Raw genomic sequence first — 51,885 nt, forward strand, 5'->3', positions numbered from 1 at the left:
ATGCAGTAGCTTCATAGTGGAGAACTGAGCACCACTCCAACCAAGTGGTTAATATGAATAAAGGGACAAACAGCCATCGTGCGCCTCCTGACCCAGCCCAGTGGGAAGGACACAGCACGGCTTCCGAGGCATTCCCGCCAAAAAGGCATCACCAGGGCCTAACCACGGGGGCCATCACACACACCCGAACTGAAGGGCGTGGCGTTTTATAAAAGAACACATTTATATTCTTCAAAAAATAACAATGTTGCCCTGACCCGTTTGGCTCAATGGATAGAGCATCAGCCTGCGGACTGAATGGTCCCAGGTTCAATTCCAGTCAAGGGCATGTACCTTGGTTGCAGGCACATCCCCAGTGGGGGTGTGTGTAGGAGGCAGCTGAATCGATGTTTCTCTCTCATCGATGTTTCTAACTCTCTATCCCACTCCCTTCCTCTCTGTAAAAAAATCAATAAAATATATATTTTTTAAAATAACAATGTCCTGAAAGGCAAAGAAAGGCCAGGAACTATTCCAGATTAAAGGACACTGAAGAGACGCAACGCCTAAAGCAATGTGATCCTGGGCTGCATCCTGCACCGGGAGAAATTCTATGAAGGACATCATTGGAACAGTTGGAAAATTGGGATACAGACTGCGTTAGATGGGAAGCAGTGAGCGGCTGGCCCGTGGGGGACAGGCCTTCTGCTGCTCGGAGAGCCAGGCCGTTGGCAACGCCCACCAGGTTACAAACACATCCCCTCTGCCCACGGGTCCCACTTCCAGGAGTCTGTCCTGCACGTACGCATATTTGCAAAATGGCATCTGCATAAGGACAGGCATTGCAGCCTTGCAGTGATAGCACAAGGCAGGGAACAACCTAAACAGCCATCGATGGGCACCCTTAGATAAGGGATGGCGCAGCTACCCCTGGAGTTTCTGCAGCTGCGAAAAAGAAGGAGGCAGCTCTCCAAATCCTGGTGAGGAAGGATGTCCACGTTGTGTGGCAGAAGGGAAGTACCGAACACTGTGCTGAGCTATCATTTGGTAAAACGGGAGAGAGGCTGCATGTGATAGGCTAATAAATGCACAAACCATTTCTGAGTGGAAACCCGGGCAGGAAACCAAACACAGTGGCTGCTTCCAGGAAGGGGCATTCGGTGGCTGGGGGACAGGTGGGAGGGAGAATCACTGTCCCCAATACACACGGCTGTACTGTTTGTGTTTGCACAACCTATGCCTATTACCTATTCCAAAAAGAAGAAAGGAGAATGAGAAAGAGGAGGAGGAGGAAGTAAGAAAGGGAGGAAGAGGACAAGGAGAGGGAACGAGAGAAAGGAGAAGGAAGAGAAGGAGGAAGAGAGGAGGGAGGGAGAAAATGGAAAAGGAAGGGAGGGAGAGAAAGAAAGATGGAGCGTGGAAGGAAGGAAGGGAGGGAGGGAGGGAGGGAGGGAGGGAGGGAGGGAGGGAGGGAGGAAGGAAGGAAGGAAGGAAGAATTCTTTAAAAAAAATTTAAATTATTATTAGCTTATACCTGCTGTCCTGGCGCACTGTTCGAAAGGCATAAAAAGAATCATAGACAGCAGATAAAAGGCTGTTTAATCTGTCTTCCCCTGACCAGAGGCGGAGACCGAGCCCCTTCACCCCCAGAGGACTTTGGAAGTTTTGAGAGGAGCACCCAGGCCTCCTGACGCCCCACTGCACGCCCCCCCCTCCTCGCCCCCAGAAGCCACCACCACCTCACTGTCCTATTCCCTCCCACACCATTTCTGTGCAGCCGCGTGTGTCTTGGTTGGCACGTTTTCATCATTGTCTTGGCTGCCCATTTCACCACCAAACTGTAAAACACTATTCCAGACTCCGAAGCCAGAGAGACCTGCGTGCAACCCCCGCTGCACCAAATCACCAAGAGGAGCCGATGCCTGCACAGGCTTGGCAAGGGACTCACACCATGGAAGCTGCGTTATCATGGAAAACGAGCCCCATCTGCCAAACCCTCAACTCCCATAAAAGACTCAGCCAAGGAGAAAGAAACCCCATCAAGCAGGTCCCAGGACTCCAGCCGCCTGCTCTGGGATGAGGGGTGCGAAACAGCAGCCCGCGACCTGCTCAGCGATCCTCATTCTCTCCTCTGACCTTGTGAAACTCCCTGGTGTCCTTGGTGAAGGCAAATTGTTGGTCCACACACACTGTCTGTGTGCATTTAGCAAATGGTAAGCATCCAAATCACATATGTAGAATACAAACAATACATTCTCTTTGAAAATAATTGAAATGTACAGAAATCTATCAATTGAAAAGTAAAAATAATGAAACATAAACAACAGAACGTTGCACAAAAACAGCCAAGCACAAAATTGTATCCATCTTAGGATCCATTTATATAAAGTTTGAAAATTGGCAAGAGAATCTTGGGCGATAAAGGTGATAGAGAATCGTGATAACTGCCCTCGGGAGCATGATAAGCAGGGCTTCGGGGGAGCCAGTATTCTCTTTTTCTTCATCCAAGTCCCAGTTACAGGGGTATATACAGTTAGTTAAAAAGTATCAATTTTTATACCTATCTGTGTGCATGTTCAATGTGTATTGTTGTTCTGTGACTGGCTATCCTATCTAATAAAAGAGTAATATGCAAATTGACCATACCTCTGCTACACCCACCAGCCACACCCACTAGCCACACCCACCAGCCAATCAGGAGCAAATATGCAAATAAACCAAACCAAGATGGCTGCGGCCACAGAGAGCAGGAGGGAGGCTTGGGTTTCCCCGGCAATGGAGGAAGCCAAGCTTTCTGCCTGCCCTTGTTGGCCTAGGCCTCCACTCAATGCTACAAAGTTTCAATTATAAAAGGTAAATAAATTCCAATAGAAATGGCTGCAGCCACGGAGCAAGCAGGAGGCTTGGCTTCGCTCCAGGCTACAAAGTTTCAATTGTAGAAGATAAATAAATCCCAGATACCAGGGCCTCCGCTTGGGTCACGAGGGGGTGTGGCCAGCCTGCAAACCACCACAGGCCCTTCGCCCAGGCTACCCCATGCCCCAAGGGAACCCCACCCTGATCCGGGACACCTTTCGGGGCAAACCAGCTGGCCCCCACCCGTGCACCAGGCCTCTATCCTATCTAATAAAAGAGTAATATGCAGATTGACCATCACTCCAACACACAAGATGGCTGCCCCCATGTGGTCAAAGATCCTGCCCCCATGTGGACACAAGATGGCCACCACAAGATGGCCAGCAGGGAAGGGGAGTTGGGAGGGACCAGGCCTGCAAGGGAGGGCAGTTGTGGGCAATCTAGCCCGCAGGGGAGGGCAGTTAGGGGTGACCAGGCTGGCAAAGGAGGGAAGTTGGGGGTGACCGGGCCTGCAGGGAAGGGCAGTTAGGCGGGACCCAGGCCTGCAAGGGAGAGCAGTTGGGGGTGGGGGGGACCAGGCCTGAAGGGGAGTGCAGTTAGGGGCAAACAGGCTGGCAGGGGAGCAGTTAGGCATTAATCAGGCTGGCAGCAGAGTGGTTAGGGGGTGATCAGGCTGGCAGGCAGAAGCAGTTCGGGGCAATCAGGAAGGCAGGCAGGCAAGCAGTTGGGAGCCAGCAGTCCTGGATTGTGAGAGGGATGTCCGACTGCCCGTTTAGGCCTGATCCCACCGGTGGGATCAGGCCTAAACGGGCAGTCGGACATCCCTCGAGGGGTCCCAGATTGGACAGGGTGCAGGCTGGGTTGAGGGACACCCCCCCCCTGTGCACAAATTTCCTGCACCAGTCCTCTAGTCTACACTAATACAAGAAAAAGATGCAAATTGACCATACCTTCATGATGCCCACCAGCCAATCAGGAGTGAGTATGCAAATTAACCCAACAAAGATGGCGGGTTAATTTGCATTCACAGGCGCTGAGCTGCCAGGTTGGGATGCAGGCTTTCTGCACCTCTCCAGTCACTCCGGGCCTCTGGGCAGCATGGGAAGGTGGAAAGGCGGCTTCGGGCCTGAGCAAAGGCAGTGCCAGCAGCCAGGGGAAGGAAGGCCCATTCTTGCACAAATCTTCATGCATCGGGCCTCTAGTTTTCTTTTACAATGTGTTTTAGAGACCAAACACATCAGTGACATGGATCTGTTCTTGTTCTTTTCAAGAAATACACATAGTATCCCCCAGTGAGGCTATCCCATCACTTAATCAGTGCAGAGCTGTTGGGCTTTTAGGTTATTTCCTAAAAGGAGGAATCTCTGAATCAGTGAATGTGCATTTAAACCTCTAATGGATGTTGCCAGATCGCCTACCAAACAATGTTACACCGATTGACACGCTGTCCATTCATTCATTCCCTCACTCACACACTTGACAAATATTTATGGAGCACCTGCTCTGTGCTGAGCATACTGTTTTAGGTGCTGGGGATTCGGCAGTGAGCAGGAGATAGTCCTTATTGTGATGGAACTCAGTTTGGTCATGAAAACAGCCCCACGCAAATAAGCACATGAATATATCCTGTTGGGCAATGACAGTGCTAGAGGAGAATAAGGTGAATAAGGTGTCTGAGTGCACCTAGTTCTCTATACCCTCCCCAACATTGGTATTACCCATTCATTTGATTTTTTTTTTTTTTTACTGATATGACAGCTATTTCTTCTGAATGTGAATTGTGTCTTTATTCCCCATTGCCCATTTTCTCATGATGTGGTGTTTTTTTTCCCTCTCATTGACTTGTATGAGCTCTCAATTTATTATGGATTTTAATCCTCTGATGTATATATGTTGCAATTATTTTCCACAGCCTATTAACTTGTCTATTGTCTGCTCATGGTGTTCCACAGTGTCCTCTGATGGGGAACCACAGGAAATTTATTTCAGACTTTTATTCTAGGAGAAGTTGGGCTTCTTCTCAGAAACTGGTTTGGGGTTCTCCCCACTATGAATCCATGTAACTGATTCTCTTTTCTTGTTTTGGCTGCAAGGAAGCTCAGAACAAACTTTTCTATTCACCTCTAGCAATGGTCCAGAGCCTCCCAGCAGGCATCCAGTAACTTGATCTTCATCCTTGAGTTCACATTCTTTTCCTCTTGTACAATTTCATTGTCCATTTCTTTTTCTATTCTCTGGTTTTATAACATCTGTAAGTTGCCTACAACCATTTTGCAACAATGTGGGCATACATACATGATTTTATTTCCTGCTCATAACAGCCCATTTCACAGAGGATGAAACCGAGGCGCCCAGAGGGGCAGTAACTTGAGCCAGGGCTGAGTCAACAGAGAAGAGCAGACTCGCACTCAGCCTGTTCATGTCTGCTGTGCTCCGTCCCTGCTCTATTTCCAAAGAGGAAGCCTGTCTGGTTTGCTGACTGGACTAATCCTAATTCTTCCAGTTGACTGTGACAGAAATCCCGTTAAATAAGCAAAGGGAGTTTTTGTTTTGTTTGTTTGTTTGTTTGTTGTTTATACTCACATAAAGGGCATATCCAATGGGCTACAGGTATGGCTGGATCCAGGTACAGAGGCAATATTGGCAGGCCTCCCTCCATATTCCGCTTTGTTTCTCTGTCTCTCTGCTTGGTAGCATCATTTTTTCCTGCTTTAGACAACTTCCCTCCCCATGGCCTAAATATGGCGCCAGTGCCCAAGACTGCATCCTGATAGCCTGGAGAGGGAACCTCTCCTCTACAACCCCAACAGGAAGAAAGAGGGACCCCACCTGGAAAGCCTTCCTCTTGTAGCCAGAGTGACAGGCATCTTGATTGACAGCTCCATCCAGGCTCCTGGAATCAGGGTGGAGTTCCCCAGAGACATAGGAAAGGGGGAAAGATAGTGTGGTGGGCAAACAAACTCTGTGCTGACCAATGGTAACTGCCCCAGGAAAACTAGTGGGGGAGGACCAAGAACAAATCCTCCAATGAATTGCTTTGGTCTTTCCCTAAAGGAAACACATCTTCTCCCCTCCTGCTCTTGAGCTCTTGGGGCTTCGGGGGCTGCTCTACCATCATCACCCCCGACCACAGCATCTTTCAGGTCAGTCCTGACTGCACACGCTGGCTCTTGCTCTTCCTCCTGAATGCCCCCTCCTTATCACCTAGCCAATTCCTAGGGCTTCCTCCTTGAGGACCCTAACCCAGGGGATGTCTCCCTCCTCTGAACTTCCCACCCCATCCAAAGACATTGTTTTTTACAGCAATGACTGTGTACTTAGCTCAATGGGGAGAGAAAAAGGTGTGCCAGGGTAAGAAGGTGCCTCAGATTTGACCTAAAATGCCATTTCAGGAGGTGGTTGAATGGCTCACACACACTCTTACCATGGTCCCCAAGGTTGCTTAGGAGACTAAGTTAGAGGAGAAATGGGAGGAGAAGGCAGTGAGTATGTGCTGTAGCTAGTATGTACATGATCTAGCTGAGGTCCCCCCACATATCTGCCAGGTAAATGTGAATTTACAGACAAGGAAACTGGAGCTCAGAGGTCAAGTGCCTCACCCAAGATCACGCAGCCAGTAAATGACTGCGGAACTCAGATCTGAATTGTCCAACTGTCCTGTCCCATTCTCTCTACCAGTTCCCTAATAAACACCCCCCCCCTTGTTATTAAACGATGACTCACACCACAAAAAAATGTCTCCTAATTAAATGTGAAAATAAGAAAAGCATTTGGAATGAACTCTGAGGAGGCTAGCCTTAGGAGAATTACTTCCATACCAAGAATTTGTCCCCAGCTATGTAGCAGCTGGGTATTTTTTTCATTTCTTGATGTTCCCAATGAGTGGAATGTAAGAAGGGAAGATGACCAGTTGTCACCCTTCACTTCCTTCCGAAGCTGCCTCAGACCCTTCATACAATACAGATATAGAACTCAATCTATCAATCAAGTAAGAAAACTATTCATGAATTAATACATGTCCACTCTTACCCGATATGTTTATTTGGGGCAGTTATTGACCCAAAGTGGACACAGTGAAGTCCTGGGCGCCATCCCCCAAAACACAGTGACAATCAGTGGAGAAGGTTGGTTTGTTTTATAGCCGACAGCCTGAGAACACATCTGTTGTCAAGCTCCAAATCAAGTCACCAAAACTGTAAAATAAAATATGGGCTGTTTCCCTTTCCTCCCAGGCAGAGTTGGCGTAAAGTAAGCGGGGTTTGAATATGCCAGCTCGATACCCTCTAAGCTGTGTGACCTGAAGGCTAACCTTCTCAGAGCTTCTGTTTATCAGTGGAATGGTGGGTTGTGTCAGGTGGTTTCGAAGGTCACCTCCAGAGTTGGCCATGAGTCTACAAGTGTCTCTCATTCTGAGTCCAACACCCAACAGGAACGCAAACAATTTTTTGAAAGATTTGAGTAGAGTGACAAAATAGAATATGGGCGAAACTGATGCTACCTCATGACCTCTCTGAGCGTCAACTTCATCTTTTGTAAAATGGAGCTAATGATGCCAGCTTTAGAAAGTGGTGAAGACGGAATGCGCTAAGTAAAGCGTGGGAACACTGCTTGGTAATGGTTGCCCCTTCCATTCTTTACCCAACAGATGACAGACTTGTCTCTCATGGAAGCCACTGCACAGAGCCCAGCCTCCTACGCCCCATCCCTGGTACCAGCTTCCATTGCGGTTGCGAACGCCACTGGCTGGGTGGCTGAAGAAGGAGAGATCAGGAAGTTCTGATGCTCAGAGCTTGGCGGCTCCTTCCCTGGCCAATGAGAAATCACTCTACTTTTGGGAGACTGTTGACCAACTCACTTGAAATAAAATTTCATTTAGCCCTAAATGGACTCTCCATCTTCTATTGCTCCTTCTCTCATTCTGCTTCGTGCACACCAGCCTCCTTGCTGTTCCCCGGGGCTTTTGCACAGCTGTTCCCTCTGCCTGGAAGGCTCTTCTCCCACATTGTCCGACACAGGACGTGCTTCATTCCTTTAGGGTTCTGCTCAAATGTCACCTTGCCAAAGAGGACTTCCCTGTCATCTTGCCTTAGCTACTTCTGGCATTGCTCCTCTGCTTTATTTTTCTTTGTAGCCTTTACGCCTCATGTAAATATGCATTTATTTGTTTGTTGTCTGCCTCCCACAACCAGAATGTGAGCTGTATGAGGCAGGACTTTGTCCAGCTTAAAGTCACAGCTCAGTCTCCTGGAATAGTAATTGGTAGATGGTAGGCTCTCTACTGAATAAATGGGTAGGTGAGTGGTTGGGTGGACAGATGGGTGAGAGGATAGGAGCATAGATGGATCAGAATGGATGAACCGGAGTGTGGGAGGTTGGGTGATTATAGGTTGGTGGATGGAATGATGGGTCATTGGGTCAACAGGTTGATGGGTGGATGGTGGATGGAAGGATGATGGATGGGAAGATGATGGGTGGGTTGATGGGACAATAGATGGATGGAAGGATGGGTCCATGGACTGATGAACCAATGGGTTGATAGATCAATGGATAGAGTAGAAAGAGCACTGGATTTGGAATCAGACAGACGTAGGCTTTTTACCAGATGGACCGGAAGTCGAGCCCTAGTTCTGTCCCTGACTTGGGCAAGTTGCTTCCTTTTCTCTGAGCTCTGGTTTCCTCAGTTGAGAAATGTAGATAATAATCATTTCTGTCCCTTAAGGGTGTTGTAAGGATTATACAAAGCTCTATATAAAGGGATTATCATGGTACTCTCACTGAGATGCCATGTTGTGAGGAGACTCAAGCAGCCCAGTGGAGGCACATGTGGAAAGGAACTGAGATCCCCAGCCAACAGCCAGCTCGAGCCTGCTGGCCATGTGAGTGGAGACATATCTTCCAGTCCCAGCCAGTCTTCGGATGTGTACAGTCCCTGAGAGCTGACAACTACATTGCAATGTTCAGAAAGACCCCACGCCAGAGACCCAGCTTCCTGTTCCTCGGCAACTGTGTGAAATAATAAATAATTATTGGTGTTTTTAGCCTGAGGTCAGTGAACTTTTTCTGTAGAAGTTCAGAGAGTGATCATTGCTATCATTGCAAGTCATGTGGTCTCTGTCACAACTGCTCTGCCATTGTTGTGCAAACCAGCCAAAGACAACACATAAGTAAAGGTGGCTGTGTTTCAGTAAAACTTTTTTTACAAAAACAAATGACAGGCCTGACTTGTTCTCTGGCCCAAAGTTTGCCAACCCTGTTTTAAGCCACTAAAATAAATGATTCATGCATGTCTCACAGTGTATAAAAATGGTCCCTTTCTTCATGAAGTTGAATGCTAACTCCTGGAATGCCAACTCCATCTCCTGTGCATCTTCCCCATTGAATTGCTCAGACCTCAGGGCAGGGTCTGTGTTGATGCACCTCCATGTTTTAGCTCTCCCAGCTCTCGGAGCCATGCACAGAGAAAATGCTAACCTGACTAGGTGCCGGAGAACAAACCAAATAAAACTCAAGATACTATTTATGCCCCAAGTGGGGAGCGGATTCTTAGGGCTGTGGGAAAATGCCAGGGATTAATATGATCTGGAAGGCTTCCTGGAGGAAATGAACTTGAGCTGAATCTTGAACGGTAAGTGCACTCAGGTGAGCATTAAGCAAAGGGACAATCAGTCCAGACCAGAGGGAGCAACATGAGCAAAATGTGGAAGGGCAGATACATGGTGATGGAGTCTGCATGCTGAGAGCCTAATGTCAGTTAAGGGGCTTGGATGTCATCTTGGACACCTGGGCTTCTCAAACAGAGGCAAAGGGCTTCACAGATGAGCTCGGGAGAGCGGCTGTGACCGAGAGACAGTGAAGACACTGGGGTAAGCAGGGCTGAATATCAAAGTCCATTGGCCTTCCAATGTCTCTCTTTGATGCTAACTGAAGTGTGCTTTAGCCTCCAGCAGTAAGCCACTGATGCCACTCAAATTTGTGTTGTATTTTAAACAGAAGAAGAAAGTGTCTTGGTTCAGGTTCGCCACAAAGTAGACACTGAGATGAGGAACCAAGCAGATGGTTAATTTAGGAGGTGATTCCAGGAAACACTGTAAAGAGGGGGAGGTGAGGCGTGGAAGGAAAGGCTGTCAAAATGATGTGTAATCAAGCTCTGGCCGGTGTTGTTCAGCAGTTAGAGCGTGGGCCTGCACACTGAAGGGTCGCAAGTTCGATTTCCAATCAAGGACATGTACCTGGGTTATGGGTTTGATCCCAGGACCCGGTTGGGGTGGGGGTGGGGGTGCAGGAAGCAACCAATCAAGATGTGTGTCTCTCATCTATCTCTCTCTCTCTTCTCCCTCCACTCTCCCTCCCTTCTGCTCTCTCTAATGATTAATGGAAAAAATATCCTCAGGTGAGGATTTAAAATAAAGGTGTGTAGTCAAGCAAACTGCTAATTGGGAGAGGAGCTCAGTCCCAACTAGATCTCAGCGGGCGACTTCCAGGAGACAGTGGAGACCACACCACAGAGGCCTCCCAGCTGAGGGCAAGGAGCTGGGACTCACCCACCAACTCCCATCAGTCACTGCAAAGGCATGCTTACTTTGTAGTTCTCTAGCACCTCTGGCCTCAGGCAGAGTTGCAGGTGTTTGGGGGAAAGACGAGTGCGAGGGGACATAGTCGAGACAATGACCACGTGTGCTATAGGTGGGGATGACATATATAAAAGAGTGTGTTAGGAAGAGTAATTGAGCAGCTGTGGGGCAGGATGGGCATGGACAGGAAGATGAGAAGTCAGAGTCTAAGACCCAGGCAGGGAAGTGGCTGCTGCAGATCCTGAGGCCAGACCGGCTGGGGCCAGGGCATAAAGAAGGGGTACTGAGGGCCAGTCTGGCTCCACAGACCCAGGGAGTCGGTGGCTGGGTCCTTCCCAAGGTCGGAAGCCAGGAGGAGAAGAGGCTGAGTTCAGTCCTAGTCACCTTGGGTTTGAGATGCCCGATGGACGTCAAGCCGAGCTGTGCAGCCAGGTAGATAGACGATGAGTCGCGGCAGAGCTGGGAAATGGTCCGGAGAGCTGCGGAGATGGAGAGAGGAGAGCTGAGCTGAAACTGGCTCAGGACTGCAGCCAGGACTGAGGAGGAGCGAGAGGCGTTAGCGAAGGAGGAAAGAGTGCAGTGGAAGGGGCAGCATTTCTGAGCTGATGCGTGTGAAGAGCTTAGCACACTTGGTGGCAGTATTATTGCTTGGTTATCAGCCTTTCAAATGCATTTATATGGGCTTATTTTTTAAAAATATATTTTATTGATTTTTTACAGAGAGGAAGGAAGAGGGACAGAGAGCCAGAAACATCGATGAGAGAGAAACATTGATCAGCCGCCTCCTGCACACCCCCCACTGGGGATGTTCCCGCAACTGAGGCACATACCCTTAACCAGAATCAAACCTAGGACCCTTCAGTCCGTAGGCATCGGCTCTATCACTGAGCCAAACCAGTTAGGGCTATATGGGCTTATTTAAATGTTGGATATGTCATGACTGCAAATAAAATTTTGATTAATGAGTTCATGGATGCTCTTAAGCCCATTTTATAGATGAGGCCATTGAGGCTCAGAGAGGTGAAGCAACCTTGCTCCTGGTCTGCCTGACTGCAAAGCCCATGTTCTTTGTTTCCAGTGGGCGGGGAAGGGTCACACGGGGCATCAGGAAGGGTGTCCAGCAGGACAGAGGGCCACGGGGAGGTGGCAGAGGAAAAGTAGATCTCATGACAAGGCCCCGTGTGCCCCATCCACACCACCCCGGTGACTGCTCTGCTCCCCTTCTCACAACCCTCCTCGCTTCCTCCACTCTAGCCACTTGACCTTGCCACGGCCCCAAGTTCATTACTACCTCCGGGCCTCTGCATTTGCTGTGCCCTCTGCCTGACATGCCCGCCCCTGATCTCCACTCCACTTGCTCCCTCAGGTCTCTGCTCAGCGTCACCTTTCATAGAAGCCTTTCCTGACCACCCTCGTCATTCTCTATCCCCTCACCCAACTCTCGTTCTCTTCATAGCACTCATCATCACCAGAGTCATATTCTATGGGCACGTGTCTCTCTGTTGTTCCTTCTCTCCCCTGCTGGACCCTAAGCCCCAGCAGGACCAGACCTGAGCCTGCTGTGTTGTTGGTTGAGTCCTCTGTGTGTAAACCAGAGCCTAATAAATATGTGTTGAGTGAATGAATGAATGAATGTTTAACTCCCATGAGCCCTTCAGGACTCAGCTCAGACATCAGCTCCTGTAGGCCTCTCTCCAGCACCTCCCCTCAGCTCCTACAAACCTTCCTAAAAGCCTGGATTTTAGAATTTATCCGATTATGTTGTGATCTCCTGCTTTCTTTCTGTCTCCTCCATGTCTTTAACTCTCACCACTCCCTGCCACACAGCTGGTGATTGGTAATGAATGAATCAATGGGCCAATCAGTTAATCAACTGCTAGTAGCCGGAATTGGGGTGGGGACATGGGGGCAAGAAAATTTGGGGGCCTAGGGTGAAGTACTTTTCCTCTCCTGCAACCTGCACATAGTAGAGATGCATGAAATATTTTTTTGAACAAATAAGAACAGCTAACACTTATTAGGGCCTACTATGTGCCTGGCACAGTTCTAAGTGCTTTGCATGTATTAACTCATTCAATCTTCACAATAACATGATTACCATTCCCATTTTACAGATGAGGAAATTGAGGCTCAGAGGGTTCAGCAACTTGCCTGAGGTCACATAGTAAGAGGAAAAACCAGGGTAGTAAGTGGTAGAACCAGGGCTTGAACCCAGGCAGTCTGACTCTGGCCTCCATGTACCAGCAAACTCTGCTGTCTCTCAGATGACAAACATGGATACAAGTAATAACAATGGCAGCAACCACTATTACTTGCACCTGCTCAAGGTCAGGCCTTGTGCTGGGTGCTTTGCAGCCCCTTTGTCTTTTGATCCCCAGAGTCCTCCTTAGGCAGGTGTTATTGTCTCCATTTGACAGATGAGAAAAGTGAGGCTCAGAGTTAAAGGCACACAGCAAGTAAGAGGCTCCAGGTCTCAGCTCTTTCCAGAGCAGAAACCTTTAGAGATCTTAACCTTGGCTTTTCTCCTCCACCTTCAGGCACTCAATGCTTCTCCATCTCCCCAATTCCTCTGCCACCCAGAGCCCAGGCTGGTCCCACACCCCTACCCCTAGCCCACCTGGTATCCTCTCACTATGGAAACTCTTTTGGTCCTTCCCTTCTCTCCCCCAGCCAATTACCGAGAGATCAACGTGATGGTGAACATATTTTGGAAATATTTTTACTGCTGTTTTTTAAATGTTTTCCCTTTGTTTGAAAGAATGTTACCAGTTCAATCACATAGGGAAGAAAAAGCCTACCCCAGTCGACCAGGACCGCGAATATAAAACCAGAAAAGACTCTATTAAATAGTCAGGCTCAAGTTTCAGTGTGATGAAGGAGCAGGGCTCCATCTATGAGGAGTTAGGGTTCAGTTTGTTACCACCATCAGGATTCATTCTGGATCGTCACATGACTAAAAAGGAGTCTACCATTTCCTGAGAGAGACCCGTTCACCTTCTAGGCCTCAGTTTCTCTTCTGGGAGCTGGGGATAATCATAGTCCTTGTCCCAAATCCTTCCAGGGTTCAATGTCAGGCCAAAGAAATACGGATGTCAGCAAGCTTTGCAAACTGTAGAGTGTGAGACAGACGTTTATATAAACCCTCCACGAAAACCCCAAAGAAGGCTCCTTGTGGAGAAATCCAAATGCCACTAAGCTCCTACTCCATCTTCTACCCTACTATCTCTTCCGCGGTAAAGCTAATAATAGCCGACAGTTACACAGCATGGCCTTCTGCCAGGCACCGTTCTAAGAGCGTCATGTAAATTTAATTTAATCCCCAAACAACCACATGAAGTAAGTACTAATATTATCCCTGTTTTCAGAGGGGGAAACTGAGGCACAGGTTGGTTAAGTAATTTGCTTCAAGACACACTCGGTATGTAGACATCTCTGATTCAAATCCAGGCAGTTTGGCTCCCAAGTCTACGCCGAGTGTAGGAACTGGGGTGGGGGATTCTTCCTGGAGCAGACAAATGGGGTGAGAGGAGCAAACCAGCCATGGGCCCAGCAGCCTGCCTTGCCCAGGAGGCCGAGTCTCTCCGTGGACCCCACTCCCACCCGGGGGTGGGCATAGAAGGCTGCGGGAGGAGCTGGCGGGTGGCATGAAGGCATCTCTTTAAACTTGTTTGTTTATGGAAAGAAATCTCAGGCCAGCTGCTGAAAACCTGTATTTTATGGGTAATTTTTCAATTTATTTCACACTGGTATTAAAAACAATAACCCAACCCACCATGGAGGCTGGGATTCCACTGTGGTTGGCAAGGGAGGGTGGCTGGCTTGAAGCAGCTTCTTTGTTTGCCTGAGCACCCGAGGGACAAGGCTGCTGGCTTCCCCTGGGAAAAACCAGACCAAGCAAAGAGTAGAGAGGGTGGCAGAGGGTGTGCTTGAAGAGGAGAATCAGATGAAGCCCAGTGGAGAACGGTGGGGGCTCAGTTCCTCCCTTTTCTAGATGATGAAAATCACTCGTGAGAACTTACTCTGGATTAAGCATTGCTTTTTTTACCTGCACAACCTCGCGAGCCACATGCGGCTCTTTGGCCCCTGGAGTGTGGCTCTTCCACAAAATATCACGTGCGGGCGCTCACGAACAGTGCGATTGAAACTTCGTGGCCCATGCGCAGAAGTCGGTTTTCGGCTCTCAAAAGAAATTTCAATCGTTGTACTGTTGATATTTGGCTCTGTTGACTAATGAGTTTGCCAACCACTGTCATAGGGGGTTATGAGAACTAAGAAAATATTGTCTTTGTTTGAGGTTGCCAAGAAGCAGACCCTGAGACAAAGATTTAACTTCAAGAAGGTTACTTGAGGATTGATCCTGGGAAACATGGGGCTGAGAATATGGAGTGAAACGGGATGTGAAGGCAGCCACCGAGGGTGGGTCTTTTGGGACAGTTACCACTGGGGACACTGAAGCTCAGCCCTGCTGGGGAGTCCTGGGAGACAGAGTAGACCCTGCCTCAGACTCTCCCACTGGTTGAAGGAGGGCGTTGGGATATTTGTCCATCATTGAATATCTTCACTCTACTATTGAGTCCATCAGTAAGTTGTTTTCTTAATTATTGTATTATTCAGTTTTATAATTCTATGTGGGATTTTATAACTTGTATTTCTTTGCTGAGATGTTCTGTTTTCATTTGTTTTAAGAGAATTTATAATTTCTTGTCAGAACATTTTTATGATGGCTGCTTTAAAAGCCTTGCCAGATAATTTCAACATGTGAATCACCTTGATATTGTCTCTTCTCATCAAAATTATGGTTTTCTGGTTCTTGGTATGACAGGTGATTTTCTATATATTCTCTACATTTGGGCCATTATATTGGGAAACTCCAGATCCTATTTAAATCCTTTGTTTTAGCAGGTAGCGTCACTGTTTAGGTGTGGCAGGTAGGGTCTCACCTACTTTGGGTGGCTATAGTTGCAATGACAGTTTAAGAGTCTCATGCTCTACCGACTGAGCTAGCCGGGCGCGGTTGCAATGACAGTTTAATTTCCAGAGTCTTTGCAATGCTATTTTGGTCTCCTTTGTTCTAGTTCTACTAGGGGTCTTTTTATCATTATACCTAAACCAGACAAAGGCAGTACAAAAAACAGAGAGACCAATATATTTCATGAATTTAGATGCAAAACACTTAACAAAATATTAGCAAGTAAAATTCACAATATACAAAAAGAATTATACACCATGGCAAAACGGCGCTTATTCCATGGAGGGAACTCTAGCTCAATATTTGAAAATCAATCAATGGAATGCATTATATCAATGGGCTAACGAAGAAAAATTGCATGATTATATCAATAGATGTAGGTGTGGGGGGGAGATATGACAAAACTCAACACTCGTTCATGATTTAAAAAAAAAAAAACCAACTCAGAAAAATCACAATAGAGAGGAACTGCTTCCACTTGATCAAGGGCAAAACACCTTCAGTTAACATTCTACTTAATGACAAAAGAATGGATGCTTTCCCACTAAGATTGAGAGCAAGGTAAGGATATCTGCTTTCATCATTCTCGTCCAGCATAGTGCTGGAAGTTCTAACCAATAAAAGGAAACAAAACACACATAGATCAGAAGAAATAAATAAAACTGTCCCTATCTTCGGACATATGATTGGCTATGTTGAAAAACCCTAGAAATCTATAAAAATACTCCTTGAACAAATAAGTGGATTCAGCAAGGTGGCAGGATATAAGATTAATACATAAAATTAGTTATATTCCTACATACTAGGAATAAACATATGGGCAGCAAAATTAAAAATACAATACCATTTACAATTGCTTAAGAAAATAATACTAGGTGTGAATCTAATAAGACATATATAGGACTTACATGCTGAAAATAACAAAACACTGATATTAAAAAAAATCAAAGAAGATCTAAAAGTAGAGAGACATACCATGTTCATGGATTGGAAGCACTCAATATACAGGGTACCCTCAAAAAATGTATACACACTTTAACAGCTGATAGCTCAATTTTGAAAATGAAATGTATTTTAATACGCACTGCCTTTATAATTATTCTAAGTGTGCATATATAGTTTTTAGGACATCCTATAGCTAATGCATAATTTCCCCCCAAAATTGATATACACATTTAATGTAATTCTGATTAAATTCCCAGAATGATTTGTTTAGATATAGACAAAATTATTATAAAATTTATATTAAAAGGCAAAGAAACTAGAATAGCTAAAATAATTTTGAAAAAAATAAAATGGGTAGGATCAGCCTACCCAATTTCAAGACTGATTATAAAGCTACAGTAATTAAGACCATGTGGTATTAGCAGATAGAACAACATATAGTCTATGGAGCAGAATAGATAACCCAGAAATAGATGCACAAAAATATGACCAATTAATATTTGACAAAAGAGCAAAAGCTGTTCCATAGAGATAGGACAGCTTTTTCAACAAATCACAGGGCATTCGTAAGCAATAAACAAACCTTGACCTAAACCTGAGCCTTTATATAAAACTAGAGGCCTGGTGCATGAAATTCGTGCATGGGGGTGGGGGGGGTCCCCTCAGCCCAACCTGCACCATCTCCAATCTGGGACTCCTCAGGGGATGTCTGACTGCCAGTTTAGGCCCGATCCCATAGGGCAGTTGGACATCCCTCTCACAATCTGGGACCACTGGCTCCTAACTGCTCACCTGCCTGCCTGCCTGATTGCCCCTAACTGCCCCCCCCCCCCCCGCTGCTGGCCTGGCCACCCCCAACTGCCCCCCTGTTGGCCTGGTTGCCCCCAACTGCCCCGCCCAGCCGGCCTGGTCGCCCTAACTGCCCCCCCACACCCCGTCAGCCTGGTCGCCCCTTACTGTCCCCACTGCCACCCTGGTCGCCCCCCATTCCCCCTCCCCGCCCCCGCGGGCCTGGTCGCCCCACACAGCCTGCTGCTCAGTCATTTGGTCGCCCCTCACTAAGCCCCCTGCCGGCCTGGTCACCCCACACAGCCTATTTGGTCGTCCGTTTGGTTGCGATGTTCACTTAGGCTTTTATATATATAGATTAATACAAAAATGGATTACGGACTTGAATATAAAGCTATATTACTTCCAGAAGAAAAATAAAAGAAAATCTTAGAGACTTAGGTCTAGGCAAATGTTCTCAAACTTAACACCCAAAACATTGTCCATAAAGGGAAAAATGTGTAAAGTGGACATCATCAAAATTAAAAACATTTGCTCTGTGAAAGATGCTGATAAGAGGCTGAAAGGACAAAGTATGGACTAGGAGACAATATTAGAAAATAACATATGCAATAAAAGACTTCTGTATAGAATAAACAACTCTTAAAATGCAACAGTAAGACAAAAATATCCAATTGAGAATGTGCAAAAGACATGCACAGACACTTTGCCAATCATGATATATAGAAATTTGTACACAAATGTCCATAGTAGTTTTATTCTTAATGGTTCAAAGCTAGAAGGTATCCAAATGTCTTTCAATGGATGAACAACTAAACAAATTATTGTACATCCATACCATGAAATATTACTCAGCAGTGGAAAGCAACTGTTAATACATACATCAACTTGGACGAATCTCAAGGAAATTGTGCTGAGTAAAGAAAGATAATTTCAAAAGTATGCATACTGCATGATTCCATTATATAATGTTTGTGTAACAACATCATTATGGAGATAGAGAACAGATTAGTGCTTGCAGGGGTTAGGGTGTAGGAGAAGGTGTGGGTGAAATCATAAAGGGGTAGTATGAGGGAGTCTTGTGATGATCCAGTTAGGTATTTTAATGTAGCGTTGGTTACACCAAGTTATACATGAGATAAAAATTGCATCCCAGCCTGGCTGGTGTGGCTCAGTGGTTGAGTGTTGACCTAATGCACCAGATGGTCTCTGGTTCAATTCCTGGTCAGGGCACAAGGCCCTGTTGAGGTTTGATCCTCAGTAGGGGGCGTACAGGAGGCAGCCGATCAATGATTCATTCTCATCATTGATGTTTCTATCTCTCCCTTCCTCTCTGAAATCAATAAAAATATATATATTCAAAAAACATTGCATCCCAGAACACTCTTCAACCCCTGGCAAACCAGGACAGTTGGTCACTCTAGCAGGGACCATCTTGCAACACTTGAAACTCTGAGGAGTTTGGGCTTCACCTAGAAAAAATGTAAGTCCTCAGCTGAGATTTTGTGTTCTCTCAGAGCCCTTAGAAAGAGCTGCTTAGAAAGAAGAGCTTGTAGGTGTCAGAGCCAACACAGGTAGGAGCTACCGCCTCACTGCAGCTACTGCAAGAGTGGCCCCATGTGGCAGACTGGCCAGTTCACCAAACTCTTTGGTTTTCCTCTGGAGCACATGGCTAGACGATATTTCTCAGCAGTGCTTTTAGACAGGCGAGCCATGTGTCTGCGTTCTGACCAATGGGATGTGGGGGGACATGCTTTGCTCCTTCTATATGTAGGCGGTCCTCCATGCCCTGCCCCATCCACAGTGAGCTTTTTCTTTATATTTTTTAATTTCAGAGAGGAAGGGAGAGGGAAAGAGAGAGAGAAACATCAATGATAAGAGAGAATCATTAATCAGCTGCCTCCTGCATGCCCCCTACTGGAGATCGAGCCCACAACCTGAGCATGTTTCCTTGACCAGAATTGAACCCGGGACCTTTCAGTCCGTAGGCTGACGCTCTATCCACTGAACCAAACCAGCCAGAGCCACAGTGAGCTTTACTCCATGTACTGAAGAACTCAGAGTATCCGCTGCAAGGGACCTAAGTCCCCGCTATCCCACTGAGAAGGATTTGCTGGTCAGGAACACAAACTGTGACCATAATGTGTTTCAGCCATTATACCCATTTTCATCTATTTATGACAGTTTCCAATGGTTCCTTAACTGATGCCTCTGGTGTGTTCACACCCCCTGGGGATGTCATTAGCACCACTGGCCTCAATGTCCTTCCTTGGTGCCTATATTCGGGAAGGAGGATAGGAACAAACTGGGATTCTCAGACGGCCCCCTAAAAGCTAGAGAACCCAAGATCCTCTGAGTATCTCAGGGTGACACGGGGCCCTGAGTTTTGGGTATTAGAATCCTAGAAATATCAAATTCTGAAAAGTCTGGAAGAGCTCGGAGAGAACGCAGAATCTCAGCTGAGCTATTGGACACGTGGAGAAACGGAGCTCATGAGGGCAGGAGGTACTTGAGGTGCCACAAAGAATTGAGGAATGAGTGAATGCTCATTTATTCACTCATTTATTCATTCCACACATATTTAAGCACTTTGTGTGTTGGCCCAGAATAAAATAGAAGATTTCTGCAGTCGATCCCCAGTTGGGGGTGTGCAGGAGGCAGCCGAACAATGATTCTCTCATCATTGATGTTTCTATCTAGGGGGACACTAACGGCTGTTCTATTTTGTCTGGAGTGGTCAGAGAGCCCTCTGAGAAGGTAGCCTTGAGCTAAGACAGGCCCTGAGGGTATCTGAAGAAGACTTTCCCAGACAGAGGGGACAGCAAAAGCCCTTCGAAGGACACATGACAGACAGAGTTTGAGAAACAGGAGGAGGGCTGAACAGCTTGAGCAAAGGGAAAGGGAGGTGAAGGGTAAGAGGCTGTAGCCTGCAGTCACGCTGGGGCGTGTGACTCCCGTGCACATTGCTCCTGCCTACCTCTGCTTACCTGGGGGCTGTTCTGTTCCGGACTTTGGAGACTCCAGGACTGGGAGTGGTTGGGTAGAAACTGACTTTCCAACTTTCTAGCGCTTGATCTTCTAGAGTCATTTCATTTCTCCAGGTACCCGAATTTCATATATAAGCTGGGAGACTTCTGCATCTGAAGAACTCATTCACTCATGTGTTCATTCTACAAACATGCCAAGCCCCTATGTCTGGCATGTGCTGAGGTCCAGGAACCCAGATATGACCTCATCTCTGATCTGAGAGAGTTGAGAATTTAGAGGACGGGGTCACACCTGGTGTGATCAAAGCTGTGATAAAGCGGCACTGAGCCTGAACTGAGAATCAGGGAAGGCTTCCTGGATTAGGGCATATCCAGGGCTGGGTCCTGAATGAGTCAGTGGAGCAGGGGGATGGGATGCAGACCAGCATTCCATGGGGAGGCCACACATGAAAGGCTCAGAGGTATGAGAGGCCTGGAGATGTCTGTGAAATACTACAAGAGTTGAGTTCTCTAGGATTACAGGGGTGAGGGGTGGGGGTAGTGGGGGAAAACTGAGATCAGAGAAGTCAGAACATGAGGGCCTTGAAGGGCATGGTGGAGGGGACCCTGCTGGGACACCTGGTTGCACGTCCCAGCTCTGTTCTAGAATCCCTGAGCTACTTAGGATGGGCACCCCCGGTCCAGAGGCCTCAGTGGCCTCACCTGTGAAATGGAGCCATTTGGGTGGGATGACTTTGACAGTCCGCCAAGATCCTTAGAATGTTGTCTGCCAGTGTTCATGGAATCCCCAGAATGGTCAGGTCACAGCTGCCTCACTCTCTGTGTGTTTCCCTCCCCCTGACATGTCTTCAAATGCCCTCGCTGCCCTGGGGGACCCCCTAAGGATGGGAAAAGGGGGCTACAGAGGACACATCAGCCTTTACCTTCCTTTTCTTTTAGCTCAAACCACATACATAAGAAAAAGGAAGGACAATTGTTCATCAAGAACATGTCAAAGGTAAGTTCCTCTGTGTCCCAAGTAGTTGCTAAGAAGACAGGCACTGAGCCCAGACAGCCGACTCACCTGCTGTGTGGCTTTAGGCAACTCACTAGGCCTCTCTGAACTTCCCTTTCCTTCCCTGTAAAATGGAGCTAATCAGAATAGAGCCTTGCCGAAACCGGTTTGGCTCAGTGGATAGAGCGTCGGCCTGCAGACTCAAGGGTCCCAGGTTTGATTCCGGTCAAGGGCATGTACCTTGGTTGCGGGCACATCCCCGGTGAGGGGGGGGGGGGTGCAGGAGGCAGCTGATCGATGTTTCTCTCTCATCGATGTCTCTAACTCTCTATCCCTCTCTCTTCCTCTCTGTAAAAAATCAATAAAATATATTTTTTTAAAAAAGAATAGAGCCTCGCTGGTTTGTTTTGAAGATTATATTATGTGTAAAGTCCTTAGCACAACAACCTCAAAAATGATAGTTAGCATTATTGTTGTTGTTATTGCTTTTAGTGTGTAAGGCAACAGGGGGCAAAAGTGTGCTGTTTGTTTGGGTGGGAGGAGGGATTTGGCCCTGAAAGGGTTAAAATTCAGCCCAGCTGCTCCCAGTCCCACAGATAAGGTTGGAGAAACAGTCCAGGTCCCCTGCCCCTTCACGACAGAATTTATGAGGTGCTGGTTACTTGGAGTCAAAGATTAGGGGCTTCCGCCAGGCGGTGCAGGAAAAATTCAGGGTCAGTGGCCAGAAAGGACTTAGGACTCTTGTAAGAACCAGAGCAGCGAGAAACAGAGGCAGGCAGCAGGGCGTAGGGCATACACCCCACCCTGTAGGTGGAGAGCAGAGAGGTGGGCGCCAAGAAAGAGAGAAGAGGCAGGGCCAGAGGGCCAGCCAGGTGGGGACCCAGGGACAGGGACCCAGGGCGAAGGAGAAGATGGGCAAGCGAGAAAGTAAGAAGGTGCAGTGGGTGTGCGGGGAAGAGACAGCAGAGGAGGACCACAGAGACAGAGCGAGAAGAACAGAGGAAGGCGCGGGGAGAAAGAAACAGAACATCAGAGGCAGGAGGCGGGTAGCAGGAGGTGCTGGGAACCGAGGGATGGGGTCCCTGGGCGTGTGTGTGCGTGTGTGTGTGTGTGTGTGTGTGTGTGTGTGTGTGCGCGCGCCTGCGTCTGGCTGACAGTACATACCTGAGTAGGACACTGTAGGGGGCGGGAACGATGCCAGACCCCGGGGAGGGCGAGACAGTCCAGCCACTTGGTCCCTGGCCGGGCGACCCCCTCGGCCCCACCTCCGACCTCGCGCACCGCCCAGAGTGGGCGAACGCGCCGCCCCGCCGGCCGGCTCCTCCCCGCCCGCCCGGGCAGTGTCCCCGCTCCGCAGACGCCCTCACTCGACCCTGTGGCGGGTCCTTCGGCGGACGGCGGGTCCGGAGAGCCCGGAGCAACCCCCGCGCCCGCTGCGCCGCCCCGCCGTCGGGTTGCCGCCGGCAATTAGGCCTCCCCGGAGTCCCCGCGGGCGCCGCCTGGGTGCCAGGAGACCCGCACCCCCGCCCGGACCAGGCTGCCCAGATGCGGGTGCCACTCTGCCTGTTGCTGCTCGTCGCCCACGCCGCGGACATGCTCCCCCTGAACAGAAGGAGAAAGCAAGGTACGAGGGGCAGCCGGGCGGGGTGTCCAGGCGGGCACAGCAGGGCCGACGGGGATGGCCCTTGGGGCATCTGCCCGGTGCCCTGGGCTATTGGCTCCTCCAGGTAGGTGCCAGTCCCACTTTACAGATGGGGAGACTGAGGCCCATGGCACCCGCTTCGCCAGCTGGACCCAGGAGGCTCTGGGAGGAGAGGAAGGGACGGGCAGGGCTCAGTGCCCCCACTCCCTAGAGCAGCATCAGTGCCAGGAGGGAGGAGGGTGGCTCGGTGCACAGACAGGAAGCCTCAGGTGCAAGGCCGCAGGGCACTGGGACTAGGGGACGGAGCCGGTGGCCTAGAAGGCACCCTAAACACCCGTGATAGGCCAGGAGGTGACAAAGCGCTGGGGCTGCCCAATCCCGTCACCTCCCTGGCTCACCGTGTCACTCCCGAGAAGTCAGTGATCTTCGGCGGCCCCCCTTGGGGTGAGGGCATGAGCTGCAGGAGCTCAGGGAGACCTCAGACCTGTGTTTGGGTCTGTTTCTTCTGGGAATGACCTGGAAGAAGTCCAGCCCCTCCGAGAGCCTCCGTTTTTTTCATCTTGACCTCCTGGGGCCACGAGGAAGATGGCCCAAGGTTCAGACCATAACCGGGGGCACAAAGCCAGGGGCCGCTGGCACCCTCACCGCAGGGTCCTATGCCATTCCCCTTGCTGGGAGAGTCAGAGCATCCTCCGGAGGGGGGTTTGAGGCTGTCCCCACAGAACTGGAGCTGGCAGAGCCCATGGGCGGAGGAGAGCGAGCAAGTTTCCGCCTAAGCCGGGCAGCCCTTCAACCTCTGGGTGCCAATCTGAGAATCGACAGTCGAATGCCCGCCACTGTGCCTGGGGTTTTCACATACGAAGGGAATCCCCGCTACCTCCTCACGACATAGCTGGATGCCAAGTTGCAGACAGGTTAAGTGACTTGGCAAGTTGTCCAGCAGGTGAACGGAAGGCTGGTGGCTTCTTCCTTTCCAGGTGTGGTGTCAGGGCTGAGCAAGGCTACAAGGGCATGGGAACCAGAGTCTGCCCTCAGGGGACTTCTAGTCCGTTTGAGTGAACAGCCCTACAGGTGGGCACGATCCCTCCTGGAGTGGAGCAGGAAGCAGAAAGGGGCCATGAAGAACTGGGAGGGAGGATTGGTGGGGGGTAGGGAAAATGTGGCCCAAGGGCTCCAAGCCCTGGTGCGTGGGGATAGAAGGACCCAGGGAACAGAGGGGGGGGGGTGGGCTTTCAGTAAGCGGGGGGTGGGAGGGAGAGGGACACTCCTCGGTGAATGGCCCTGATGTGGTGGTTAAGTGCATAGGCTCTGGAACCAGCCTGCCTGGGCTCAAACCCTCTCTTCCCCAGTTACTAGCTGAGTGACCTTGGGGAAGTCACTTTGCCTTAGTTTACCCTTCTGGGGATCCTTTAGAGGATCTCTAGACTCTTTATCCGTTCTAGAAAAGATCAAAAAGACGTTGTTCTCACTGACTCCTCTATAAAATAGGAATAATCATCTGACGTGTGAATAAGACTGAATGGGTTAATGGGTACGTCAAGTGAGTAGCCGAGTGCACACGCTACTAGTGGGCACTTGTAAGTATTAGTCATTCTTATTTCCTGTCCATGGTGTTCTTGGCTACTCACAACTGCCGAGCAGGGGTGCTCATTATCTGCATGAGGAACCGGAGTCTCAGGGCGGGAAACTGGTTGTCCAAGGTTGCACAGCAGGTGAGTCGCAAAGCAGGCTGGAATCCCCATGCCTCTACAGGATACAGGTGTCTCCTGAGCTGAGCTGGTCTTCCCTTCTCAGAGCTTCCGTTTCCCCGTCTGAAGAGGAGCTGTTTAAAAAGATGTTTGTTTCTACGTTCTAAAAAGACACACACACACACACACACACACACACACACACACACACACACAGAAGAAAGAAGAAAAATTCCATTCCCAGTTGCTCAGTGAGGAGGTCAGGCATGGCTGCCACAGTTTGGTGAGGGGGGGTCTCGGCACCCCTCCCCATGGTAGTTGATCGGTTGCATTTGGGCACATACATGTCCACCCAGCCCAGCATCTTCAGAGAAAGGCTGTGGCTCCGTTCATCAGCCGGGTGCAATAGAGACAGCTTTGGGTTTCAGTCCCGCTCCCGACACCTTTGTACGGGGTGACTTTGAGTAAGTGGATTATTCCCTCTTCCCACCCACAGCCTTGGCTTCCCCATTGGTACTGGAGTGGGTGGGTGTTGGAGGGGGTGTAGGAACACTCTTCCTTTAGCATATTCTGCAGCGTACTCATAGGATCCCTGGCCAAATAGGTTTGGGAAATGCTGGGTTTAGTAGACGTATTGACTGCAGGACTTACCAGAGCATTCATGGTGAAGAGGTGAGGATGGAGAGTAGGACCTTTCCCAAACTAATTACACCTCAGAGTCCATTTTTTCATAAGACAGATGTTTGGAAAATTCCATACGAGATTTCTGAGGGTCTTACTAGCTTTGACATTCTGGTCTAACTTTGGCAGGAGAATGTGTCCTGAAGGCACCTGGGTATTGGCAGTGCTTCATGCATCCATCCATCCATCCATTCATTCATCCATCCATCCATTCATTCATTCATTTGGGTGTTCATTCAGCAAATGTTACAGGGCAGCGTCTGTGCCAGGCTCTGTGTTGGGAACCTCGAGGATGCCAAGGTGAACAGACCTGGGGCCTGCCCTTGAGGAGCTGCCAGTGTGGAGGCATGCCCCTCTTCTGACCCGCCCCAGCCTCCCCTCCATGCCCAGTCCTTGGCTCCAGCCTTCGGCCTACTCTGCTAGATCAGGAGGAATGACTCTGACCAGCAGCCGCCCAGTCTGACCCATCACCCCCGGGGCCTGGCTCCCACAGACCTGGGCTTCCTCGGGCTCCAGCGTCACTGTTTCTTTATGAAACTTAGTTTTTCTGTTTCTAAGACGAGAAAGAATGAAAGAAAAGGCTTGAGAAAGGTTTTTGGATCTCGTGTCTATTACAAAACAACATTTTGATTAATTAAATATAAATGAATCACAACCAGATGGGGATATTTCTCTTAAAACACGCTGGGGTGTCCTGGCAATGGGACACTTGGACAAAGTGAGGGGGCTCTGATCTGCACCACCCCCACCCCCACCCTGACACAGAGATTCATTAGGCAATGAGGAGAAGACAGGCTGTGACTGACTTTCCCGGCCGTCCAAGGACGCTGGGGAGGGGGCTCGGCGGAGGCAAGGGTCCCCCACATTCTTATGGTGCTTTTCCATCCTTCTAGACCTGAGGCAGTAAGGGGCCGAGGGAGGAGCTCTGGAATTCTGACAGCCCTGGGTTCAAATCCTAAGGCTTCTCCTGCCCTAATGTGACATCATGGACAGGCCATGTGCCTTCTCTGACCCAGGGCTTCACATCTGTGAAACGGGAACAATTGTACCTATTCCTACCTCGCGGGACGTTGGGAAGACCCACCACAGTCCCAGAGGGAAGGTGCCCAAAGACATACAGCAGGATGAACTCAACCACTTCCCCTCCCACTTTACAGCAGGGTGGAATATTCCCGGGACTGGGGGAGGTGAGACTCACTGGGTTGAACTCACCTTTGTCTGGGCCCCTCTGAGCCCCTTTTCCTTCGTTTGTTAAAGGACCGTGCCAGCACCCACTCCAAAGGCGTGTTAGGTGGACTGAACGTAACAATCCTCTGTAAACAGCACAGCCCCGTGGGCAGCCGGCAGGCAGCACTGCCCGGTGCACAGACAGGGAAGCTGAGACCCCGCAAGCAGGTGCCCAAAGGCGTGATGGGGGAGGACCCGGGTTTCTCGTCTGCAGTTCAGGGCCACGACTAGGCACAGAACAAGGTGCAGCCCCCTAAACGCTAGCGTCCAGGTGAAACCGGGTGAAGATGCACGTCAGGGGCAGAGCTGGCGGGGACACAGGACCCCTGAAGGGCAGAGCGAGGGGTGATGCCTGCAGGGGGAGCCCTCGGGGAATGGCCCTGTGGGCCAGTAGAACGCTATCTTGGGCGAGTCCTTCTGCCCCTCCGGATCATGGTTTTCCTCATAAGACAGGGGCTGGTTGAGAAAAGGGAAACAGGATACTTGGCACAGAGTAGGTGCTCAATAAACCAAGCCCTGCTCACCCGCCCTCCTCCTCTGAAGCCAGTTTTGAAGCCAAACTTGGGGCTCAAGTGAGATGCTGTTTTCACCTCACATGGCTCTCATTCCCCAGGGGAACCCACTTCCCTCCCCCAACCTCCACCCAGACTCAAAAGGAGGCCCTGAGACCACTTAGTGAGGCTGACCCCGTGCGGGAGCTGTGCATATGGGCCGTGGATCCTCACCATGGCCCTGCCATCTCTCAGACAGGGAGCTGAGGCTCAGAGAGGGACAGTGACCTGTCCGGGAACTTCCAGCAGCTGAGCCGGGATGCACAGCTTTGGAGTCTCCAAGGTGTGCCTGGAAATAGAAGTGAATCCTGTTCGTGACTCGCCCAGGACTGCCCGGCAGAGGCACCTGAGAGGAGCCTGGTCAGAGGGGTAGATTTAGGATTTTGTCAGGCAGGCGTGGCAGCAGGGGAGGGGCTGGGGACCCCGGCAAGAGGAGAGAAGGTTGTGTCTAGGTGGAAAGGGTCCAAGGAGCTGTGGCCAGAGGATGTGAAGGTCAGATTGCAGACAGGGCCAGCGTCAGTCATGGATGGCCTCGGATGCCACTCGCCTGTCACCATAGTCACAAAGAAATATTTATTGAGCCCTTCCTCTGGGCCAGGCCCTGGACTAGGTGTTGACAAGGACAGCAGAGATGCGCTCTACGGTCTCTGCTGTCAGAGGGCCCAGCATCTCCTTGAGATGCTAGGAACGGGTCCCTCGGAAGGAATGACATAGGAGGATCCCGCGGCTCCTCACCCAGCCTTGGGAGGCAGGTCCGTGGTGGTCCCACTCTCAGCTGAGGAATCTGAGACTCCACAGTGGACTTGGCTTGCCTTAGATGTCACATGGGAAAGGCGACCCTATCCATTTCGTTCCCCTCCCTCTTCTTGCCTCTCAGTCCACTGTTTATTCATCCATCTTTTTGTCCTCCCATCTAGTGAAAAAAAAAACACTGAGGCTCACATTAATTAAAAGTTTTTCAAACTGAGGTTGGCAACCCAACAGCAGGTCAGGCAAAACATTTAGCAAAGCACAGCCAGCATTTTTAATGAAATGGAGTGGAACGGAATAGAATAAAATAAAATATGCGGGGTCGGCAAATATGTTTGTAAAAGGCCAGAGACTGAATATTGTCAGCTTTGCAGCCATGTGTGATCTGCCACATTCTCTTCTTTGTTGTGGTGGTGGGGTTTTTACGATGCTTTAAAAATATGAAGCCATTCTTAGCTTACAGGCCATACAGAAAACAAGCTGAGCGCCAGATTTGGCCCATGGGCTATAGTTTGCCAACCTCCTTTTGAGAAAATATCGGAGTGCATTGCAAGTGTTAAGATGAATCATTATTTTGCAAATGTGTTAGAGTTCTCATATACATGTGAATGTGTGTGCAAGTGGTGAGTGTGCATGCACATGTGTGTGCGAGTGTGGGTGTGTGTGCACATGGGTGTTGGCATGTGTGAATGAGTGTGTGTATGTATTCTGTGTACTGTGTGAACTTATATAAAAATGCAATTTCACCGTTGTCAAAAAGCATAGACCAGCCCGGCTGGCGTGGCTCAGTGGTTGAGCGTCGACCCATGAACCAGGAGGTCACTGGTTCGATTCCTGGTCAGGGAACATGCCTGGGCTTGAACCCCAGTACGGGGCATGCAGGAGGCAGCTGAACAATGATTCTCTCTCATCATTGAGGTTTCTATCCCTCTCTCCCTCTCCCTTCCTCTCTGAAATCAATAAAAACACATTTATTAAACACACACACACACACACACACACACACACACACAAGAAAACATGGATCAGCGCAGTCCTCATGACATCTCTAGGAGGCAGGATCTAGGAAGATCCCGATATGCAGATGGAAGACTAAGGCCCAGTGGATCACACAGGCATGGGAACCCAGAGAGTCCGGCCCAGAGCTCCAAACGTGACACCGAATTGCCTTAATAAGCATTGACTGCCCACAATGCCTTTTGCAGACCCTTAGTACATATGCTTGTTTCTAACGGCCCTGAGTCTGGCAGCCATGTCCTTCCCAAGCTGGGTAGATTTTAGCCTTGGAAGGTAGGAGGATCCATCAGGGCCTAAAGGTCGCTCTGCATCAGACATCCCTGAGCCGCCAGTGAGCACCAGCCACTGCGTGCTCCTCACGCTAACCCTGCCGCTGGCCTGGCTGCCCCTCTCCCCTTACAGGGAAGGAAGGCTGGTTCAGAGAAGGGAACTGGCTTGTCCAAGGCCATCTAGCACCTGTGCGTGTGACCTGGGCTTTCCTGGTTCCAGATCCACAGGAGCTAATCCTGCCTTTTCCAGAAAACCCATTTAATGCTGCTGTTAACCACCCTCTAATTTAGACAGCACTTCACAGTTAGCAGAACTGTTCAACCTTCATTTCCTCTCTGGAGTCCCGGAGAAGGGTTATGAATAATGGAATGTTAGGGCTGAAAAGGCCAATTGAGACTTTTGAGACCAACACTTGTAAAAGTGGAACCTCCAACGGGGAAGCTGTTCAGCCAAGGTTCCCAAGATGGGGGTAAAAGTGGGGGTTCAGGAGAGATCGGGGTGAGGGTGGCTTTGGTTAGGTAGAAGACGGCAGCTTGTTCCAGGGTTGGAAAGTCTGATTTAGAGCTTCTCAGAGCCTCAGTTTCCCTCCGTGTGACTTGGGCATGCCCTCTCTGCTTTGCCTTTCTCCCTGGTCTAAGGATAAATGTCAGATGAGCAGATGGACCCAAGAGGCCGTTCACAGCTTGAGGGCTGCCTGCAGAGGTTTCTTAATAACCAGAGGCCAGTCTGGGGTCAGGAGTCTCATTAGGGCCTCTAGGGTTACCTGAGTGCCGCATCGGGTCTGTGGCCGGAAAGGGGCCTGGCGGAGGCCTCAGAGCCTCGTGCTGTGGACATTGTCAGGACACACAATGGCCCTGGGCTTGTTGGACACCCAGAAGCATGCTCCTCACCTATAGATCTACACCCATATACGTTCCTTCAAACACATATTGTTTCTTTAAGAATCCTTAATTTCCAGTGGCATCAAAGGTTTAGAAAAGTCTCTTCTGGATCTGGTTTTCTGGTTGAGCATTTACTCTATGCCAGATGTTACCCGTATGGTTTTATTCAACAACGTCAGGCACTGTTCTCAGTACTTTATACATATGAACCGATTACATCCTCCTAATAAACCGTTGAGGTGGGTACCGTTCTCCTTATTTTACAGATGACACGCAGAGGTTAAGTAACTTGCCCACGGTCACACAGCCAAGGTTCAAATCCTGCCTGGTCCCAGACCCCAAGCTCCAACTGCTGAGCTCAGTAGCCTCCCAGCCTTAATTCATCCTCACAGCAACTTGTCAGAGGACTGTTACCCACATCTTACAGAGAAGGAAACTGCCTTAAGAGACAGGAGCATTAATTGGAGTATATGAAATGGCCATTTTTGTTGGTAGAATACAGCCACATATTAGCAATTTCGTATGGTTGAGTCCAACAGCTTGGCAAGTGAATTTGGCAAAGCCAGAATGTAAACCTAGATAATTGATTCCAAAGCTTGGGTGCGTAGCCACCCTGCCAAGCCTTCTCCCAGTTCATCCACATAACAGCCCATGAGTTCGTTTGATCTTGTTATTCTACAGACGAGGCCCTCCATGCTCAGAGAAGGGCAATCAATTTGCCAAGGGCACACAGCCAGGGTGGGGAGAGGAGGGGATGTGCCCCCCGGTCTCCATGGCCAGAGCCTCCTTTCTTAGCCCTGTGCAACAGTCAGCGCCATCTAGGACACATGCCCTCGACCCCGTCCTGGGAGATTCCTCCAGATCCCACAGGGAGTGGTCTGATTCCCATGGATGGGTGAAGCTAACGCCTCTTGGGCACGGCTGCCTCAGGCCGGGCCACCACCGCCCGCCGTGGAATGATTTCTTGTAGCAATGCCACATGATTCATAGGGCCCGCTTTGTGGCCCGTGGTGGGGGCTCCGTGGTGCCATTGCGGGTGGCGGGTTCTGTGTCACCAGCTCAAAAGAAAGGCATCCCCAAGCCTGGGGGACCCAGACCGCACGCAGAAACCACTCCCTTTCGCCAGAAGCCTCCACTTTCCCTGAATCCTGACAGCCGTGCCCACATCCGCAGGGGTGGAGACGCGCGGAGGAGGAATGTCACAACTGCCCTTCCGGAGCCTGCTCTGGGTTTGGCCAGTGGGCGCAGCTGTCTCTAGCACGTCGCGGAGCGGAGGCTGGCAGGCTGGCACGAAGGCCGTGGGCTCTGCCGCTCACTACCTGAGTGGCCTCGGGCAGGTCATCGCTCTCCTCTGTTCCTCTGTTGGCTAATGTGACAGAGGGGCATGCAGTGCGTTCCTGGCACATAAGGGGTGCTCAGTGAGTGACCATGACGAGTGTCCAAAGCAGTCGGGGGGGGGGGGTGGGATGTGGGCTTGGCAGGCCTGGGCTCCGCTCCCAGCTCTGCTCCTGCCATGCTTGGGTGAAAATACTTCCCTCCTGCGTCCCAGTGTCTCCACCAGTATAATGGAGACGGAAATAGCATCTACATCATATAGGTGTCTCAAAGATCACGATTCTGCATGTAACCCCCCCCCCCCCGCCCCCGGGAGACAGCAGGTGCCCAATGAATGGTGGTAACAGTCCTGATTCCCGGGAGCTTGGCTCTTTCCAGTGTTCAGAATTTCCAGCCGGATGTCAGATATGCCTCTGCCTCTATTTGAAAGTCCTCAGCAGACCTACTCATTGCAGGAAGGTTACTTTGAGGAGCCCAGATTCAGAGGGTAGGGTGGTCCTCCGTGCTGTGTGTCTGTGGCATAGTGACTCACCCTCTCTGAGTTTCTGTTCACTCCTCTATGAAGTCAGACCTCAGAGGACAGCAGCAAGGATGGAAGTGTGTGTGTGTGTTTGTGTGTGTGTGTGTGTGTGTGTGTGTGGTGCTGGCACCTTATGAATGTTTAAATAATGTGATGGCTATTTGTGGATGAAGCCATGGTAGGGCCTGTCAGCCTACCCCCTGCCCCCAGCAGGCTGGAAAAACCCAGTCAGATGCTGCCTTGCAGACATGTTTTCTTCCTCCCGCCTCTTGCCCCGCTTCTGGCAGCTTGGAGTCCCTCAGACTCCTAATTCACAGCACATTATCAGCACCGGTCCTGCGAGACCCTGCTTGCTTGCGTTTTCCTTTTCCTTTTCCTTTTCAATTGTTACAAATTGCTGATTTTTACATTTAACATTTATTTCATTTTTAAAAATGTTTTATTTTTTATTTTAACATGCTAATTTCATTTTAAAGTTTTTATTTTTAATTTTAATGTAATTTATTTAAATTTACTTTTTTTTCTTACAGTTTATTTGCTTTTCATTTTATATTAATTTTATCATCTAATTTTGTTCTAAAATGCTATTTTATTTTTAAAATTTTAATAAATTTAGCCCTAACTAGTTTGGCTCAGTGGATAGAGCGTCGGCCTGTGGACTGAAAGGTCCCAGGTTCGATTCTGGTCAGGGGCATGTACCTTGGTTGCAGGCACATCCCCAGTAGGAGGTGTGCAGGAGACAGCTGATTGATGTTTCTCTCTCATCGATGTTTCTAACTCTCTATCCCTCTCCCTTTCTCTCTGTAAAAAATCAATAAAATATATATTTTTAAAATTTTAATAAATTTAAATAATTTTATTCAGTTTTATTCCGCTTATATTAAATTTTTTATTTTACTTTTTAGTGTTTTTCATTTTTAAATTATTTTCGTATTTTTATTTTTCCCACTTTTTAATTGGGTTTCCTGGATTTTTTAAAATATGCTTTTTATTGTTGATAGCATTACAGATATCTCCCATTTTCCTCCCCTTTACCTCTCTCCTCCCAGCCCCTACCCAATTTACAGGACTTCCTTGTATAACCCACATTAATGTCCCCAGTCGATTTGGACATGGGCGATATCTTTCTTCAGTCTGACTCTTACCTGTTAACTTGGTGTGTCCTCTGGAGAACAGAAATCACATATGATGATACTGTTTATGTGGTCAGATCTCTTGAAGGAGGAGGGGTTCCTTCCACCTCATGGTCTGGCCTTTTTGAGTTTACAAAACGTCCTATATGAAGGGCTCATAAGAGGGTCATGATGCCCTGACCGGTTTGGCTCAGTGGATAGAGCGTCGGCCTGAGGACTCAAGGGTCTCAGGTTTGATTCCAGTCAAGGGCATGTACCTTGGTTGCGGGCACATCCCCAGTCAGGGGTGTGCAGGAGGCAGCTGATCGATGTTTCTCTCTCATCGATGTTTCTAACTCTCTATCCCTCTCCCTTCCTCTCTGTAAAAAATCAATAAAATATATTAAAAAAAAAAAAAAAAAAAGAGGGGCATGAGCCCTCAATTCTATGTCCTGGAGCAGACACTTGGCGCCCTGTTCAGGGACCACCTTCCCGGGAACGATTCTTCCGTCACACGTGTGGATAGTCCTGATGCAGTAGCGCTCGGCCCCTCCCGAGGACACTTCCTGTTCACTGTCGCCCCTGGGTGTCCTGAGCCTCTGCACTGCAGTCAGCACACATCTGTTGAACACTTGCTGTCAGCCGGACCCCGTCCTCAGGGGCCAGACTGGTGGAGGAGGCAGTCCCACCCGAGCGAGTCTTAATGTAAGAGTAGGAGGGAGGTCAGCTGGAGCCCTGCCCCGGGGCCGGTGAGGTTGGATTGAAGTCCCCCTAAAGCTGAGCATCCCTGGCCAACGGCAGACATTTCCCAGGGCTGCTTTGGCTCAACGGCTTCACTGTGTGGAACATCTCATTCTCCTGCATCAACAACACCCAGGAAAAGAAAGAGGACGCTCAGGACATTGGTGCATAAAGCAGACTTTGCTGGAGGTCTGGGGAGAGCTAAGGGCTCGTCCCACAGTGCGGGCGGTCCAGGTGGACAGTGGCTGTGCTGGTCCTACAGCCTCCTCTGCCCTCCTGTCTGGGGTAACGCCTCTGCTTCTGTCTGTCCCCACAAACGGCTTGGGGCCCTCTCTGACGGGCCTTGGGCCTTGAGAGGTGTATGGCTTCTAATGGCATTTCCCTGCTTTTGGAGAGACACTGGGCAGGAGTCAGCCGGGAGGGGCTGGCAGGGCACACGGGAGCAGTGAGGGGCTTGGGCTCAGGTTTGCCTCCCCCCTGCCTCCTCACTGTGGGTTCTTAGGTCAACGCTTCACCTTTCAGCCTCAGTTTTCTCACCCATGAGGTTGGGGGTAGGTGTGGCCCCAGCTTTGTCAGGTTGTGGTGGGTGTGAGATGATGCCACACGAGGACCTGAGCAGCATGGAGCCCGGCGGGTGGCAGCTGCTCAGCCAGCGTCCGCCTCTGCTGCCCGTTTGCAGTCCTGGTCCCTTTGAGGATCTGCCAGAACTCAGACCCGCGTGTCCAGCCGCAGCGGCCCGTCTCGGCTCCAGCTCTCAGCCTTGGTTTTAACTGGGCGAGAAGGATATGGTCCCCCTTTGGCAGATGAGACCCACTGGCACCTCTACGCTCCACATCTCCTGCCGAGCAGGGCTGATTGGGAGCCTGGCCTGTGGTGGGGAAGGGGTGACAACAGGAGAGCGTCCCCTAGAACAGCAAGGCCCCAGCCACCCTGAGCCCCAGAGCAGGTGCAGCAGCGGCATCACGGGCCTGGCCTTCCCAGTCAGGGGCCAAGGGCCAGGCTGTGCACAAGGCCAGGTGGGAAGGGCCAAAGGCACCCATTCCGAGACCAGGGTCCCAGCCTGCCCCCCAGCGGCCACTGTGTGGCTCTAAACAAGTGCCGGCCCCTCTCTGAGCCTCAGGCAGGGCACCATCTCTCAAGTGGTATTACTGCATTACTTTCAGCTTGAATAGACGCTGCCCAAATTCCTTCCTCAAAGGGAGCGCTGGGTGCTGTCAGTCTTTTATAGTTTGCCTGTCTGGTAGGTCATAAGTAATAATTCGTTCTTGTTTTAATCATCATTTTGAAAGTTATTAGTGCGGTGGGACAGCCCTTCATGTGGTGACTTAGCCCATTGGTCTTTTTTTCTTTGAATTAATGTCTTTGCCCGTTTTCCCACCTTGGGTTGTTCCTATTGTTCCTATTGATTTCTGGGAGCTCTTTGTATATTGAGGATGGTAATCCTTGGCCTAGTTTGTGTGTTATTGGCTTAATGATTAGATTGAGCACATAATAGAAGCTTATAAACATGACACGTGTACTTTTTTTTTTTTTCTCGAATTCTCTATTACGTCTCTAAAACTCAATCCTTAATAAGTTTGGGCAGATCTCAGAGCTTCCTGGTACTAAAAAGCCCAGTCAAGTGCTACATTTTAAAATCATGTGTCTCATTCAAAGCTCTCTCCTTCCCCACCACTGACTCCAGTTATCTGCTCTGAGGGGAGATGTGTCCTGCTCCCTCCCTCCCTCCCTTGTGTGTTGGGAGCAGAAGAAAGGATGGGACAGGGACAGCTGTCTCTTACTTCTCTGATACTCCTGTGACCTCACAGCTCTGAGCACAGAGAAAACTCAGGGCCGCACTATCAGCGAGCAGCAGGGGCAGGTCTAAATGCCCCTCTGCCTCCCTCCACGCCCTCCGTGTACGGCAGGTGCCCTAACTGTGGCATGGGGGTGACATGGGGCAGGAGCATGGGCTTGACCTCTTCTGACCTTCCTAGCTCCCTCACTGTGGTCTCCCCCCACCCCCCAGCCTCTTTTGGGTTGGGGGTCTGCAGTTTGGTTCAAGCTCAACTGCCTCCTTCAGTGTCCACTTGACCCGGACAGAGAATTGACCAAATGGTGGCTGTGCAGGGTTCCCAGACTGCCCCTGCCCCTCTGCATCTCTCATTATTCTCCCCTCTCCCCCCATAGCCGTGGGGGGGGGGTCAGCAGGTGTGTGTCCAGTCAGAGGATGAGATGCCCATCTCCATGGCCATCAAGTCCCCTCCAAACTATGAGGATTCTCTTGCCACCGCATCGGGGTTTAGGGAGGCAGGGAAGTTCTCTGCTCTGCCCCAGCCCCTGGGGGCGGGGCAGTCCTTCTTGGATTTTCTTCAGACATGTGCTTCCATGGGCTGGGGAGGCAGTGGGGCAGGGGAGGGCGCAGAGACAGTTGGCCCCACTCACTAAGTCCCAGAGCGGGTGTCTGGCCCCAGTTCCACCCTCATGAGTCAGCTCTCTTAGAACATGGTGATTGGGGGCGGGGAGGACACAGGCTTTGTTTCACCCGTAGTCACAAGTTATGGCGCAGTAAGGTGAGCCCTGTCCATTCAGTCAGTCAACAAACGTCTGCAGAGCACGCAGTGTACCTGGCACTGGGCAAGGCGCAAAGGCCTGGGGAACTGACTCCAGTTATCTGCTCTGAGGGGAGATGTGTCCTGCTCCCTCCCTCCCAATCTACTGTCATTCTGCACCTATTTCTGAAATGCTTTCACCCTTATATTCCTGGAGTTTAGAAAAGGGCCTGAAACATTGTAGGCATTCAAGAAATACCTGCCGGATGGATGGATGGGTGGATGGATGGGTGGGTGGATGGATGTATGTATGGATGGAGGGTGGATGAGTGGATGGATGGATGAGACCCTTATAAACACTGTCTTTAACCATCCACTTGACAGACAGAGAAACTGAGGCCCAGAGACAGGGAGAGACTTGCTGAGGACTCACAGAGTAGGAATGAGTTCACATCAGGGCTCTCTCCCTTCTACTAGGATTTGAGAGGGGGGTGCGCCTGTATGGAGAGGCCAGGCCCAGAAAAGGTCCCTGAAGATGCACTCACCCTGTGCCTGGTGTGGCTGGAGGCCCAAACTGGATTCCTGACTCTCTGTCAACCCTTAGGACCTCCAGGTCCCTTGGGTGCTGACTGAGGGAGCCAGGGCTGTCCCTGGAATGCCAACAAGGTGTGGTCTGAGGGCCAGATTCAGGCCTGTCTCGGCCAGCCCTGACTTTTAGACCCAGCTGCCTTCCCTGAGGCTAACTGGCAGTATGACCCCAGGTACCCTCTGCACTGGGAGCTGATAGTGTACCTAAATCTTCCTTAGGGCTTACTTTTATGAGGTGAGGGGAGTGTTTGTGTTGGGCCTATTTTGAGGGGTAGGCTTCCTCCAATATATAATAGTAACTGCACGTTAATAAGACTGCCTGACTTTAAATCCCACCTTGACACTTACCAGCTGTGGGATCCTGGGCAGCTTGCTTGCCTTCTCTGTGCTTTAACTTTCTGTCTGTAAGAGGAGATCATGATACCTTATGGGGTTGTCACAGCAGTCTAGCCGTGTAAGAGCTCCACACTGCTCACGGCTATCCCATCATCTGCCAAACCTCGTTCTGCTCATGTCACACACACCAATTTCCTGCGCCTTCACAGCAATGTATGAGGACCGTTACTGCCCTTTTACAGGTGGGGGAACTGTGGCCCCGAAAGGTTAGGTTGGGATGTGAACCCAGGCTGTCTGTTTCCAGAGCCAGGGCTCCCCCACCTCTCCTCCTGCCGTCAGCACGAGGGGCCTGTGGGGCTCGAGGGGCTTAGAGATTATCCGGGCCCCGGGCAAAGGGAACCCAAAGGCCTAGGCTTGCGAGCCTCACCTCACCCGCATCCGGCTTCAGCTCTTACCTGCCCTATTAGTTGAGCTCCCATATCCAATCTGGTCTCAGGAAGAACGAGGCTTCCTTGGCTGAAGAAAGCTCGAAAGCCCTCTATCAAGACCAAGCCTTTGTCTTTCTGTTGGGGAAACCGAGGCATGCAGCGATGAGGGACTCTGCCAAGGGCAAGGGCACACAATGAGTCTAAGTCCAAGCCAAGACAGGAGCCATGGTCCTTCCTAGTTCTTAGCCCCAAAGACTTAACGTGACAGGATAAAGGAGGGCATTTGTGGAACAGACAGCAAACCGTGGTATCTTCCTCAGTCAGATTAATCTTAGGGGTCACAGGCTTTCCAGTCCTTCTTAAAAGGCCCGCTCCCGCCCCCACTACCTTCCTAAATCCCAGCACTCACATCCGCCCCCGGCTCATGGGGGCCTCCTGGTTTGGACAGTGGCATCGCCCCTGCCCCCGGGCGTGGCAGTGGGTCTCCAGCTTGGCTGGGTGTGTCCCCCTCCCCCGATCCTAACTGCTGCAGATGCCCTCCCACTCAGCCAAAGCTGAGGCATGTACAGTCCCCCAAAGAGCCACGAGAGGCAATGCATCCCTGAGGAGGAATTGTAACCTCCCTCTCCAAGGGAGGGAGGGGACTAGCAGCCAGTGTTTATTGCCTCCCGGTCTTGCCAAGCACTTTATACACAGCTCTCAGGGCACTTTACAGCAACTAAGGGAGGCTCAGAGGTGATCAGAGATGACTGACTGCCCAAGGTCACACAGTCAGACCATCCCACTGTGGAAAGAGCCAGGACGGGAAGGAGCAGGAACCTGAGTCCCTTCCCCAGCCCACAGGGTCTCATCGAGAACCTCCTACTGTGTACCAGGCACTTGCTTACTCTACCAGACACTGGGGCCGCAGCCATGAGCAAACAGAAACAGGCCTGCCTCAGGGAGATGCCATTTGGGGGTGGGGGGTCACATAGATAGTGAGTTCTCTTGGGCACCTACTATGTGCCTAGCACTGTTTTGAGCATGCTGCATTTGGTCCTCAAAATAACCCTGTGAGCTAGGTACAGAAGAAGTATTGGAGACACCAAGTATTTTAAGGCCACACACGCAGCAAACGTATCCCTATAACATGAAAAGAAGAAAACTGTCCTCTCAATGTTTTTTCAAAAGAATGGCAACCTCACATACCCCAGTTTCATGACAGTTTCACACGTAGGACAACTTTAAGGCAATTTCTTACACAATTTCACATACTTGACAACCTTATGACACGTTCACACACAAGACAGCCTTGTGACAATTTCCAAGACAGACTGATTTTTTGACAGTTTCACACTCAGGGCAGCTTCATGACAATTCTGTGTTCACGGATACCAGGTGCTGAGCTCTGGGGAGATGGGTCCCGGGGAAGTCCGCGGTGGGTGTGACTGCCTGCCCTAGTCCTGGCCTCCGCCAGCTGCCCTGCCCCCAGCGTTAGCCTGCCCAGGGAGGGGGGACCCAGCAGCAATCCTTTCTAAAAAAATGATGATTTCCTGAAGGTCACTGGTGGCCGTTTTGGGCTGCTCGGTGCCCCAGAGCTCCCACCAGGAACACGAATGTGACTGCTCTTAATGAGTGACTAATGGGGGGCAGAATGCATCTTGTGGGTCCGGGGCGGGGTGTAAAGAGACAACATGGGAGCAAAGAGAAGTGGTTAGATCCTGGACACGTTTCAGAGGTGGAACTGACTGATTTCCGGTAGATTGCATGTAAGATATGAGGGAAGAGAAGAGGTGAGATGACTCCACGGTTTTTAGCTGAGTAGAGTAGCCATTGACTAGGCTAGATGGGAGATACAAGTGTGGGGGGCATTATTATTATATTCTGAGGGTCTTGTCCATTCACCCCTTAGGGGTCTTGTATTGACGCCTTAGCAGGCATTTGCTATCTGCTCTTTGCCCAAGCTCTTTCCATGCCACCAACTCACATACCACCCTGTACTCGCCTCTCTTAAAATCCTTTCCTCCTCCTACACAAACGAGTCCTGCTTCTGTCTCCACACCTGCCGCTCCAGAAAACCATCCCTCCTGGCTCCAGTCTCTGAGCCCAGCCCTGCCTGCCTGCCTGCCTGGGTCCCTCACTCGGCTCTGAGCTCCACTGGGCAGACAGCATCCGCTTTCTTTGCACTCTCTGATCCTGGTCCTCCCAACCAGACTGCAGGCTCCCTGAGAACAGTTTTTGAGAACATTTATTAAGCCATCATTCATTCTTTCATTTAAGAAATAGCTAGTAGGTACCTACAATGTGCAAGGCTATGGATATTGGAAGGACAGCAAGCCAAGCTGGGCCCCAGCCCTCGAGGGAGCGCCTTCGGATGCCTCCCATTGACCCCCCCATGAATCAAGTAATGAAACAGTGCTTATGCATCTGCCATGAGCTGTGCGGAGCACTTTGCATGGATGAGTGCACATCATCTTCACAAGCGCCTGGGAGGTGATTGCTACTATTGTTCCCATTTTGCAGAAGAGAAGACTGAGGTTCAGAGTAGTGAAGGCACTTGCCTTAGATCTCCCAGCCTGGAAGTGGTGGTTTTTCAGGCCCCAAAGTCAAGACCACCTAAACATGCCACGAACGCGAGACCCTCAAGGCTCCCTCCTGAGGACTCAGAAGAGTGCGGTGGGCTGGACACCTCTAGCCCCAGATGCCCTGGGAGCCAGGAGTAACTCCAGGACCCAGCCCTTACTGGGGATGATGCAATCTGCCCCCAGGCAGGAAAGCCCCATTCTCCAGTGGTCGTGACTGCCTCCCACATGTGGCGGCTGAGGAGGCAGGAGGGAGCCCAGATGTTGTTCATTTCCTCTGGTCATTGGTGACAGCATCCCCCGATGCCAGGCAGGGGTTAGGGAGTGCCCAGCACTCCCTGCATGTGGCCCCCCTACATGGTTCTGGATCCTTCCCAAGGACAGAGCAGGACCTGTCCCTCTGCAGGTTGCACAGCCTTGGGGCCGGGGTGGGGGTGGCGAGGGGGGTAGTGGTCTCTCTTTCCTCGTCAATCTCAGCCCCCAGGGGGTCCTTCAGGACAGCTGTGTTAAATCCTCAGTCCACCATGACACATGATGTTCTCATGCAAGACACACTTCTCTGGGCACACCCCAATTATGAAGAAACTCTATCCCCAAAAATGTTGACATCAACATGAAGAGTTCTGCACTGACTGCCAAGGCAAGTCCAGGATTGCAAACCCCCACGGAGGCACGGCAGGTGGGGTGGTAATATCACTGAGAACTCGTAAGTGTCTGGCTTGCTCAGGTCCCCACAGCATTATCTGTTAGGTCAGCCAATACGGTTCCTATTTTATAAATGAGGAAACTGAAGCACAAAGAGGTTAAGTTCAAGGTTACCTGGGCAAGGAGAAGGGGCAGAGCTGGGATTTTAACCCAAGCAGTCTAGCTCTTAACCCGACTCCACTCTTTTTAAAAATATATATTTTATTGACTTCTTACAGAGAGGAAGGGAGAGGGATAGAGAGTCAGAAACATCGATGAGAGAGAAACATCGATCAGCTGCCTCTTGCACACCTCCTACTGGGGATGTGCCCGCAACCAAGGTACATGCCCTTGACCGGAATCGAACCCGGGACCTTTCAGTCTGCAGACCGACGCTCTATCCACTGAACCAAACCTGTTAGGGCGCGACTCCACTCTTAAAGGGTGGTCCCAGGACCAGCAGCATCAGCCTCATCTGGGAACCTGTTGGCATTAGACATTCTCACACGCTGCCCAGACTTACTGAATCAACAGCTCTCAGCTCCCCTGTGTTAACAGCCCAGCCTCTCTGTGTTAACAAGCCCTCCAGGAGAGTCTGCTGTGTGCCCTGGTGTGAGAACCCCTGCTCTACAGGGTCTTCTAATCTGAGGGAGTGAAGTGGGTGTAAGAGAAACAGCAGCTCGAGGATGATAATACATAGCAGCTGACCTTTGCCCTCAGTGCCAGGTATAATCGGGAGTGGTGGGGACTGCAGCAAACTGGAGTGCATACGCCCCATCTACATTGATTGTAACTCCAATCAATGATTGCCTTGCAGCATTGCAGGCCCAGCATTGGCAGATGTTCTGACGTTTTATAGAGAAACCCAAATTCCAGTTTTGTGGGGTTTTTTTATGTGAAATTTGATTTTTCAAGTGTTGGTAATCTATTCAAATTATTGGGCAGGGGTTGCTTTCTGTTCTGTTTTGTTCTGAAGTGTGGGGCTGGAGTTCTTCACTTGGGTATTGAAGCTTTTTCGGGGACACATGCGCTGCGGGCTGCTGAGGAGGAGAACCTGTCTGGGAGAACAAGCTTTTCAGAGTCTGGGAGAGTGCAGAGGCGTGGGGCCCCTGTTAGCAGAGGGGGGCCACAGAGGCGATTGCCCACCGGAGCTCGTCACACACGCGCACCAGAACAGGGCACTCTGCCCTCCTGCAAATGTTCTTAGGTCAGCAGGCCAGCCCAGACCATTGTCCATCAACCCCAAGTCAGAGTTCTCAAGCGATGCAGCCCAGCCTGATGAGCTATTCGTGCCTGGTTCAGTATCCACCAGGGAACAGGCTCATGCAGTACAAGTGCGGCTGCCAGGGCTAGTTCTGAGGGGAAGGAGGTTGTGAGCAAGAAGGACACTTCCAAAATGCCTAGCACTCTTATTTCGGACTTGTTGAAATGTACATTCCCGGGTTTACAAGCCTCCCTGGGGATTCTTATGCACAGTCAAATTTAAGAGCCATCAAGTTTGGATCTTTCTAAAGCAGCATTATACAAACTGTAGTTGTCATCACTTATTAGTCATAAAATTGGCATTTAACTCTCCGCAACCGTGACCTTGGGCGAGGAGGAAAAGAGCATTGCTGCTTTTAACTAGTTATACATATGTGATGAAAACCCCGAGTAAGACCATCAGAATTCACAGTCAGAGGTGCTATTACAGCATAGAGGCACTAGAGGGCACCCTAGCCAAACGCCAGGACCAACGCAGAGCCACCTCTCTTCAAAGACCTGGGGTCGAAAGAAGCTAGTTCAGATCCATAGTGCGTTCTTGTACACATACACACACACACACACACACACACACACACACACACACACACACACACACACTCTCACACTCACAGAGACTGACACTATCTGAGGTCAAGGGGAGGGTCCTTGTGGGGTTCATTTGCCTTCAGAAAGTTGAAATATCACCCTACAAATATTAGTGCTGTAGCTCTAATTGGAGCGTCTTTGCTGTTGGCTGCCTGACTTTGGGGAAGGTTCCACTCCTCTGGCCTCAGGTCCTCGGCGAAACTGCAGGGGCCGGGGTTAAGTCACCCTCAGCCCTCCCGAGAGACGGTGGTTATTCAGAGGGCTGCTTTGTCCCCATCTGTGTTGCTATCAGTCACCTCTGCAGGCTTCAGTTCTGCCATGAGGTCCTGTAATGGCTGGGCCCTGTGTGGGTCACGGCTGAGGCCCAGGCCCTGAACGAATGCTCCATGTGAGCAGTGGACGGCCTACTGACGTGGTCCCTGCCCCAACCGGCTCTATGGGACCCTGGCGTGTCATTGCACCTCTGTTTTCTCAGCTGCAAAATGGGTAACAACACCCCTGTCAGAGCATGAGTCTCGGTTCACAAACTCATTTTGCAGGAAATGCCATTTTGATTTTCTGTAATTGAACATAATTTCTCGTTTAAACTCCTTTCCTGCCAAATGGCAGAGATCATCTCAAGCCAATTGAGGGTCCCTTTGCCCTTTGTTGGTGGGGTGGCATCTCAGGTCGAGGGGGCTTTACAATGCCAAGGCACTGAGGAGGGGCACCCCGGTGTCCTCTGACATCACTCTGTGCCCACCAGTGTGGCTAAAGACCTGACATCATCAGCCGTTATCATGTAGTTCTCTGTAGCTGACAGAACTGAGGCCTCAACAGGAGGGACCACACTTTCCTCCCTCTCCTATAAAAGCATCTGAGTAGACAGTCCCGGGGTTGGTCTGGCTCAGCCACGGTGTCTCTCTGTCAGGTCCCTCTGTCACCTGCCTTTGCTATGGTTCCAGCAACCTCGTTCTCAGCCTTGAGGGAGGAAGGAAGAAGGGAAGAATAGCCCTGCCCTTCCTTTAAAGGGCATTTCCTGGGTGTGGCAAAGGACATTCCCACGTAAAGTCCATTGGCCAGAACTTAGACACATGACCACACACAGCTGCAAAGGAGTCTGGGAAATGTAGTCTTTATTCTTGGAAGACATAAATTCTGCTAAAAATCAGGGTTCCATTACTGAGGAGGAGGGGGAGAATGGACATGGGGACAGGTAGCATAGTGCTCAGAGGCGCAGGTCTCCACTGCTCTCAGAGTTTCTGTCACCTCCCCCTTGCTCAAGATCTCAGCTTGAGGATGGGCCAGTGCTTGGGGGAAGGGAGATGGGAGGAGGAGAAATAGAAAGAATATAGTTCTCTGTCCCTCCCCACACCCCCAGGACAAAATAGAGGCTAAACTCTTCTTTTTAAAAAAATATACTTTATGATCAAATATTTCCAACCTACAGTTGAGAATAAAAAGACAATATGGTGAAGATTTGTGTACTGGGCAGCCACTTTTATCAAATCTTGCCATTTTCATAGTTGCTTTAGATTTTAGGATATTAAATATTACAGATACAAGTGAAGTCCCCAGTTTTCTTGCCAATCTCTTTTCCCGTTTCTCACCTCAGAGGTGTTACGTCCTGAATTCAGTGTTTCTCGGTCCCTTCTGTCTTTTAATACAAACGTATGTATAATAAATGTTACAAAATATTGTTTTGCAGGTTTTGAACTTGATGTAAATAGCTTCTTACTATATGATTCATTGTGCAACTTGCTTTTTTGCTCTCAGCACTTTCTTTGAGAAGTAGCCACGAAAAGGCCGTAACTCTACCTCTGTCGTTCATCATGACCTCGTTTTTAACTAGTTATACAGATGTGATGAAACTAGTTAAAAACCATATATGCGGTTTATGGCTGTGGCATATATCTATACCACAGTGTGTTTCAATATTTTGATAAGTGGTTAGGTCTTTGCAATTGTTTGCTATTAAATAATGTTGCAATTAACATCTTTGTACATGTCTCTTTGTGCACACACACGAGTTTCTCTAAGTCAGTGGTTCTGAGAGTGTGGTCCCTGGACCAGCGATATTAGCATCACCTGGGTACCTGTTGGAAATGCAGACTCTCAGGCACCACCTCAGACCTACGGAGTCAGACACCCCAGGGCGGAACCCAGCGGTCTGTGTTGTAACAAGCCCTCTAAGAGATGCTGGTGCCTGCTCAAGTTTGAGAACAACTGCTCCAGGTTCTATAGCAGAAGCACTTCCTCAGATTTACTAGATGCTGCTAGATTTTTCTCCAAAGGATGGAAGTTTCCTCTCATCCTTGCTAGCCCTTGGTGTCATTCTGATGATCTTTGCTTATTGTGTGGGAGGGCTGGGCACTGTTCACTTCTCAGTTGTCCTCTCCCTGCCCTGGAAGTTCCTCTTACAACATCACACTTTCTCTCTGCCCTCAGGTCCCGCCAGGTCGATAGTTTTGGAAACACACAAACCTTTACTTGTGGCAGTTTCTCTTCTCAGGAGCATCAGTATGTGTACCTCCATATGAGCCCGCTGGATCAGTCAGGGCATCAGTATGTGTACCTGCATATGAGCCCACTGGATCAGTCAGGGGTCTCATATGTAAGCAACAACAATGGGTTATCAGCAGGATGTGTGAGCTCCCAGAGTCCCAAGAGTTGCTTTTGGTCACATGACCATATCTAGTTGCAAGGGAAGCTGGGAAGTGTAGTCATTTGTCTGGTAGCTATGTGCTTAGTTAATATCCTAATGAGACAACATATATGGTTTGACCATCTCTCTCCCTTTCCCTCACCCTCCACCCTGGTCTGGATGGCAGTGGGCACTGGTCTGGGGGGCAACTGCACAGGCTGTGTCATCTGCTCAGAGGAGAACGGCTGCTCCACCTGCCAGCAGAGGCTCTTCCTGTTCATCCGCCGAGAAGGTATCCGCCAGTACGGCAAGTGTGTGCATGACTGTCCCCACGGCTATTTCGGCGTCCGTGGCCAGGAGGTGAACAGGTGCAAAAGTACGTGGCTCCTCCCCTGTCCTGTGCTAGTGTTGGGCTCCTGGGCACCTCTGGCTCATATCCTATCTGGCACCCCGACACGGCCACAGGGGACGTCGGTGTAGGCCTGAACCCAGACTCAGATACTTGCTTGGTTTCAGGCTGGCTCTAAAGCCCTAGGCAAGCCAGTGCCTTCTCTGGTATAAGCAGGGCACCTTCCTCTCTTCCCTAGTTTGCTGTGTGGCCTGGGCATGTTACTCTCCCTCTGAGCCTAGCTCGAATGAGAAAAGGCATCCTAGCTCCTAACTCTCTTTTCCTGTGGCCTGGGATAATCATGACCATCTCTGAGCCTTGATGGAAATGGAGCGGGGAGTCCTCACTCCTAGCCCAGATTTGCTGTGTCATTTGCCTTTTCTTTGCTCCAATGAGAAAGGGAACCTTGAGCTTTAAACACAAATAACCATGCTACCTTGGACATGTTACCTGCCCCTGCCCAGCCTCAGTTCAAATGAGAAAGGGAGTTCTCCTTGAATGCAACCCAATTTGACCTTGGACAAGTCTGGGCTTCAAAGGAGACACTGAATCCTGACCCAGTGCTGCAGGGCCTGGGGATGCTCAGAGGCCCTCCCACCTCAGGCAGTCCCAGAATGCCCTCTTCCTGGCCAGCTTCCCTCACCGGGGGTGGCCCTGGCTCTATTACAGAATGTGGGACCACGTGCGAGAGCTGCTTCAGCCAGGACTTCTGCATCCAGTGCAAGAGGCGGTTTTACCTGTACAAGGGGAAGTGTCTGCCCACCTGCCCGCTGGGCACTGCAGCCCAGCAGAGCACGCGGGAGTGCCAGGGTGAGTGGGGGCCTCCTCATCCTGCCCGTTCCCCTTCCGCCCTGCAGCAGAGGCTGGTGAGGGTGTCAGGAGACCTGGAAACAATGTCACGTGGGTGGCAGGCCCAACACACCAAGTCAGGAATACACAGGAGTCATTTAATATGCTAAAACCACCATTATGATGATTATTATTGCTACCAGTATCAGCATCATTATTATGTCCAAGGGAGGCAGCTCAGTACAGAAGAGCACTGATTTTGAAATAAGACAGACCGGGGTTCAAATCCTAACTTTAAAATTTACCCATTTGTGACCTTGAGCAAGTTATTTAAGCTCTCTATCCCTCAATTTCTTCAAACATTAAAAAAAAATTACCATAGAACATAGAGCCTACTTCATGGGAGAGGATTGTTATAAGGATTAAATTAATCAATAAAATGTGAAGCACTTAATAGAGTGACTAGTAAGTATACAGTAAGTGCTCAATACATGTCATTATTATTACTGCTGTTTTCCCCGCTGCTCCTTTTCAGACTCCTTTGTGAGCTCTTCTTCTGTGTTCTGTCCTTACTTGAGACGGGTTGTTCCCAGTGCTCTCACCTGAATCTCATATCTCTGCCCACACATCCCCTCTGGGCTCGTGTTCACAGTCATTCCAAAAGCTGGTGGCTCCTGGCTCACTGTCCCTGGCCACATCCCTCCCTGAGCATCAGGCCACATCCTCACCTGCCCTCTGCGTGTTTCCTTCCCTCCTTCCCCATCCCCAGCCTGGTGCTTTCTCTGTCCATAACCAGCTCCACGGCCCATGCTGGCCACGCTGGAGATACGGGCATCACTGGTGACTCTCCTCTCTCATCCTACATCCAATCCGATCTGCTCATTCGTTTGCCAGGAAATATTTACTAGGGTATCTGCTATGTGCCAGGCACTTCCGAGGTGCTGGGGACATATTAGTGAACAAAACAGACAACGCCTCTGCCCGCGTGCACGTAACATTGTGCTGGGAGACAGAAGAGTCACACAAGAATAAATACAGACGTCAGGTGGCAAAACACACACACAAAACTTTGGGGGGAAATGAAGCAGAATAAAGGTCCCCAACCATCCTACCCCTCCCAACCCTCTTCTCCCCACACTCTGCCCATCACTGGGATCATGGCCACCACCTCCTGCCTGTCTCCCTGCCTCAGGTCTCCCTGCCTCCAGCCCCTGCTGGCTCTCGTCCGGGCAGCCAGAGAGACTATTTCAAAATGGCAATATGATCAGGTTTCCCTTCTGCTCAAGGCCCTTCTGTGGCTCCCACTGTCCTCAGGGAGAGCCCTCCCAGGCCCTGTGCAATCTGGTCCCCATCTGCCAGCCTCTCCACCCCATCACTGTTTTCTCTCCACTTGAGTTTATACCTCAGCTTCCCCCGTTCCGGGCTGGTGTCCAGGCTGAGTCCTGCAGATCTACAGGGTTATTCCTTCCACCTGGAGCACTTCTTTCCCCTGCCCCTCCCTGAGCCTGGCTAACCTCCTCCCCACCCCGCCCCCTGTAAGACCCGGGTCCGAGTCTCCTGCTTCAGGCCTTCCCAGTCCCCCAGGCTGGGCCTGCGCCTCCTCTGAGCTCCCACAGCTTCCTGGGCTCCTCCCGTGACTGCGCGAGCACCCTGTCCTTCCAGCCCGACTTCTCGGACGGCGAAGGCCAGGAGGCAGACCCAGCTGCGCCTTGTTCCTGCTGCGCCTCTGCACCAAGCACAGCCCCTGGCAGGCAGTAGGCGCTCAGTCTTTGCCAGTCAAATGCATACGTCCAGCAGAAGGACATTGTTCTAAGGTCTGGAGACCTGGTTCTGGGCCCAACAGGATCTTAAACCTCCTGGGTTCTCTCGTGCGAGACCCTTCTCTCTTCCCTTAGCCAGCCCCTTCCCTGCTCTGAGCCTCAGTGTCCTAATCTGCCAAACGGGGGTGTTAATAGCTCCCCCATTCTCTGCTACCTCTCAAGGACTCTGAAAAGCACCAAATGTGAAAGAATTTATATATATATATATATATATATATATATATATATATATATATATATATTTTTTTTTTTTTTTTAATTACTCCCTACTAAGACCTTTTATGTCCATGACTTCATTTTCCCTCCAACAGCACTGCGTAGCTTCCACCTTCTACAGCTGATCAAAGACACGTGATCAAGTTCAAAACCCATGTCCTGGCCCTGAGGGCCATTCAGCCAACCTTCTGGCCTCTTCTTCTGCCCCTCCCCTCCCAGACCCTCACTGCGCCCCCACTCTCGCTGCTCTGTCCCTCAAACATGGTTGTCCAGGCCCTGGGGCTGTGTGTGGGAGCCAGGCGTGTGCTCGCTTCCATCTCCACCCCATGAACCACTGTCGCCCCTTAGCTTCTGTGTCACCCCCTCGGGGAAGCCTTCCCCTTTAAAGCCAGACAGTTGGCCACGCTGGCTTCTGGCCCACGCGGCCTGCGCACGCTTCAGAAGAGCCCTCGTCCCAGGCTCTCAGAAGCTGCGATTCAGATGTCTCCCTCTGCTCCTGTGCAGCCTGAGTCCCGGCAGGTAGAGATGGGGCCTCAGGCAACTGAACCGCTCTCACCTTGCCCTCGGATCTGAAGGACACTCCCTGCCAGCTGACTCCGTCTGTCTGTCTGTCTGTCTGTCTGTCTTTCCCTCCACCCCACAGAGGAGTGTGAGCTGGGCCCCTGGGGCAGCTGGAGCCCCTGCACGCATCGCGGGAAGACCTGCGGCTCGGCCTGGGGCCTGGAAACCCGGGTACGAGAAGCCGGCCACGCCGAACAGGAGGAAGCAGCCACCTGCCAGGTGCAGTCCGAGTCGAGGAAATGTGCCATCCGGAGGCCCTGCCCAGGAGGTGAGCTCCAGGCCAGGCCCACAGGGCTACAGCCGGGAGGGCCCAGGGTCACCCTGAGCGGCCTTGGGACACTGGTCTCCCAAAGAGTACGTGTCAGGACCTCAGCATCCACCATTAGCCGCGACTTCATGTGGGTAAGCACTGCCCTCCCCGTGTCCCTTCAAAGGAGGGTCTTCCCTCCTGGGTCAGGCCCAGGTCATTAGGAAGATCGAGCTTGTCCTCGACATCAAGGGTTCCCAGAACTTTCAGACTGGCCACCTCACCTCCCTTTCATCACAAGGTTTTGGAACACTCTCTTTGATATTCTGACATGAAACTCATGGATAATGGAACCCACTTGCATCCGTCACTTAAAAGATCAGCATAGTGCCCTAACGCGACGTGATAGAGAAACAAAAGAAACCTCATGATGGCAATGCTCGGGCCCAACACCCCCGAGAATGCTCAGTGAAGTAGAATCATGGCCAAGTGATGGCCAAGGTCAGGGCTCAAGGGCACATTTGTGTTGCCACCAGAGATGCAACTTCCCTAATGGTGACCAGCTCTTCATAAAGTCAACAAAACTGTCTGGCCACTTGATTAACACCGCCCTGGCCACCCTGGACTAGTCAGTGAATGGGGAAAGTGTTCAAACACCCTTGGCATTCACGTGCAGGATGGAATTTGGCTCTGAGCAAGCAGATTTTTCAGCTACGTGAGAGCTGGATGGGATGAGGACAACTCTTTATGGTGAGGGACTGTCCCACCCCCGATCCCCATCCACTGAATGCCTCTGAGACCCCCTTCTTTGTGACAACCAAGATCACCACACAGATATCCGAAATATTCCCCGAGGGCACTTCAGAACCATGGATGTGGAAAAGAGGGACTGCCGAATGTGGTAGGTAAGATGTGAATGGTGAATAGTAATAATATGGAATTAGCTAATGTTAACTGTGCACTTCCTATGTGCTGGGCACTATGCTAATTCTCTAGACTCATTAAGTCATTTAATCTGCACAATGACACTATGAGGTAGGTATTCTTATTATACCCATTTTACACATGAGAAGACTGAGGTCCAGAGAGGTTAACTCATTGCCCAAGGCTCACACATCTAGGGAAGTATGGACCTGGAATTCCAATGTAGGTCTGTGTGCAAAGAGGGATCCCAAGTTGTGTTTAAGGATGAGCGACCTGGAGCTTGGGCACCTGGGACATGGGGGAGCCAGGACTTGAACCCGGGGACACCCCTGGCCACGTGAGCTGGGAGCCACTTGAAAGTGACACCAGGAACTGCAGCCCCGGCTGTGCCACTGAGCAAGCAAGGCCTCTCGCTGGGTCTCAGTCATCTCCTCTGAGATGTGGGACTCATCTGATATTTGTGTCAGAAACACGCCCTGACTGGTTTGGCTTAGTGGATAGAGCATCAGCCTGCGGACTGAAGGGTCCCAGGTTCGATTCTGGTCAAAGGCATGTACCTTGGTTGTGGGCACATCCCCAGTAGAGGATGTGCAGGAGGCAGCTGATTGATGTTCCTCTCTCATCGATGTTTCTAACTCTCTGTCCCTCTCCCTTCCTCTCTGTAAAAATCAGTAAGATATATTAAAAAAAAAACCTCACCCCAGCTCCACAGGGGTCGGGGCACAATGGGGTCAAGATTCTGAGTTAGGCTGGGTTTGCATCCCAGCCCAGCCCTCCCACAGGGCACTGGGTGAGGAACAGGCCCGGTGCTGCCTGTCAGTGCCTGCCCCCACGGCTCCCCTCAGTCTAACACAGAGCGTTTGGAGCATGGCGGCCATGCAGGGCCACTGGCTGAATGCTCTGTGCTGTTGCTGTTCTTTTGATTGTCGTTTCACGTGGCATCACTGGGGCCCCGAGGTGAGCGGGTAAATGTGTTCCCTCCAGCCAAGATCCCTGTAAGCCATGGAGTGCGTGTCCATGGAAGGCTCCCGGGCACCCCCACCAGGCCACCCTTAGTCCTGGGGGGCCCTGTATGAATCTCCAGGCCTGGGGAGGGCCCAGCAAGTGAGCACCCCTCCCTGCCCCCAAGGAACTGAGAGAAGTGTTCAGTTTGGGGTACGTTTTCCCCACAGTCCAGACTCCAAAAGGAGTGGTTGCCAGGTCAGCGCCCAAATGCTACTCTGGGCCCTGCTGGGAGGTGGGGGGGGGGGCACCCTCATCTTTCAGACTGAGGGTCTTCCAGGACCCCGCTGGCCTCAGAAACAGCAGCCTGTGCTCCCGCTGCAGAGAGAAGCCCCAGCCCGAAGAAGGGCCGGAGAGACCGGCGCCCGCGCAAGGACAGGAAGATGGACCGCCAGCTGGACGTGAGGCCCCGCCGGCCGCAGGCCTGAGGAGCCGGGCGGCTGCGCCTGACCACCCTCCTCCAGGCCACGTGTTTCATCCTCACCCTTTGGCTTTCTTGCTGCTGCTGCTTTTTTTCTTTTCCCTTTTATCTTCCCCTGGTTTCTGGTTTCCGTGTCAAGCTGCCTTTCTGTTTTTCTTCCCTTTCTTTCCTGTATTTCTTCCATGTCCACTTTCCTCTCCATCTTTTCCTCCTGTCCTCCCTCCCTCTTTCCGCTTCTCTTCTCTTTCCTTTTATCTGTCTGCCTTTCTTTTCCTTTCCTCCCATTTTTCTTCCTGTTTATCATTTCTCCATTGTGTCCTCTCTCTCTCTCTCTCTCTCTCTCTCTCTCTCTCTCTCTCTCTCACACACACACATACACACACACACACACACACACACACACACACACA

The 51,885-nt window shown here is 50.5% G+C and overlaps 1 protein-coding gene across 1 annotated transcript; it reads left to right on the forward strand.

Annotated features, from left to right (window-relative positions):
• Nucleotides 1–22,635: 22,635 nt before the first annotated feature.
• RSPO4 (R-spondin 4) lies at nucleotides 22,636–51,482 on the forward strand (the record flags this gene model as incomplete). The annotated part of the gene is made up of 5 exons (XM_079783815.1): nucleotides 22,636–22,714; nucleotides 45,295–45,483; nucleotides 46,165–46,305; nucleotides 48,964–49,149; nucleotides 51,379–51,482. 5 exons carry the CDS (start codon nucleotides 22,636–22,638, stop codon nucleotides 51,480–51,482), a joined length of 699 nt encoding a protein of 232 aa, XP_079639941.1.
• Nucleotides 51,483–51,885: the final 403 nt, after the last annotated feature.

Source organism: Cnephaeus nilssonii (assembly GCF_951640355.1).
Source record: "Cnephaeus nilssonii genome assembly, chromosome: 11".
Classification (NCBI taxonomy): domain Eukaryota; kingdom Metazoa; phylum Chordata; class Mammalia; order Chiroptera; family Vespertilionidae; genus Cnephaeus; species Cnephaeus nilssonii.